The sequence below is a fragment of the Silene latifolia genome, chromosome 6 (genome assembly GCF_048544455.1).
Source record: "Silene latifolia isolate original U9 population chromosome 6, ASM4854445v1, whole genome shotgun sequence".
In the NCBI taxonomy this organism is placed as follows: Eukaryota; Viridiplantae; Streptophyta; class Magnoliopsida; order Caryophyllales; family Caryophyllaceae; genus Silene; species Silene latifolia.
The window spans coordinates 3,343,763-3,414,903 of NC_133531.1; the positions used below are offsets into that span (position 1 = coordinate 3,343,763).

General features: G+C 38.1%; 6 protein-coding genes and 2 non-coding genes across 9 annotated transcripts; 2 read left to right on the plus strand and 6 right to left on the minus strand.

Moving 5' to 3' along the window:
• The first annotated feature begins 32,738 nt into the window (after positions 1-32,738).
• Positions 32,739-35,033, plus strand: LOC141585996 (UDP-glucuronate 4-epimerase 2-like). Its single transcript, XM_074407084.1, has one exon. The coding sequence runs from the start codon at positions 33,301-33,303 to the stop codon at positions 34,627-34,629; it is 1,329 nt and encodes a 442-aa protein (XP_074263185.1). The 5' UTR covers positions 32,739-33,300; the 3' UTR covers positions 34,630-35,033.
• A 3,177-nt stretch (positions 35,034-38,210) lies between these two features.
• On the minus strand, positions 38,211-42,670 carry LOC141585997 (disease resistance protein RGA2-like). Of its 2 annotated transcripts, XR_012519454.1 has the most exons (3): positions 40,601-42,670; positions 38,507-40,549; positions 38,211-38,362 (listed from the first exon to the last, which is right to left on the minus strand). XR_012519454.1 is itself a non-coding variant. In XM_074407085.1 (2 exons), the coding sequence occupies exons 1-2, from the start codon at positions 42,588-42,590 to the stop codon at positions 39,093-39,095; spliced, it is 3,447 nt and encodes a 1,148-aa protein (XP_074263186.1). In that variant the 5' UTR covers positions 42,591-42,670; the 3' UTR covers positions 38,211-39,092. The 2 variants fall into 2 exon arrangements, 1 of the variants encoding a protein (XP_074263186.1); XM_074407085.1 differs by having other exon boundaries at positions 38,211-40,549.
• A 1,274-nt stretch (positions 42,671-43,944) lies between these two features.
• LOC141585998 (uncharacterized) lies at positions 43,945-47,667 on the minus strand. The gene is made up of 2 exons (XM_074407086.1): positions 47,383-47,667; positions 43,945-44,251 (listed from the first exon to the last, which is right to left on the minus strand). Exons 1-2 carry the CDS (start codon positions 47,595-47,597, stop codon positions 44,044-44,046), a joined length of 423 nt encoding a protein of 140 aa, XP_074263187.1. The 5' UTR covers positions 47,598-47,667; the 3' UTR covers positions 43,945-44,043.
• Positions 47,668-48,938: 1,271 nt separating this feature from the next.
• On the plus strand, positions 48,939-51,902 carry LOC141586000 (small ribosomal subunit protein uS13z/uS13y/uS13x-like). Its single transcript, XM_074407089.1, has 4 exons — positions 48,939-49,090; positions 49,208-49,368; positions 50,850-51,038; positions 51,553-51,902. Exons 1-4 carry the CDS (start codon positions 49,088-49,090, stop codon positions 51,656-51,658), a joined length of 459 nt encoding a protein of 152 aa, XP_074263190.1. The 5' UTR covers positions 48,939-49,087; the 3' UTR covers positions 51,659-51,902.
• Positions 51,903-52,616: 714 nt separating this feature from the next.
• On the minus strand, positions 52,617-52,688 carry TRNAD-GUC (transfer RNA aspartic acid (anticodon GUC)). Its single transcript has one exon. It is a non-coding gene; the product is annotated as a tRNA-Asp (tRNA).
• An 88-nt stretch (positions 52,689-52,776) lies between these two features.
• Positions 52,777-56,438, minus strand: LOC141585999 (uncharacterized). The gene is made up of 7 exons (XM_074407088.1): positions 56,315-56,438; positions 54,317-54,635; positions 53,859-54,013; positions 53,682-53,762; positions 53,529-53,604; positions 53,280-53,345; positions 52,777-53,174 (listed from the first exon to the last, which is right to left on the minus strand). The coding sequence occupies exons 2-7, from the start codon at positions 54,621-54,623 to the stop codon at positions 53,023-53,025; spliced, it is 837 nt and encodes a 278-aa protein (XP_074263189.1). The 5' UTR covers positions 54,624-54,635; positions 56,315-56,438; the 3' UTR covers positions 52,777-53,022.
• Positions 55,833-55,906, minus strand: TRNAN-GUU (transfer RNA asparagine (anticodon GUU)). Its single transcript has one exon. It is a non-coding gene; the product is annotated as a tRNA-Asn (tRNA).
• A 1,419-nt stretch (positions 56,439-57,857) lies between the features above and the next one.
• On the minus strand, positions 57,858-59,392 carry LOC141586001 (uncharacterized). Its single transcript, XM_074407090.1, has 4 exons — positions 59,374-59,392; positions 59,149-59,203; positions 58,613-58,783; positions 57,858-58,049 (listed from the first exon to the last, which is right to left on the minus strand). Exons 2-4 carry the CDS (start codon positions 59,181-59,183, stop codon positions 57,938-57,940), a joined length of 318 nt encoding a protein of 105 aa, XP_074263191.1. The 5' UTR covers positions 59,184-59,203; positions 59,374-59,392; the 3' UTR covers positions 57,858-57,937.
• Between the last annotated feature and the right edge of the window lie 11,749 nt (positions 59,393-71,141).

The window sequence follows — 71,141 nt, forward strand, 5'->3', positions numbered from 1 at the left end:
GGGACCAATGGAGTTGGTTTCCGAATATGTAATAGATTAATAGTTTTTCTATTTTAGGAAAGGCCATACTAGGATTTATTTATTTTATGCTTGCATTTTATTTTATGTCGCATGCATCGCTAAATCGCCATAACTAAACATGCATTGTTATTTTATCGAGTTTTTCGACCGTGTCAATTCGAATTATCGTAGTTCACCGCTTTAGTTCACTTAAAACGTGATAGATAATAAATTGACATGACCTCTCGCTAAAACAATCAATTGAGACATAGCCTTACCAAATAGTAGAAACCATGAAAACCTATTTCGCGAGGGAGTGCACTCGGCCCTACCGGGGTACAAACCTTGTTACGTAGGGGAAGTGGGTGATGAGTGTTAATCCACCGAGTTCATGTTAATGAGGGTTTCATCGGCCATACCGTGCCCAAGTTGATGTGGATTTGGATAATGGACACATTTATTCGAAATTTGGATTGAGCTCAACGGAAGTATTCGCGACCGTAGTTGCATGTGTTCCGGGCTATAGATAATTATTAGAGTAATTTTATCGACCAAGAGTTCTAAAAGTAGAATCGATTAAAATGTTAATCCACCGAGTTATATTGATAAAGGTTTCATCGGCCATACCGTGCCTAAGTCGATATGAATTTGGGTCTTGGAATCATTTATTCTAGTTGGGTAGAGGTCACTAGAAAAATGCATATAACTTGTTTAAGTCATACTTTTTACAAGTATTATTAAAACGACAATTGTTTTACTCCTTATATCTTGTTTTGTAGACCACTTCTTATTCATTACAATGGCAACACCAACTCCTAATGCTACACCACTCGCTACTTCATCTTGGCTCCGATCCTTTATGGATCGATGTAAACTTGAAAAGAATGGGTCAAATTTCTCCGAGTGGGATGCCCAACTCAAATTAGCCGCCGAGGGTGACGACAAGCTTCGTTACCTTACCGAGGCCTCTCCACCCGAACCGTCCACTAGGTCCACCGCGGCCACTAGGGAAGCCTATGAGGCTTACCAAAAGGAGTCCGCCGCAATGAAAAATGTCTTAATATTTGCGATGGAGGCGGAACTCCAAAGGAGAGCCTTCAAAATGGGCAATGCTAATGAGATTTACTCCAAACTTGTGACCATGTTTTCACAAACTCCGCGGATCGTCCAATATGAGGCGGCCGCGGCATTCTTTGATCTCGACTTTAAAGAGGGCCAAAAGGTTAGCCCTCATGTGCTCAAACTCATGGAGCTTGTCGAGACCTTGAAAATTCAAAAGGTTGAAATCCCCAAAGAACTCATCGTAGATAGGATTCTACATTCCTTGTCTAAAGTCAAGGCATATGTGCAATTCCGGGTGAATTTCAATATGCAAGACAAGGATGTGTCTCTTGAGGAGTTGCACAAGTTACTTGTGCAAGCCGAAAGGGACATGGGGTTAAATGTGAACCCTCCCAAGGATGTGCTTAACATAAGCACAAAGAGTAAGGGGAAGTTCAAGAAGAATGGGAGAAAGGGTAAAAAGCAAGCTCCCACATTCACCAAAGCTAAGTCTTGTGAAGCTAGCACCTCCAAAGTCAAGAAGGGTCCTCTTGACAAATGCCATTATTGTAATGGCATGGGACATTGGAAGAGGAATTGTTCCAAATACCTTGGTGATATCAAAGCTGGAAAGATCACTCTAGTAGGTAAATGACTAACCTTCTTTTATGTTTCTAAATTCAACTATGGTATTATGATGCAAAGTTGTGATAATGTATCTCCCTTTTTTATTGTAAATAGGGCCTCCACCAAGCAAAGACAAAGGAAAAGAAAAGCAAGCATAAGAAACCATGAAGAAGCTAAGGATAGCTTTTATGGAGCTTTGTTTTTCATTGTCTTATTTTAAGTTATGTTTTGAATTTTAGAACTTTAAGTTTCCGTGTTCGACATGGAAAAGTATTTTGGATAATGGTTTGTATTTTGGATGATAGTGACTTGGTTTGCAACCCAAGTCACCTTTTATCATTTATCCTTTATGTTCTAAAATTTCATCTTTAAATGCTTGCGTTTTGAAACATAAGATTATTCACTTAAAAGTGATCCAATAGACAATTATAATGACGGGTTTCATTATATGTCCACATGCTTAAGGCTTGTGTATGATCATTTATGAAGCGATTTTGAGTCTATGAACTCTCTTAAAGGAATGTCAATCACCAAGAACTCATATGAAATCAATAACTATTAGTCTATCTATGAGATAGTTCTCCTTATACTTCAACATCATTAATTTGTGTCTCATATGCTATCTTTGAATGTCTAGTGTATTCATTCTAAAGATAGAGTGGGAGAAAAATGAGGACACAAGGCAAGATAAAATTGTGTACTTGTGTAAATGTAGATCTACACAAGAGAAAATGATTTGAATAAAGGTATAACTATTTACATAGTATGCCGAATAGATGAGATCTATGGTCTCAAGTTAGTTCTATATAACTAATGAGACCAAGTGTAGTAATCATAAGAGTAAAATTCTCAAAATAACCACACGAGGAGACCAAAAGAAGTTTTGGATAAAAATGACTAATGTAAAGTCTTAACAAGTTTTGACTAAGTTCTATATGATAAATTTTGACCAAATAGTTTCAATCATGAGTTTTACTTAAGAGCCTAAATAAATCAAAGTAACATACTAGTTATGATCAAGATTAAGTTGCAAAGATTGATATTCCGATATCTTCAATAGCCAACATTTTAACCACGCAAATGTCATTGCTTAACCTTGCTAGGAAATGGTTAATCCTCCTTCCGAAAGAGTATTCCGAAGGACGTATTCTAGATATTGTTTATATTTGAATAATGACATTACTACACATCATTATGACATGAGTGTGTTAGAGATTTAAAAATCTCTTTCCGTAAGGTTGAGATGAGACCACTTCAAAATAGGCTTTTTGAAAGGATATGATGGGAACATATATGGTTTATCCTAGTAACTTGGCAAAGCAACTTATATTTATATCTTTGACAAATTTCGATTGAGAAGTCAAGTTTGAAATATGTTGAATTGAGTGGGAGTTAGGAAATTCTCATGTGAAGACATGGAATTTAGTGGGAGCTATCATCCTTGAATGTATAAAACTCATTACTCATTAAAGAATGACGAGCTAATACCTTCTTTCATAAAGAAGCTTTTGAGTTTTCAATTCTGGATGAAAATGGACAATGATGAATCCAATTACATCATGGGATGTTGGATTAGTATTAAAGAGATACACATCGTATCAACATATACATAGGATATTCATATGAATGAAAATGGAATTACCATTAGCAAATCATGGTAGTTCATTGAACCCGAGAACGGTTGATCTCATGATTATCAATAACTAATGTTTCCGCCATTAGAATAATCATGTACATGTCCAATTTTGAATCATATGCATAAGAGCATGATGATTGGTTGGTGAGCCATAATAGAAACGTCATGAATTCTCAAGTAGAATCCGATGAGCGATTTCGGTGTTTGACGGAATACTCGATTATGTGACAATAGGTTGCACATATATATGAAATCCGAACACAGGTAAGGATTTATGAGAATCCTAAAACTTTCGAGCTAGAAAGAGAAATGAGAAGCTTTGGAAAGATGCTAGGTTGAATAAGAAGTTATTCAAAAACAATCTTTCCTAGTAAAGCTAGGACTTGTGAGAAGTGCCAAGCTGAATAATCTTGTAAATTGTTACAAGATTCTACAAAACATATACCTAGTGCATTGTGTGTGGATGGAACACTTGATCAGTACAAGTTGTATTATTCATCGCAAATTCGTTCGTTATGAGATGATCGATAAGAAAGTTCTTTCAAGATTAAAGAACCGAAAACCAAGGTTGGGAACCTTGATGTGTACTTGGTAAGATTCATGCTATGAGAGAGAATATGAATATGAAGGAAAATGCAAGTGTAAGAAGTTTGAACACATGGACACATGGGATGTTAAACTTCTATTGCAATCAATGAGTGTTTACACTTATGATATACATCACAAGGTTGTAATATGATATTGACTGCCCAAGTGTGATGTCGACATTTGTCGTTTGAGTTATTATTAACTCACCTTTGTACATTGTTATATCCAAACGGGTTGTAGAGACAATTGAACCCCGTTAAAGTGAACATGGATTAACATTGTTTTGCCCATAGTTACTTATATGAGGTGACATCTCGAAGTGACTAGAGTGTGAGGCGATTGATGGCAAGTTCAAGTGCCATACAGTCATGTGAGATGACTAGTCGATCACATAGCGTGATCTGTTAGGAACATTTTGTCGGGCCTAATGACCGCTTATAGAGTTTCGGCAAGTTTATAGAGCCTGGTCGTGGCGAGAGCTACTATAGTATTCAAATGAGTCGATTCTTTTGACTAAAGACTATTCTCCTAAGATGGCACAGTTTCAGATTAACTTTGATTTGTGTTACTACGACCTTCGTAAATGGGGTCAAATGGGCATATTTTGGGTTATGATGGCTGTGGCTAGTCGAAGGGAATGAGTGCGATAGGAATTGTCCACCCTTGTCGGGTTATAACAATATCTCGGGGCCACTCGAGGAGTAATGAATTGGAAATGCGTGGCCACGCTCGGAAAGTATCTATGACAGATAAGTCCGGTCAATCGCTTATTCTCCAGATCGAGGAAACCACTCGATATGATCACTTGCAAGTACGACCTGAAAGACACCTTGCATTGAGTGGGAGATAGTAATAGGACAAGAGAATTGGTGGAGCACACTTGTCGAGGACAAGTGGGAGATTGTTGGAATATATGTCCTCCGACAATAATGCGATCACGACCGTTGATCATGATGATCACATGTTTAAGTCTCATTAAAATGAATACAATTGGGAAGTAATATTGTTATTCACAACCGGTCAACATATATCGGTAATGATTGGTCGACTAGAGTTTGACATTATCTGTCGTGTGACGGTGGTGATCATTGACCCCTAGGTCATACCTAAAGGGCAATACTCTTAATTGATTATTTAATTAATCGTATAATGTTACGAGTTAATTAAATTACTTGAAAATTGATTTGACGATTTTGGAAGTAAAATTTACGTATCATGTTGAAATGTGATTAAATAAGATACGGTCTGAGTAATTGAATTGTATCATTACTCGGATGAAATAATTGTTTAATGTAACAATTAAATTGAATGAATTGTTATAAATACAATCAGTTGTAATTTATAAATTGGTAAAATTTTTGGCATAAGTAATTATGAAATTACTAAGTCAATTTTGTATGTGACGTATTTTTATTAATACGTTGATTTTTAATATGTTAAAAATACATAACAAATATATGTGACATGTGACATGTAACATATAGACAATTGACAAAAATAATATGGAATCCATATTATAGATTGGGCCGAAAATAAGAAGGATTTAAGCTAATTATAAGTTGTTTGTAATTAGTGGAAAACACAATGATTAAAAGCAAACCTAGCCATGCAAGCCTATTGTTCCTTGTGAAGAACAATTTCTCCATGCATTGGCTCCCCTATTGCTCTCCTCTTACACGGTTTTGGGAAGAAAAATACATCATTGTTTTTCTTATAATTTTACCCAATAATATACAAAATGTTGTAGATTATTATTCATTCTATTCCATCATTAAACATAGAGATTTCTAGTGAGATAAAATCCTCTCTTCTTCTCTCTTAAAAACCGAAACTAATAAGTGTTTTATAAAAGTTTTGGTTCAATTTTCTACCTTTGATTAATATTATAACTAGTATTTGTAATATTAATTATATTAAGAGGAGCCTTGGGTATAATACATAGGGAGAGATCTTACACTTAGATCTTTGTTCTTCCATTGGAAAAGCTCAAGAACAAGAAGAGAAAGGTGATCTCTCTTGTGCCCTAATAGCCGAAATCTACTATGTAAGGACATGATTTCTCCTCTATTTATATTATTGTTTGCATGCATAAGATCCGTAATCAATTTTATGACAAATTATTTAGACATATAAGAGTATGTTAACTTGTATATGAATATACATTTCTTTCAGTGTCCCTAATGATGAGGAGTTGAAAAAGACAATCATGACAGAGGCACATTGTACACCATATTCAGTACATCCAGGTGGTGACAAGTTATACAAGGATTTAAAGAACACGTTCTGGTGGCCTGGGATGAAGAAAGAAACAGCTGAGTTTGTGGCCTGTTGTTTGACATGCCAGAGAGTTAAAGGGGAATAGCGACGACCACAGGGTAAGATTCAGTCTTTAGAGGTACTTGAGTGGAAGTGGGAATCCATTTCTATGGATTTTATCGTGGGTTTGCCGAAGAGTCAACAGGGTAACAACATGATATGGGTAATAGTGGATCGACTGACCAAGTCAGCTCATTTTGTGCCAATGAAAGATACATGGACTAAGGCACAATTAGCTATGGCTTATCGGAAGAATGTGCTAAAGTTACATGGAGTTCCTAAGGACATAGTGTCTGACAGAGATGCAAGATTTATCTCAAAGTTTTGGAAAGAGTTGCAGGAATCTTTGGGAACGACTTTGAAGGTGAGTACAATATTTCATCCTGCGACAGACGGTCAGACTGAGAGAACAACTAAGACTCTTGAGGATATGTTACGAGCTTGTGTGATGGACTTTGGTGGTAGCTGGGAACAGAGGTTGGATTTGATAGAGTTTTCTTACAACAACAGCTATCACACTAGTATTGGCATGACACCGTTTGAGGCCTTATATGGGAGGAGATGTAGGAGTCCGATTTATTGGGACGACAGTGCTGAGGCAGTGGTTCTAGGACCAGAGATGGTACATGAGATGGTTGAGCAGATTAAGATGATCAGGGAAAGGATGAGAGCGGTTGAGGATAGGCAAAAGAGTTATGCAGATCTACATCGCCAGGATATAGAGTTTCAGGTTGGGGACAAGGTTCTTCTGAAAGTGTCTCATATGCATGGGGTTATGAGATTTGGGAAGAAAGGCAAGCTGAGTCAGAAGTTCATAGGGCCGTATGAGATTTTAGAACGGGTTGGAGAGGTTGCTTATCGTTTGGCTTTACCAGCTGTGTTAGAGAGGGTGCATAATGTGTTTCATGTATCTCAGCTGCGGAAGTATGTGAGTGATCCGTCACATGTGTTAGAGGCAGAGAGCTTAGAGCTAGATGAGTCCTTGTCCTACCTTGAGGTGCCTAAGCAGATTCTTGACCGTAAGGTTAGGAAGACTAGGAGTGGTGAGACAGTTTTGCTTAAAATCCTTTGGTCTAATCACGAGACTGGGGAAGCTACATGGGAGGCAGAGGAGGCCATGAGAGTGCGTTACCCTTTTCTTTTTGATCAGGTATGTATGGTTACGGGGACGTAACCTTATTTCTTTTAGAGGGGTAGGAGATGATCGCAAAGAGTTTTTAAGAGTTTTTACATCTTTTTGTGTTGTGTCGGTATGGTTAGTAATCGTTTGAGTCGGCCTGAGTTTGGTTAGTAGCATGTTTTTATGTTGAGTTTTGTTTTGGTTGTTGTGTCGGGAGTGTAGTAGCATGTCTTTGTTTTGTTGTGGTTTGAACTTCGGGGACGAAGTTCTTTTTAAGGAGGGAAGACTGTAATACTACGGTTTTATGAATCTTTGGGTACTCTATCAAGTGGGCCTTACTCTGTCGAGTAAGTGTGTTTTGCGTTTTAAAATAGTTTCTGACATGTTGGGTACTCGATCGAGTAGCCTTGGTACTCGATCGAGTAGGCGGCACTCGATCAAGTACGTCAGTTACTCGATCGAGTAGCCCGGTTTACGGGTATTGTTTTGTCAGGTTTTGTTAATAATGCGAATTAATATATAAACACTTCCGTCACTTTCATAATACGCTTTTACAAACCTAATTACTTTCAAAAGAGATTTCAATCTACGTACTTCGCATTCATCGCATTATTGACAAATCCCGGAGCTTGGAAGGTCGGAATTCATCTTTCTTTACATCTTTGTGGTCCTTACGTCGAGGGTAAGATCTACGTACCGAATTTGTTATATTTAATTAAGTTTCGTTACACCCTAATTTTGGGAATTGGGGATTTGTGTTAGTTTTGTGTGGTTAGTGATATATGTAATGTTATGTTAGGAGGAGGATTCGTAGAAGAGGCTTTTGACAAATTTGTTGAGATCGTCCGACCGTATTGCTTTCCGGTAGGGTTTCCTACTCGCATTAGTCCCATAATGTGTTGGTGGTGATTTGTGATTGTTGATTGTTATCATACGAGTACTGTGACGGTTGTTGGTTTTGATTCTTTGATTAGTAGTTGTGATTGATTGATCTGTCTGTGTTCTGGGGTGCGCCCCTGGCCGAGTGGAGTCACTTGCGGGAGTGGCTTCACGCCCATTATTCGGCCTTCTCGTGGAATCCGCCACGTAAGGGATGTGCACATTAATGGATTTGGGTTTATCGCTCGACGGAGATGAGCGGGGCTTAGGTGGGAACGGCTGCCGCGGTCCTCCATCGCGCGAGGAGTGACTGTTGCGATGGGCACTCGGGGCTACACACTTTAGTGTGTAGTCAGTATTGTGGAGTTGGTGATGGAGTCCGGAGTATATCTGTGACGATTGAGCTGTGCTGTTTGTTGTGTTGTTGGATTATATAAATTGTGTGATTAGTAGTGACCCCGTTTATTGTTTTAAAAACTGTGGTGATCCATTCGGGGATGGTGAGCAGTTGTTGAGCAGGTATGAGTAAAGATACATGGGCTAGCTGGGATTGTCACCGTCAGATGATAGAGTCTTCCGCTGTAGCTTTAGTAGTTTGTCAGATATTTTCATTTAGTTGGTTAGACAGTTGTTTTGAGAACATGTAACCCGTATTTTGGGCATTTGGTTTTGGATTGTAATCTTTCACTAAACTTATACTATTTAAATGTTGTTTCGTTGTTGTCTTATGATTATCATTGCCTCGGGTAACCGAGATGGTAACATCTTTATACCTGGGTGGTCCTGGTAAGGCACTTGGAGTATGGGGGTGTTACAAAAGTGTTGTCCACTTGACCAAGAACTGCAAACATCACTCGAAGACCAAGCACATTGATATAAGACGCCACTTAATCCGAGATATTATTGCTGCAGGAAGTCTTACTGTCGAGAAGGTTCATACAACCGAAAATCATGCAGATATGTTAACCAAGCGACTTGCAGCAGCTAAGTTCGATCATTGTCTTAACTTAGCTGGTGTCATCCACACCTAAACAAGGTGTTCATGGCGAAGAGAGCATTTTCATCGAAATATTAAGTCAAGGCGGAGATTTGTTGGACGGTGCCTGTTAGGTTCATATACTTATTATTAGACTCCTCTAATAATGAATTAATTAACTTGTTAATTATTTGTTCTTTAGATCTAGTGCATGCATAACAAAATAAGAGATTTATAAGAAAAACAATGTCCCTTACATTGCTATATGGTTCGAAATATAGGGCACAAGTAAGGTCACCTTCCTTCACTTGTTCTTGAGCTTAATGTGATGGATGATCCTCCAAGACGATCCCAAGTATAGAAATCCTCTTTAGATTGCACCCAAGACTTACCCTTAAACTAGTATACTAATTAACTAGATTATTATACTAGTACCCTTAAAATGATTCTAATATTATTATTATTACTACACTAGTAATGTTATTGTGATATTAGAATGGATGAACAAATACTTGTGAATCTCATAAAACTTGTTTAGAGAAAACTAGAGAGAAGAAGCATATTTTGCATGTAGAAGATTAGAATGAATTAGATGATAGAAAAATGAGGACAAAAGTCCTCTTATGGAGAGGTGAGGCCGGTTGGGGTAGGTGTCAAAAGGGCATCTCACTTTTCTCTTTTTATTTTCACAAGAATAAGTAGTGTAGGATGTGTAAGAATAAGTCTATAGCTAGTTGTAGATAGGTATCTTCATACCACTTTATTAAATAAAATAAAACAACCAAAAACCCACTAACACACCCTCTATTTCGGTCCTCCTCATAAAATGGACTACCATTTTATTTTGTCAATTTGTCATTTGTCACACAACATGTCACATGTAGTATTTTACATGTTATTAATTAATTTAATGCATATTTATTACATAAATATCATTTTATGAATTAATTAAATTACATCCAACAAATTGACTAGTGATACTTGATCACATAAATAAAATGAGTCATTTAATTATAATTCACAACATCTTGTAATTATAATTAATCATTCATTCTTATCTCTATTGTTTCTCAAATAATAATCAATTTTAGTAACAAAACATTTTTATTACTAAAATAAATCTTATTTAATCCCATTACAATAAGATATCAATATTCTCTCTAACAAGTAAATTGTTCACTTTTAAGGAATTGATTACCTTGTATCGTCATACAATTAACCAATTTATCCATTAAGGGAATTGTCCTTTAGGTGTGACCTTAAGGGATCAACTGACCACCACCGTCACACGACAGTAATGTCAAACTCTAGTTAGCCAATCATTACCGATTAATGACGATCAGTCGACTATATAAAGAATCATCCCTCACGTATTCTTAGTATGAGATTTAATTATGATATTAAATCATGTGAACACACTATTGTCGAGGACACATTTCCCAACAATCTCCCACTTGTCCTAGACAAGTGTGCGTCACCATTTCTCTTGTCCTATTACAATCTCCCACTCAATGCAAGGTGTCTTGCAGGTCGTACTTACACTTGATCATATCTTGAGTGGTTTTCTCGATCTGCAGATTAATCGTCTGACTGGAATTATCTATCAGAGATACCTTCCGAGCGTGGCCACGCATTTCCAGTTAACTACTTCTCGAGTGGCCTTGAGATTTCAAACAACTCTGGCAAGGGGTGGACAATTCCTATCGCCCTATTCCCTTCGTTCAACCACAGTCCATCATAACCCAAAATATACCCAGTTTGACCTCATTTACGAAATCGTAGAGTATAAATCAAAGCTAATCAGAAGTTGTGCCAACTTGGGCGAATAGTCTCTAGTCAAAAGAATTGACTCATAAGAATACTATAGTAGCTCTTGACACGACCAGGCTTTATGAATTACCAGAACTCTATAAGCGGTCACTGCCCGACAGAGTGTCCCATACAGTCTGCCTATGTGATCGACTAGTCATCCCATATGACTCTATGGCACTTGAACTTGCCATCAATCGCATCACACCCTAGTCACTTCGAGACTTCACCTCATATAAGTAACTAGGGGTGAATACCATGTCAATCCAGTTCACTTTAATGGGGTTCAATTTGTCTCTACAACCCATTCGGATACGACAAGGTAGCGGGTGAGTTTAATGAAACTCAAACGCTAAATGTGATTATCACATATGAATAGTCAATACACTATTACTACTTCATATTCTATAATCTTTAGTGTATTATTAACACTAATTTAGATGCAATAAAAGTTTGGAAAGTAGATATACCCGATATCCTTACATTCCAACTTTTTAATTGCCTTTTTCCTTCTATTCAATGTCATCTCCAATGACATGAATTTATCTAAGTATATGTCTAGACTTCTTACTAGACTTGGGCTCTTTAACTTGAAAGATGCTCCCACTGTTATCGCATAACTTGTGACAAAATCATTTGTAGAGGGATTTACCCTTAATCCCTACATTGACGATTTTATCATAATTTACTTAAATTCCTATTGTAGAATTTGCAATGCGCGAAACTAAAACACTTTTCTTAGTCTCTTACTCCTTAGTCAATAGGTCACCCTAGGATTTCAACAAATCCCTTTTGAGTTTGGAAACTAAAGTTTGTGCAACACTTCAACACCTAACTTAGTTTGTCATCCAAACATGTGAACGAATCCTTAATTCTTCTCAAGAATCTCAAGGATGTTCTTTAAGGCTTTCACAAGCCATATTATGGGAATTATCCTTTTAATTGACTTATTATGCTCTCAGCATATATCACATCATGGCACGTGCGTCTGTTGGCATACATGATTATTCTAATGGCGGAAACATTAGAAATCGAATTCATGTAATCAACAACTTAATAGGTTCAGTGAATGACTATGACTCCATCATAGTATTTCCACTTCTATCAACATGAATAGCCTATTTGACCTTGTTGATGTACAGCAGATACGAAAGATCTTATCCTCGTAAGACTCTCAACTCTATGCCAATATACTCTCACATAGATTCGGTAATCTAAAGTATATTACACCTTTTCCTAGTCTCCCAATCACTCTTGCCAGAAGAGAGAATTGGTACATTATTCTCAATAAGTAATATGTTATCAACATATAAGACATGGAGAAACAATTCTAGCTCCCACTTAACTTCATGTATATCATGATTCTTCAATCATGTGAGTGAAACAATTCACTATTATCACATGAACGAAAAGTATAATCCTTTAATGCTTGCTTAAGATCATTCTAAGATCACTTAAGAAAGCTACGCATAATATGTTAGGAATTTTTTATTTTTGAATATAACGCTAATGATAGCATATTCAATTCATACCCGGCCGTATTTGGTGAAATTAGGAAATTTTGCTTAAATTGTAGATTAGACAATCAATTTACTAATTTCTTGTGTTGGGTAAATAACATATTCTATACCATAATGGTCGTCATTTGCTTATTTTTTAATATGATGTTAATGATAGCATATTTAATTCATACATGAAAATATCCATACTTGCCCTAGAATTTGTTGATTACCAAAAGTTCCTTCTTAATTTTTCTAATTTAATTTGATAAGTGAAATTTGCTATAAATATTTGGTAACTATATTCTATTAATGTTATCCATTATTATAAAATCTGTTTATATGTTAACCATTTGAACTCTCAAGGGTTCGATAATATTGTCCATTGTTGGCCTTATATTCATATCCGACTTAAACCCGTACTAACTTGTTTGATACAACAAAAAGTAATTGAAAAGGTGACTATTTCACATTGGCATGTCATTGTCTTTATGTAAGCCTTTAATGCCATTAACACACTAAACACTACTATCCCTCTTTCTTACGGACAACTTACGATTGAACAAAAAAGTTGTGTAGACACACTCTAGCTAGGAAGTTAAATGACTCCCTTTTATGTTTATTTTAACGTATTGAATTAAGTATAACACTAAAGAAATTCAAACAATACTACTTAAAAGTGTTTAGAGTGAAAAATTATACCGATTGTAAACCCTTAAGGGGGCGTTTGTTTGGCGCGTGGATATGGGTTTGGAATCAGGAATCATATCTGGGTGGTATGAAACTCAATTAAGGCTAAAATATGTAAAAGATAATATTCTAAATAATATTTTTTAATATTATAAAATCATGAAAATAAATATTTAATCAATAACTTTATAAAAGTTCATTTACAATATTGCCATAATTTTTATTTTCACATTTTTTGTTTGTTTTAATTTGATACTGTAACACCCCGTAATTTCGGACCGTTAATATATTTCGAAAGTAATTTATTAATCAAGTTGAATTTAATATTAATGTATTTGAAGTAAAAATAATTTAAAGAAATATAATTTTATTATATTTTGAAGTAAAGTATTTATTTAAATAGTTTCGAAATGTTTAAAAATAGGTTAAACCGTGTAAAAACTTTTTATTTCGAAAAATGGGCATATCGGGGAAAATGACAAACCTATTGAAAATTGGGTAAACGATTTTGGAAATGGGTCGTATGAGTATTCAATTTTCTTGTAATCTCGTGTTTAAGAACTTTGGTCTTGTCGGAATTTGCATTTGACCTACGGTTTTAATTATTATCGAAACGAGCCAAAACCGACTCGTAAAATCCCGACTCAAACCCGCTCCTTCCTTTCCTCCTTTCCTTTCCCGCGGACACCTCCCTTCCCCTTTCTTTTTTTCTGATTTTTCTTACCAAAAACACATCTCCTTCTTCCTTCTATCAAAGAAACACCATTTTATACAAATTCAAGCTATTTTCGCCATAAATTCTTCATTTCTTGTCGGATTTTCGCATAATTTATATTTCCGGAATTCTCTCGTCGAGATCTATAACCTGGTATAATTTAATTTCAGTTTTCTTGAAGTTGTTTTAAGACGAATTTTGGGCAAATTTCGGTTTATGTACTTATTATTGCGTTTTTATTGTTTATTAAGGTGAAGAATTGGAGGACGAGTTTGGGGACTCGTATATTGTCGAGGATAGCGGCTAGTTGCTTGTTAGGGTTTGGGTTTAAGGTGCTAATTGCTCATTTTCTAGCTTAAGGTAACATATTTCGAGTTACTCGACGAAAAATCGTCACAATCTTTGATTTTTGTATGTTTTTGTGATTTTTAATTAAGTAGTTAATTTTACATGTTAAAATGATTGCATGCATGTTTAATTCATGTCCTTTGGATAGTTTAAGTTAATATGTTAGTAATGAGGACGATTAATTATGTTTTGAGACGGTCTTATACCGAACAAAACGGAAAAATGGAAGTGTGGGGGTGGCGAGCGGCGAGCAGTTTAGCCGGCGCAGGCCCACGGCTGGCCCGGGTCGGCCCGTTGCTTGTTTCGCGGTTTTCCATGCTTGGTTCGTCATTTTAGGTTCATTAATGATATAATTAGAATAAGTGACATATGGTTAAACTTAGGGAATGAATCATATTAGTAGTTAAAAGTTATGTTAATGGTAAAAGTTATGCTTATATTGATAGTTTTCACATGTTAGGATAGTTTATAAAATGAAATTGTAATGATTAGGCTCAAAATGAATTTTATAGTGATAATTGTAATGTTTTGTTGATTGTCAAAAACCGAGCTTTGGTCCCTTTGGTCGATTCGATGTCGATTAATTGAGTGATTGGTCACCGCAATTTAACCCGCACTGCCGCAGGTCAGGGTTGCGGGTAAAAATTGGTTGGATGAAATTTTATATGAATTGGATAATCGGCATTTTTCTTGTTTTAGGCCATTTATCAAGTTTTAGTTCACATGTAAAGTTGATTGAATTTAATAGTTCTTATATTGTAGAAACGGCCCTAGACTCCCTGAAGCCTTTAATATTGTTAAAATTGCTAGAATTGGAATGGGTATTGAATATCTCTTGCAGGTTGTTGTGTTTGTCATAGATAGGTCTTTATAGTCTCTGACGAGTATATGTTCACTGCTTAATAGCCTTTGTGTTTCTGACTAGTGGATTTATATCCAAGTTGGGGCATGACCTCGTTACTTATTTTGATAGTAAGTGGTCAGCTTAAGTACTAGCCAACCCTTTGGTGGACTCCTTAGGGTACTCACTTTGTTTTAGAAAAATTGTGGGTCTTGGGTGCGGTGGTGTGTATCCGCATGTCTAGGTCTGCGCAGATTTTAGGCTAGGGTTGTGTTGTGTCTTGGCCATGTTTTATTAATATTAACCGATGAGCCAAGATACCGGTTCGATTACCTTCCCTACCTCGTGGTATAGACTCGAGTTACAAAGTGACTATTGACCGTACTAAGAACTTATGCCTGTCTTTGATATATTGCCCTTTCTTGTATGGTGATTTTATGAATTGTAATAGGTGAGATGTGTTACTGATTGATAAAGTTTGGATTCTTTTGTTTGTTATATGTTTCACATGATAGTTTATTTTGGTCAGTTTAGAGTTCACATGTTAGAATACTTGATAAGTAAATGGTTTATCAAATTCTTTACATGTTACACTACATGTTACATTAAATATGACGTTTCGTGGCTGGGAGGACTCGAAGTTACTCCCCACTGAATTGTGGCTTTCGTGTTTGTATAAAATGCGATTGACAGGTTGAAGATTTAGATGGGGTCACAGACGAGCTAGTGAGCATAAGGAACCTTGGACCTAGTTTGGTTTTTTTTTTAGTAGTAAACCTTTTAATTCTTGGTTATGTATATATTTTGAAGGGACATATGTCTCCCTCTTTTACCTTGGGTTTGTATTTCTATATTCTCGCAACTTTAGTTGGGTTATGTAAATTAGTTGGTTGGCATTTGCAGGTTTTGGGCACTCTTAAGTTGGAATTGTTTGTGAATGGTTTAGGAAAGTTTTAAAAATTACAGGTTTTATCTAGTTGAACCAATTACAAACATATCCTGTCAGTTTTTCTGTAGAATTTACGTAATTAGTTAACGCTATATTTAAGGGTGTCACAGTTGGTATCAGAGCTTGTTGCTCCCGACGCACGTTTGTGCACCCCACTTAAAAGCACTTGACCTTTAAATAATAAACTTGAGAGATGGGTAGGATGGGTAGATTTAGGATTTTATGTGGTAGTCTGTTTGTGATTGCTAATTGTTAGGTACTAATTAATTTTTGTCTTTCAAATTCCTCTTCTCTCGCCTTGGTAACTACTCTTCAATTCTTTCCCCCGATTCATCCTTAGTTCATTTCCTTCTTATAATAAAAGTCCATGTGGACACCTTCCTTTTATTCCGCAGGATAGTCCCCTTGTTCAAGAGAACCCGGTTTTGAGAGAATGTATCATTGGAGGGCGTGAACGAGTTGAGAAATTGATTGTTTAAGGTTTGAGTTGTATAGGAGAATATAACTTGGGATCCTTAGGTTAGTCTTGTTAGTTGTGCTTGATATGAGAGCTTGTTTGTTATAGATGATTGAGCATGGGTACTACCTTAGCACATAAGATGGAAATGAATCTGAGCTTCTTCATTTGAGAGTCTTGATGTTTCTTGTGGAAAATTAAAGGAATGATAGTTAGCCCTAATACTTGAAGGCCTTGAAAGAAATACAATAGGACGTTGACGTTGCTTAATGGATTGGTATCGTACTTTGGAATTAGTTAGTTTGTTAAACCTTTCGAGTTGACCAAATCTAGTATAGAGTAACCCTTGATGACCTTTCGAAATTTGGGAACATGTGGTTGATTTTATTAATCATATCCGAATTTGGGAATTTTGGTGGAATGTTGTTCGATGTAGTTCGTAAGTTCAAAGATGTGATGCTAATTTATGGTATCGGAGACTAGAAGTATTAAGTGGTGAGATAAAGGGTAGACAAGCTATGGTACTTGGGGATGACATAGTAAGTGAAGTTTAATGACGAGAATTGTAAAGGAGATAATTTGTGACATGGGTGGTAACAAATGAATTGGTGTGGTAAATTGATTTTGGCTCTTAGAACCAATTGAGTTGAGGAATACCTACCTTTGTGGAGTCCTTGTTAGTCTTATAATTTGGTAAACTTTTGGGGCTTGGTTGAGCACCTTAGTGATGTAACCTTATCATAGCGATCATAAGCTTTGATGAGTGTTTGGTAAGCGGTAACCCTTTCATTGTGCCGCTTCTATTCTCCTTTCCTTCTCTTTAACGTTCGTTGAACCTTGTTTTTATGCCAAATTTTACGTATCTTCTTCTTGCCCGAGATATCTTCTTAACTTGAATACCTCTTATTTATGTCAATCGTTATCTTTACGGTCCGACTCCTTATTTCCTAACATGTCATTTGTTCCTTGCTTATCCTTCCTTAACGCCTTTTTATAATACTAATTCTTTTGAGAAATGTTGGCCTTGGTTGGACATCATGACCTTTGAAGGGATTGTTGTGTCTGACCCTTTCCTGGTTTTGAGAGGATTTGATATTGGAAAGACTTAGGTAGTGTGATGAGACATACTTGATGGTTCTTATACCTATAGATCCTTGATAAAGTGAGTACGTTGGATTGGTGGATGTTGTGTGTCAAATGTGAGTTGCATTGGTTACTAAGGTTATGGAACATGGCATTGTTGATTATGTTTGGGTACTAGTGCCTAGTACTTGACTTAAAATGGATGAAACTGAATGGTGGATTTGAGGATATAGGATTGACTAAGTAGACGAGTTTTTGATTGGCTTCCATAATAACTTTGGATATGAGGGTTTGATAATGTATATGTTACCGTGAGAGAAATGTTAAATGTGGGATTATTAGTTGATTTTAGTGAGTGATATTGATTACTACTTGAGCTATGGTATGAGAGTGAGAGTAAGCTACATTATTGGGAAGTCTTAGCACTTGTTTTGGTAACTAGAAAGGGTAATGGTATGGTTGACACCAATTGTTAGGTTAAAGAACATAGTTTCAGCTTATGGTTTTAGGAACTCTGAAGTGATAAAGTGTTGTTACAATTAAGACCTTGTTCCTTGGAAATTTGATGGTAAGTAAGTTTTAGGATGTCAAATTTGAAAGAATATTCCTTGAAATGTTGATGACCATAATGGATCGGTGATGTGATTTGGTATTAGTTGACACTAGTTGGATACGAATATAACTTTGTTAGAAGCCTTGACCTTAGACTTGTGAAAGTTGTTTCTGGATGTTTGAGGATTTGGAGCGATGAGATCACACTTATAGTGGAGTACCTTGTTTCAGGGAACAGATTAGGATGAGGTAACATAAGCGATTGAGGAAACCCTTGGCAGTGATGTGGTTATGAGTTTTGTTGTTAGGAAGTTTTTGGAACCATTTTGAGTGATGTTGTTTGAGATAAAAGCGTCTGGCGTTTCCTTGTTGATTAATTTTCCCTTTTTCTTTGATCATGAGCGTTACCGCTCATACCTCTCTTCCTTATTTTATCATACTCCTCTCATAAGTTTGATGTTGGTAACCTATGAAACTCCATCCTTGACACCCTTTTAGGTTCGACTTCAAGTCTTACCCCATGAAATTAAGACAAGACTCTTTTGATTAGTTAAGCTTGAATCCTTTTAGCATATTTGCTCCTATGATGTCTAAGTTACTTTTTCCTTCGAGGAATTTCTAAATATTTCAAGCTACCAGTTTCGATTCATTTTTGAAAGCTTATGTCACTTCTGCAAACCTAACCTATTTTTGAAGACTTGAAAATGAAAATTTGATTTAGTTCCCTATTCCTTTCTTGAATATAAACTCATTTATCATAATTTTAATTTCTAGACCCGAGTTTTTGTTAAGATTTGTCCGATTTCTGTTAATTTTGATCCATTTATGACTTCTTTGTCAAGGTTTAATGTTACATTTTTAGGGATTTGATCCCAATTGGGTTTAAAAGTGAAACCTTTACTTTTATTTTGGCTTTTTGCAAAAGAAAATTTAAGTAGATTACCTTTCTCTTACTTTGATTTTAACGTTAATGAGTGTTAAATCTCAATGTTGGAGACGTCCCAATAATGGGTTTTCTCATTTATTGGTGTAGAAATATTTATATATCTTGATATGAAAGTGGATGTTCTTGTCTGATCAACGAGAATATCACCGTTTCATTGAAAAGATACCTATATTATCTTATAACTATATTATTAAAATGTTGTTTACTATAATTTCTCCTTCTAAGTTTCGAGGACGAAACTTTTTAAAAGGAGGGGTGATTGTAACACCCCGTAATTTCGGACCGTTAATATATTTCGAAAGTAATTTATTAATCAAGTTGAATTTAATATTAATGTATTTGAAGTAAAAATAATTTAAAGAAATATAATTTTATTATATTTTGAAGTAAAGTATTTATTTAAATAGTTTCGAAATGTTTAAAAATAGTTTAAACCTCGTAAAAACTTTTTATTTCGAAAAATGGGCATATCGTGGAAAATGACAAACCTATTGAAAATTGGGTAAACGATTTTGGAAATGGGTCGTATGAGTATTCAATTTTCTTGTAATCTCGTGTTTAAGAACTTTGGTCTTGTCGGAATTTGCATTTGACCTACGGTTTTAATTATTATCGAAACGAGCCAAAACCGACTCGTAAAATCCCGACTCAAACCCGCTCCTTCCTTTCCTCCTTTCCTTTCCCGCGGACACCTCCCTTCCCCTTTCTTTTTTTCTGATTTTTCTTACCAAAAACACATCTCCTTCTTCCTTCTATCAAAGAAACACCATTTTATACAAATTCAAGCTATTTTCGCCATAAATTCTTCATTTCTTGTCGGATTTTCGCATAATTTATATTTCCGGAATCCTCTCGTCGAGATCTATAACCTGGTATAATTTAATTTCAGTTTTCTTGAAGTTGTTTTAAGACGAATTTTGGGCAAATTTCGGTTTATGTACTTATTATTGCGTTTTTATTGTTTATTTAGGTGAAGAATTGGAGGACGAGTTTGGGGACTCGTATATTGTCGAGGATAGCGGCTAGTTGCTTGTTAGGGTTTGGGTTTAAGGTGCTAATTGCTCGTTTTCTAGCTTAAGGTAACATATTTCGAGTTACTCGACGAAAAATCGTCACAATCTTTGATTTTTGTATGTTTTTGTGATTTTTAATTAAGTAGTTAATTTTACATGTTAAAATGATTGCATGCATGTTTAATTCATGTCCTTTGGATAGTTTAAGTTAATATGTTAGTAATGGGGACGATTAATTATGTTTCAGACGGTCTTATACTGAACAAAAACGGAAAAATGGAAGTGTGGGGGTGGCGGCAGCAGGCCCGGCAGCAGCCCGGCAGGCCCACGGCTGGCCCAGGTCGGCCCGTTGCTTGTTTCGCGGTTTTCCATGCTTGGTTCATCATTTTAGGTTCATTAATGATATAATTAGAATAAGTGACATATGGTTAAACTTAGGGAATGAATCATATTAGTAGTTAAAAATTATGTTAATGGTAAAAGTTATGCTTATATTGATAGTTTTCACATGTTAGGATAGTTTATAAAATGAAATTGTAATGATTAGGCTCAAAATGAATTTTATAGTGATAATTGTAATGTTTTGTTGATTGTGCCGAAAACTGAGCTTTGGTCCCTTTGACTGATTCGATGTCAGTTAATTGAGTGATTGGTCAGCCGCAATTTAACCCGTACCTGTCGCAGGGCTGGGGTTGCGGGTAAAAATTCGGTTGGATGAAATTTTATATGAATTGGATAATCGGCATTTTTCTTGTTTTAGGCCATTTATCAAGTTTTAGTTCACATGTAAAGTTGATTGAATTTAATAGTTCTTATATTGTAGAAACGGCCCTAGACTCCCTGAAGCCTTTAATATTGTTAAAATTGCTAGAATTGGAATGGGTATTGAATATCTCTTGCAGGTTGTTGTGTTTGTCATAGATAGGTCTTTATAGTCTCTGACGAGTATATGTTCACTGCTTAATAGCCTTTGTGTTTCTGACTAGTGGATTTATATCCAAGTTGGGGCATGACCTCGTTACTTATTTTGATAGTAAGTGGTCAGCTTAAGTACTAGCCAACCCTTTGGTGGACTCCTTAGGGTACTCACTTTGTTTTAGAAAAATTGTGGGTCTTGGGTGCGGTGGTGTGTATCCGCATGTCTAGGTCTGCGCAGATTTTAGGCTAGGGTTGTGTTGTGTCTTGGCCATGTTTTATTAATATTAACCGATGAGCCAAGATACCGGTTCGATTACCTTCCCTACCTCGTGGTATAGACTCGAGTTACAAAGTGACTATTGACCGTACTAAGAACTTATGCCTGTCTTTGATATATTGCCCTTTCTTGTATGGTGATTTTATGAATTGTAATAGGTGAGATGTAAGCCGGTTACAGTTGATAAAGTTTGGATTACTGTTTGTTATATGTTTCACATGATAGTTTATTTTGGTCAGTTTAGAGTTCACATGTTAGAATACTTGATAAGTAAATGGTTTATCAAATTCTTTACATGTTACACTACATGTTACATTAAATATGACGTTTCGTGGCTGGGAGGACTCGAAGTTACTCCCCACTGAATTGTGGCTTTCGTGTTTGTATAAAATGCGATTGACAGGTTGAAGATTTAGATGGGGTCACAGACGAGCTAGTGAGCATAAGGAACCTTGGACCTAGTTTGGTTTTTTTCAGTAGTAAACCTTTTAATTCTTGGTTATGTATATATTTTGAAGGGACATATGTCTCCCTCTTTTACCTTGGGTTTGTATTTCTATATTCTCGCAACTTTAGTTGGGTTATGTAAATTAGTTGGTTGGCATTTGCAGGTTTTGGGCACTCTTAAGTTGGAATTGTTTGTGAATGGTTTAGGAAAGTTTTAAAAATTACAGGTTTTATCTAGTTGAACCAATTACAAACATATCCTGTCAGTTTTTCTGTAGAATTTACGTAATTAGTTAACGCTATATTTAAGGGTGTCACAGATACCCATAGGTATCAATCTCATACCCACCTCCCTCGTTGGGTATGAGAAACTCATACCTCATGGGTTTGAGGTATGGGTATGAAACCCTTATGTTTGCTAAACAAACAATGGGTTTGAGGTATGGGTATGAAACCCTTATGTTTGCTAAACAAACACTTGGTATGGGTTTGACTCATTCCATAGGTATAGTAACATATATATATTTAGGGATCGTTTGGTTCACTACTTAGGAATGGAATGGATTGGAATGAGAAACTATAGGAGTATGGGGTTCTAATTCCATACCTTCCAAAACATGTTTGGTTCATTAGAAAAATAAACATGAAGGAAGGGAGTTTGAATCCATGGGGAGGAGGTGGGTATGGGATTCCATGGGGTTGGAGTAGAATGAGAATCCATCAGGATTCTAACTCCATTCCAAAACACCCCAACCAAACACTAGAATGACTAGAATCCATTCCATTCCATTCCAAACCTCCTAACCAAACACCCCCATAGTATATTCCCTAATAACAGAGTATAATAGTGCCTCTTTCTGTGAGCATTTAAAATTCTATTTTATTTAACGAGTTTAAAATTGCTATAATTTATTTCGAAGTATTTATTTAAAAATAAAATTAATGATAAAAAAATAGCAAAAGATAAATTTACTCTACCAAAAAGAAAATAAAGATTCTTGTCATGATTACGAAATAGAAATTGATTTAACATAATTGCTGTTTTTTTTTTAAAAAAAAAATTAGGTTAAAGGGTAGACCTTATCAGTCCAAGACTAAGGCAAACGAGCAACCTCTTTAAGAATTTAAAGCGGAATTTACAGATGAACTCAATGACAATCAAACTCCTGATTTCATGGTCAACCCTCATTAGTAACATAATGTTGTTAACATGCATGGAGGTTGCTTGCAATAATTTGGCTTTCTAAATCGTTTGATGTTGTCAACATCTTGTCAATTCAAGCTATTAATAATGTAGAGAAATAGTAAGTAATTAAGAGTGTATTTACACAATTAATGATAGTTTTAAAATAGAAAGAATGAGATATCAAGAGAAGATTAAAAAATTAAGATCCAATCAATGAAGTTATACATGACGTGATTGAAAGATTAACGCATGCATCATGTCTTCAGCAATACGCCATTACGTAATTTGCTTGACTAACTCCGATCTTGTACGTAATAATCGACTAAGGTCTTGTTTTCGGCTTTCATTCGGTTCACCTCTGTTCAGCTCAGCTCATTTTAACTTTATTCATCACAGTAAATTTCAATTCCTTTTAACTCACTTCATTTCAACTCCGTTCAACTTCATTCAGCCTAAAATAACAGAGCTTAATAAATCAATCAAAATCCTCGATTGAGCTGCAATAGGTTTAGCTTGTGAATTTAAGTCATTCTTGAATTTCAAAAAAGTAATTTTCCTTTCAAGTTTATCAAAATACTCTGTATAACATTAGATATATAAGTATTCCTATAGTTCAATGTATTTATTTATAATCTTAAAAAGAATTCGTCATCCCGATTTTGTGTTCTTAGAATATAAGTTCCAGGGACGTAGCTACGTTATGGCCGAAATAGGCCGGGCCCGGGCAGGAAATTAAAAATTTTAGCATTATAGAAGATGATCGGTAATCGTATTATTAAATATTTCGCTCCTAAAAACATGCCTCTGACTATACAATATGAAGCTGAGTAACGCTTAAAATTCGGCCCACCTCTTATTCTATCCTGGCTACGTCCCTGAATTAAGTTCCATAATGTTGCTTAAGGTTTAACTTTTGTAAAATTAAGTCAATGATTTAGCTATATGTTACCAAATGACCATTATAGCAAAATAAGCAAAATGCTCCACACATGATATTTATTTTTATTTTTATTTTTCTTTTTATTTTTATTTTAATGTGATAGCCAATTATCGTGTTAACTATTAATCATCAAACTTGTAACATAATAGTATTAAGTATGATTAACCATATTCTTACGTTGAGAATTCTTCTATAATGATTGCTTGTCCTAGTATAGGGAATAGCGTGTTATCTAGACCTATTGGTGTTTTAATTTTCCTTCTCGATCAGATACTATTTCCCGTCTCAATTATTTCTTTATATTTAATTAGAATATTTTTTAATGTAAATAAAAAAGGTAAATAAATAACTGAGAGTAGAAAGAGCGATGATATCTCAAAAACAATGAGAATTGCATACTAACTCTAAATTTCCCAATTTCGTTTAAACATTTTCAAACGTTGACACGAGTATCCATAATATAGTTTATTTATTTCGGTATAAACCATGATTTTATATTAAAATCTTTTACGAAGAACTCTATAAACTACAAGGTTTAATGTCCACGTTTGTCTTTTTTCTATAAATTATGAAGTATGTATATAGCATATTCACATGAAATTTTTGTTAATTAATTTATATTATCTATGATAATTTGATATAACTAATGTTATGGTTTAAATATTTTTTCCCAAAATTATCGGCCCTTTCATCCCATCATTAACCATAGACCTAAATTATTGACTTGATTATTAGTCATACATATGGTGGGTCTCTTATTTCTGACTTTATTTCAACTTAGCTACAATCCAATTTAGTTCAGAAATTTGGCTCAATTTAACTCCTTTAAAAAATTAATGAATTTATCTTTTAAAAATTAATGAATTCTGATTTCCAGAGTACACTAGCCCAAATGAATATAATTTTTAACGAAACTAGTTTCACGTAGTACTTGTGATGGGGCATGGTATTCGATCACGGCCGAGAGTTTTGGAGTGACACAATAATGAGCTGGCTGGAGGAACTTGGTATCAAATTTGCATACTCCTCCGTCTGCCATCCACAGAGCAACGGACAGGCGGAGGCAGCCAATAAAACAATCCTCAACGGTTTGAAGAAGACAGTTGAAGACCTAAAGGGAAGATGGGCCGATGAACTACCCGGCGTCCTGTGGTCCCTGCGAACCACGGAGAAAGAAGCAACGGGCATCCATTCCACTTAGTCTACGGGTCCGGCGATCCCCGCCAATTGAAGCAACGGTGCCGACATTCGTAACGGCCACCTTTAACCCGGTTGAAAATGAGGAAGGTTTAAGAACCTCCCTAGACTTGGTCGAAGAAAGCCGAGATACAAAGACGCCTCAACTTGGCAAAGATACCAAAACCGAATGAGAAGAGCTTACAACCTAGGAGAGTCCACAAAAGGGATTTGAAAGTAGGGGATCTAGTCCTAAGAAAGTCGGCCGCCACCAACAAAGGGAACATTCATGGTAAATTGACGCCAACTCGGGAGGGTCCTTACAAAGTGGTTGAAGAAATGAGGCCGGGTACATACCGGCCGATGAGATATGGAGGGCGTGCCTTTGATGAGCCATTGGAACACTGACAATCTCAGGAAATACTTTGTGTAGCGGCGGAGGTGTCCAAAACAGTTGTTGGCACCCCAACGCATGTTTATATCTAATGAAGAATCACCCAATTTTTCCATCAAAGTGTTTATCCCCACCATAGTCGTATCGAGGTAGACGCCACGGCCCAAGCCGGGCAGTCACCCCAAGAAGTAGACGCCACTAGCTACTACAACTAAGTAGCTTGATACTGCGAAAGCGACCAACATGCCTTAGGAACGTATAAGTACGCGATTGAGACGCAATTTAGCCGCCTCGGCCAACCGAAGGCCTGACAGAGGAAGCGATCAATATGTCTACAGATACGAACGCTGTCGAGCCGTAACCTCTAGCCGCCTCGGCCAACCGAAGGCCTGGCAGGGGACACAACGGTCGATACGCTAACATGTTTACAACGGCGGTTGGAAACGCAAATCGGACGCCTCGGCCAGACCGAGAGTGAAAGAGGAAGCGACCAACATGCTAACATGTTTAAAGAAAAAGACGTTAAACACAGTTGAGTTATGCATTCTAACTGCCTCGGCCAGGCCGAAGGTAAAAAAGAAAAAGCGCTCAATTAATAACGCAAGAAGACAAGTGAGGAATTGTGATCAAAGCCCCGACCAAAGCCGAAGGCCAATAAACAAGCTTTATTAAAAAAGATTACAAGTAAGGAGAATACAGACGACGGCCGTCCCCATAGGGATAAGCCAAAACACAACCTACCAAAGTTTTAGAAAATACAAGGAAAAGAAAAGCAAAAGGTTACAGACATGTCAGTTGAAGCGCCAAAAGATGGCAGGGAGGAAAGGCTTAATAATTGGCCCCGAACACCTGGCTATCCGAGATGCCGGGTGAGCCCGGTGACGACCGCCCGTCTCCCTATGCCGTTCGCTTGCCATCGCAACGTTAGCAAAGATCGTCTTTGGTGAGCGACCCAGAGGCTGTCTTGGCAGTCTCAGCTTTCTTGGCAGCCTCAGCCTCAGCTTTCTTGGCAGCCTGAGCCTCAGCAGCCTCAGCTGCCTTTATCCTCTCAGCTTCCTCCTTGGCCGCCTTAGCCTTCTCAGCAAGGGCCGCCTTCTCCGCGGCCTCCTCCTCCTCCTTCTTCACCCTGAACTCCTCCTTGGCCTTCTCCTCCGCGGCCTTCTCCTTAGCTTCGAGCTTGTCATCAAACAGCTCGTCAAATTTGTCCCACGGAAAGAAGCCATTAAGAGGAAAGAGCTCCCCAATAACTTCCCTGGCGGCTTCCTCGGCCAGGTCCCGGTATTGGGCGCACATGTTAGGGAGGATCTCGCGTTGCAGCGTCTCAATGTCCAACTCCCTCGGTCGATGATAGCATCCTTATTAGGACCACCTTCCCCCGGGCCCGAAACCCGGACCTCCATTCTTCCTCTCGCTTAGCATTAAAGTCGGCGACCTTCTGAAGGTGGTCACGCGCCTCCAGCAGCTTAGCAGCTTCAGCCGCCGTAGCCTCAGCCTTGGCTCTCTCAACAAGGATCGCATTTTCGGGCGTCCTCCCTAAGTTTCCTCTCAAGACGGACGCCTCTTGACCTCGCCTTGGCCCTCTCAGCCTCCTTGTTTTCGCGTCGAGTTCAAGTCCGAGCCGCTCGAGCGTGGGGAAGCTTCAAAGCAATGGCCTTCTCTTGCTCCACAATAAGAGCACCGCCGTATCGCCCACTTCGACAAAGAACCTGGCCAAACTTAGGCCCTCCGACTTAATCTGTAAGGGGGTAGGCTTCGGGAAGAAGGTGACGATGGAGTCATTATTACCACCTGCCTGCGCAGATTGCTTCTCAGGACGCCGTTCAACATTGTGTCCGGTAGACGGCAGCGGTTGATCTACAAAAAATTCAATCAAAGCATCCGTGTCAACATACATGGACATACCAGAGAGCCTGTCATCAGGGACGCCTAATGAACCGGCTAAGTCTGAGCCACAGGATAGATCTGTACCATGCTTGGCCTTCTTGGGCGGAGGACGCATTTCCTTGCCGGCATCTAGCAGCAGTAGAAGCAGAAGCATCAGCGGCAGCGGTAGGCTCTTTCCTCTTGCGGAGGAGAGGGGTTTCCACTGCCAAGGTGACCACCTCCTCGGCGGTAATATCAACGACCTCCACCATCTCCTTTTCGACTGAAGGGAGTGGAGGTGGAGCTGACGTCGACGCCGTCGCCGCTGAAGACTTTGTTTTCCGCGTTCGGCGCGGCATGTTACCAGCAACCTTCGCCTGGGCCGACGCCACATTTAAGCCCTTCAGTTGTTGATCCATGAGATCATTCGGCGGCGTTCTGCGATTACGAGCCAGGGCCTTAGGGTGCGTATCAACAACTGACTTATCCTTGGCAAGCCCCATTCTCCTAAGGATATCCTCTGACAGGTCCGGGCCAAAATGGTCTGCAAAGGAAACGAAGCAACAGTCAAGTGAAAGAAATAAATCAAAGTTCAAGTAATGTAAACATTAAAAGCGAGAGATGGGCCTCACACCGACCCCACTCACCCCGTTCGAGGGCCGGAATGAGGCCGACGTGGCAGAGCGGCTCATCCTGGAGAATGATCTGCGTCGGGGGCATCCATCCCTTCGGCAACCCATCATTCCCCACCTCAAAATGACCTCATCGCCCGCTTTCTCATCCGCATTAAGAAGGACCTTGCCGACATCCATCTTAAGCTTATTCCGGTGACCCATTTGTCATGCTCCGCCTTAGTCTCGCACCGCAAATTGACTTAGTGCCGGAAGGACCGGGGCGGTGGGTAATCATCGGCACCTCAACGTACACCCACCGATCTTTCCGGTCCTTGCGGGGAGGAAAGCTTATCAACAGAGACGTAACCCGCTCCATTTGCACACTGTACCATCCGACGCGACCAGGAAATGACGGCCGAAGGTGGTGAAGCCGACGGAATAAATTAACCGTTGGGACCTCCCCCTTGAAGAGACAGAGCCAGACAAAGCCGACTATGGTCCTAATAGCCAACGGGTGCAGCTGGGCCACGGCGACGTTCATGGCTCTAATGATGGCCATAACGTATTCATTCAGCGGAAACCGGAGCCCGTACTCCAGGTGCCGGATGTATACGCCGGTGCAACCCGGGGAGAGCAAAGAGACGGCCCGACCCTCCTCGGGGATAACAATTTTGTATCCCCCGCCGAAGTAGAAATGGCCCTCGAAAAGTGTTTCACGAACAGTGGCGAACTTATGGGTCCAAGCACGGTCGGGCGGACCTTAAGGGCGCCGCCGTGATCCATGATGTCCGCTCCCTCATTAGGGACGAGTCCTTCCAACATCATCACCGTCATCATCAACATCATCATCATCCTCCCAATCCTCCAAAGCTTTTGGATCAACTTCGGGAGAAGGAGACCTAGGGCCCCCAGACCTTATCGGGATGGCGTCTAGTATCTCCTCCTCATCAAGACGCGACGGGGAACCCCCCGGCGCACGCACGGTTACTAGGACCCAGATCGCAGAAGACATGATTCACAACGAAAACTTAACAAAGAAAAGATTGAAAATTGGTTTGTTTACCTTGGGAAGAGTGTTACGCCGAGTAACTTGGAAACTAGAGAGAGGTTGCTTCGAAGAAAGTTGAAGAAAATTAAGCAAGAGAAATTTTTTTGAAGAAAACGGAATTGGAAAGCCAAAATGAGGGGCTAACTATCTTATTTATAGGGCAAAGCCCACTCAATCCGACCAATCAGGGCAAAGCCCATGAAGCGTCAGCCAATCAACAACGAGACACTTGTCAAGCATGCATCCATGGAAGGTCAATCGACAAACAGTTACAAAACTTCTTCAACACGCTCCTCGACAGAATGTCAATCGACGCATCTTCTTCAACACACCCCTTGGTATTTACTCGCCAAACGGCCCGCTGACTCAACCAAGCTTGGCAGCACCGGCTGGGGGCAATCAAAAGCACACGGCACTCACAACCTCGGTCTCGGTCGGCGCCACTTTCTTTTCCACATCTGATGTCCATTACACATCCATGTGGAGGGGGGATATGATACGGTACGGCCTAAGCAGAACCAAGCCGAGGTAGAAGAAGCCGGGTAAATTTTTTCAAGCTTGCGCGAGAATACGCTCAACACTCATCGAAGGTCCATACCACGGCATAGACTACGCTGGGGCAAATTGATGGGCATATTCTCGCACCCGCCGACCGAGTCAACATATTGAGCAAGGTCAAAGATATCCACAAAAAGTCAACGACTTAGACAACTTAACCGACGCAGACTGGTTTGTCTACTGTCTCTCATGCCTCTACTGGGACAACTAGCCAGCCGGGGCACATATCCGCGTACTCATATCCAAGACCCCTCGGCGGCGAGTCAACAGGGCCCGCCGGCTTGACACGGGTCCCTCGGCCGAGGGTAGATCAGTCTTTCCACCTGCTAGCCATTTGGCCACTTGGCCACTACGTGACAAAAGGTGAAAGTCTATAAATACTCCTCAACCCTCATTGAGGAAAGGATCCACAATTTGACCTAAGAATCACTATTCATCTGGTAATATATTCCTTATCTCTCTACAAAATATATTTCGCCAAGTAACAACAACTTATCTCTTTAAGTCCTCTGACTTGAGCGTCGGAGTGAGTACGCTCGGCCAAAGCCGAGCCCTCAGTTTGTTCATTGTTTCAGGAGACCGAGAGGAGGATTCAATCAAGGACGTCATTCTACAAGCACGGGTGTTAACAAGTAACTGCTCTGGAATTACACCCGGAACAACTTGTTATCAGACCGTTGTATAGTAACATAAGTTATAATTTTATGAAGTTAATAATATTGAAGAAAACTTTTGAAGATATACATTTGAAATTCATGAAGATATTTAAGATTACATTTGGATAAAGTTTACACTTTATTTCTGTATATGATCGAACATATGTACTCATTCTTTGTACTTGCATTAGTTGTATATCAGCTGTATGCATGTTTTTTTTTTTTCACTCGGTAAAAGGACTACACCCTACACCTCATAAATTTATGATTTTTTTTTTTTGTATTTTTGTATATATTTTCAGTCATAAAATTAGGTGAATTTCATGATGAGGATTGAGGAGTATAGTGCAGAGAATGTTGGACATATTTATTATAATTATAAGTAAACTAATTATTGAATCACACCTCTCCTTACGAAAGTTTAAATTAAAGTACCAACTTAACATTAATTCGTATATAGTGAATTTAGACCCGGTTCAAATTTATAGGATCTAATAATCTTTTATATTCATATTCGGATTCGTAGAATTTGGATTTGATCCTATCTATCCTTTAATACTTAAAAACTCATTTTCTAAATATTTAAATTTATTTTATGTTTTAATGTGACTTAACATGTTATTTTTCTATATTAGAACGAAATATTAAAGCCAACATTTTTTTAAAAATATCGAAATAGAGTCTTATTAAATTACATAACATGCATATTGTTTCTACACATATGAATCCAAATAAAAATTAAACCGAATGGATCTAAGAGTACCGTTTGAATCTCGATCATATGATCCATATTCAGATCCATTTAACCTTATCCATTAGATCCTAAATATTGCGATCTAGATTTGAACCGTTGGATTTGGGCGTGATTCAGGATCTGTTGCCATCTCTAGTCGGATCCATTAGTAAAAAAAAAAATTAGCCTTTGTTTGACACTTTGTTTCAAACTTTCAGACTTTAAGTATCCAAAGGTTCAATAATATTATCGGTTGTAATCTTTATAATCATATCCGACTTAAATCCACACTAACTTGTTTGATACAACAAAAAGTTATTGAAAAGGTGACTTTGCGTCATTAAACAAAGGTTGTTTTTTAGTAACACATACATTTGCCTAACATCACCAAATTGAGCCTATTTCACATTCACATGTCATTGTCTTTATGTAAGGCTCTATTGCCATTAACACACTACCCTCTTTCTTACGGAGAACTTACGAATGAACAAAAAGTTAGGGTAGTCACTCTAGTAAGTCAAATAACACCCTTTTATGTTTTATTATTGGATTAAGTGTTATGTTCACTAAGATCGTAGTACAATTATTAATTTTGAGTCTTTAAATTGAGAAGGACATTTTTTTTTTTTAGTGATCTTAATTAAAATAAATTAAACGTAGTATATCATACATTATTTATAACATTTACTGAATTTAACTAAGTTATAAATCAAACATAATACTTTAATTCAAGTAATACTCCAATATTTGTGTTTTTTCTTCTAGATCTATGTTTAGTTACAAGTTCTTGTAGACTACCTATTCACCTTTGTCTTTAAAAAGAAAAATTAAAATAACTGTGAATGATGATCTTAAATCTAAATACTTGACATAGTAAATTGGAACTCTAACAAGTAACAATGAGCGATAATATGATTTACGAGTTGCGTTAGTACGATATCATATACGAAGTACAGGTTAATAGGTGATAAGATGAGAATTTTCTGTTTAGTTCAGATATCTGGCCATTTATAAGGGGGATAACTTGCTGCACGGATTAGTGGATCGAGCATTCGAGCATTTGTACACATTCCTAAAATTACATTGTTCGTACCGACTTATTTTGCAAACCAAATCACTATACGAGCCGGGTTCAGTGGATTCGGATTCAAGACTTCCATGGCCAACTCAATACAAACTAATGATATTCAAAAGTAAAGAAACTACTATAATGGAGTACATTTCTGAGTAAGCATTTTAAATTAAGTTTTTTTGACAAAATTTTAATTGCTATAATTCACAAAATATTTAAATAAACACGTATGATAAAAAGATAGCAAAAGAAATTTTTCCCGCCATAATAAACATGTAAATTTTATAAATTAGATTAGGTTATTTTGCTCCATCGCTTTTAAAATCTATTTAAATATCACAAATATGATTTGCGGTATTCACAATCTTTTTAAAAAAATCGAATAAAGGATTTTCGCTAAATTACCGAGTATTAGTTTCATTCATCTATCTCTAGCCTCTCTCTTCATAGAGGAGAATTTTTTAAGTCATTTTCTTAAAAATAGATAGTAAAAGAATATAACGGAGAACCTAAAATTTAGCCACAATAATTTATAACATTATAATACAATGGATTTAAGATAAATAAATTATATTAGATTCATTCAAACTATATCTTTGATTGTTATATTTAGCAAATCACCTCATAAATAATTACATATCATCATCCATTAAAAATCCTAATTAATCACTAAATTACCCAAAACACAAAAGAAATGTCGGTTGGAGAAGGGAAAAAGGGCAAAACAAAACAAAGTAAATAGTCAAAATAAATTTACCACCCGCCCACAACAATCTCAACCTTTTTTTTACTGTCTTTTGACTCCTAATTTCCTAAGGATCTCCTCATTTATAGCTCCTCTTAAATCTTCAATTTTAATCCAACCAATTATTTTTTTTAACCTCAATCAATTACTACTCATTTTCCAAAAAATTACACAAAATAATTTCCCCTTTTTTTTTACATATTTTTTAACCCTTTTCACCTTCTTCTCTTCTTATCTTCTTAGATAAGCAGCAAAAAATCAAGAGGGAGAAACAACATTATAAATCCCCAAAAAAAAATTACAAAATCAAAAAAATTGGAAAAAAAATAAATAAAAATCCCTAAAAAAGTCTTCCCTTTTCCCCACCACAAACAATTCCAATCTCAAAAAAAATTCAGATTTTGAGCAATACCCAGATACCAAAACTCAATTTCAAGCAAAACCCAGAAATCTTTCCTCAAATCAATCAAATTTTAATCACTTTTTCATCAATTTAATCAATTTCTTGCTCCATAAACACAAACCCACATTTCAAGAACACAAAAAAATCAATCAAAATCAACCAAAATCTCAAAAAATCCAAAGAAAATGCCTCATAATCATAATGATAGTTCACCATCAACACCAGGAAAGTTCAAGATGGATAAATCTTCATATATTCATCATCGTTTAAGATGGCATAATACACCAATTGTTAAGCTAACATTTTGGAGTTTAATATTTCTTGGTCTTATCTTAATGTTCTTCTACAGATCTTCGTCTATTTCATCAAATCAATCGGGTTCGGGTTCGGAGTCGGTATCGGGTCGGCGTTCGCTGCGGAATTTCTCATGGGGTGGACCGGAATGGGAGAAACGGGTTCGAAACTCAGCTCGGGTGAAGGCAACAAATGGGATGTCAGTACTGGTGACCGGAGCAGCCGGTTTTGTGGGGACCCACGTATCTGCTGCATTGAAACGTAGAGGTGATGGTGTTTTGGGTTTAGATAATTTTAATGATTATTATGATCCAAATTTAAAAAAAGCAAGAAAAAATTTATTAGAAAAAAGTGGAATTTTTATAGTAGAAGGTGATATAAATGATTCAATATTAATGAAGAAATTGTTTGAGGTAGTTGCATTTAGTCATGTGATGCATTTAGCAGCACAAGCCGGGGTTCGATACGCAATGCAGAACCCCGGTTCATATGTTCATAGTAATATAGCAGGGTTTGTGAATTTGTTAGAGGTTTGTAAAGAGGCGAATCCGCAACCTGCAATAGTATGGGCATCATCTAGTTCAGTATATGGATTGAATACAAAAGTACCCTTTAGTGAAAAAGATAGGACAGACCAACCAGCAAGTTTATATGCAGCGACGAAAAAAGCCGGTGAAGAGATAGCACATACATATAATCATATATACGGGTTGAGTATAACAGGGTTGAGGTTCTTTACAGTGTATGGACCATGGGGGAGACCGGATATGGCGTATTTTTTCTTTACAAGGGATATATTGAAAGGGAAGGGGATACCGATATTTGAGGGGGCGAATCATGGGACAGTGGCAAGGGATTTTACATACATTGATGATATTGTGAAAGGGTGTTTGGGTGCGTTGGATACGGCTGAAAAGAGTACTGGGAGTGGTGGCAAGAAGAATGGGGCTGCGCAGTTGAGGGTGTTTAATTTGGGGAATACTTCGCCTGTTCCCGTGTCTGATCTTGTGTCGATTTTGGAGAAGTTGTTGAAGGTTAAGGCTAAGAGGATGGTCATGAAGTTGCCTAGGAATGGGGATGTCCAGTTTACTCATGCTAATATTAGTTATGCTCATTCCGAGTTTGGCTATAACCCCACTACTGATCTTCAAACTGGTTTGAAGAAGTTTGTTAGATGGTACCTCAATTACTATAAAGACGCCAAGAAAGCCGCTGAATGAATGAATGAATCTATGCTGTAATTTTTTCCACACCCACGGTAGGATTTTGTTCTAATTCTTGTTCATTGATTCGTATCATTTCTTTTCGAGTTTTTTTAATCTTCTTGCTGCTGCCCCCCAAATCCGTCTCTTATCTGTGTATCGAGGCTACTTGCTTCCTTCCTCCATGATTGGATGTTTTGGGATTACAGATCTTCATTTGGCCACTATAAGCTGTACAACAACAACTACTATCCATTTTTTTTTTCCCGTCTGCCATTTTTACTCTTTTTGTTCTTTCCTAAGAATGTAATTTGTTGTAGTTTTTCAGTGATGTAGAATTCAAGTTTTAATAGAACTAAGCCAATTTGTGGACTTGTATTATTTCGTTTCAATTTCAATAAAAGTAGGACAAAATTTGTTAATGATTTGTTCTTCCTGTCATTGCGTTGGATGCTAGCGTTTCTGTTATATGTTGCATCTGTTAGTAAGGTTGCGTTCTTCCGACCCCTTAATCTTCCAGAGGCAGTAGGAGGAGCCCTTGACTTTTGGAGGCACTGTATTTGTTTTGTTGTTACATCTATTGCTCTTTGAAGGTATGATTTTCCTATTTTTTTGGTCTGTAATTTACGTTTTTGTTCTATCAACTTTAGGTCTTCTTAACATGGATGTTTATTTGGGTTTTATATGTGTTGGGACGGGAAACTATATGATCATGTGATCTGTTTCGACATCTAGATTTAGGCATGCCTGCTTCTTAGACAAGAACATTCTAAATGTTCAGAATCCGTCTGCCAAGAGAATTGGCTAGATCTCTGGGAAGAAACGGTTGGTGACTGCCTTACTGCCGTAAATAGGGTAAATAAGCTGCTATGTGCAGAATCCGTCTTGAGATACTCGTATGTTAGTTGTTACTGGTTAGTAGATCTGATAACCTAATTGATCCGGCCAACCAAAATGACCTGTTTGTCAGATGGAGTGTCTAGTCACTCGTGCGTAAACTGACCGGATTCTGACGAGGATGGAGTGATGGACTATGGAGATTGGCAGTTTGTTGATTGCTTAGGAATTTAACAGAGGATGTTTTGGGAATTGTGGATCTAAATCTTTGTAATTAATAGTGTAAAATACTTTGCTGAATTTAAGGGAGCCCTTCTTTTTTCTGATTACATCCACTGATCCACCCCATTGAATGATACTCCTAGATGACTAGATCCAATGCACAGTGCAGACTGCAGAGTTGCATCACATTGGGCACATGTAGTTTCTGCTGACTGATGATTTCCGATCCGAACCTTTGTTATTAGATTCATTTATTTATCGTCGTGACTCGTTACATCTCCGTAAATTCGTTCCTGTTATGGGTTTATATGTTAGTCGGCTCGGCAGCGAATGTCAGATTCGACTGTTGCGTGATTTTTGAAGTTTTGACTTGAAATGTCATGTCATACTAAAAGCATGGTTCGAAATCTCGGTATCAGTCGTCCCTAATCGGTTGTCGTGAATGAATCACGGTAATTCTCGGTGATTATCGGTTACGTGAAGAACTGATACAACTCGGCCGAGATTTTGGACCATGGTTAAAAATGTAGAAATTCGGCACAACCAAGAACGAACTTTCGAAGTAATGTCGGTTTAGTGAATCGGAAGTTCTTCCCATGTGTGTGATTAGGGAATCGGGTGCGATGTCACAGCGTAAATGTCGATATGAATGGTAGATTAAACGTGAGGAGTTGTAAGTAGTGAATGATGATGTGCTACATTAACAAACAATGAGAGGTCATCTTTCTTGATGTGGAAAAGTTTGAATTGCATAAACGTTTGTATCAAATTGTTACATTTCCAGACTGTCTCCCTCTTGGACGTAGTTTTCTATGGTTGTCTTCCTTTATTGTCATATTAACTCTTGACACTAACTAATCCCCAGCCTTTAATTGATCGGTATCGAGTATTTATGATACCTCGTCAAGTTGTATACTAACTTAACGAGTAGCGACCCCGTAAAACTGAATGAGTACGAGATGTATTACCGATCTCGTTAACCATTTATTCGAGCTTATTAAATCTCAACTAGTTAGGGGAACCAAGTAGACCTGTATTATTCGACCCGAACCACACCTGAATTAAGGACCCGAACCTGACCTGAAACCCTATTCAACCCGGCGTGAATGTTTACTATCGCAAACCAGATGTGATCCCCAAATAATCTGAAAATGACCAAACCTTAAATGACCTAACTCTACCCGACTCGCTTTCTTGTAAACCTAAACAACCTGAACCCGAATTGACCCGGCCCTATTCAACCCGACAAGAATGTTTACTATCGCAAACCAGACGTGATCCCCAAATAATATGAAAATGACCGAACCCAAAATGAATTAACTCGACCCAACTCGCTTTCTTGTAAACCCAAACAACCTGAACCCAAATTGACCCGGCCCTATTCAACCCGACACGAATGTTTACTATCGCAAACCAGACATGATCCCCAAATAATCTGAAAATGACCTAACTCAGCCTGACTCGCCTTCTTGTAAACCCAAACAACCTGAACCTAAATTGACCCTAACCGGATTGAGCTGTTTGCCAGGTTTAGAAGTTAGAACCAAGTGGTTGAGGTTCATGGTCGGATACAATGGTCTTATACGAGTTTTGTATACGTAGTAATGAGGACCCTTACCACATGAAAGTTGTTTGGTATATAATGAATGAAGAAAGCTGTCATTGTAACTTGGGTAATTAGAACAACGTTTGGAGGTGAGGTGGGCAATGAATGCAGCAATTTTAGTGAATGAGTAACACAGGTGCTGGTCTTAGCTTTAGTGACACCTGACAAAGACATGGGCTTCCATATTCCTGTGACTTGCTTTCCCTCAAATTAAGGCTCTTTTTCAGGCTTTTCTAAAAGGTGGCATATAATCATGAGTCGGGATCCTCTCCATTTTTTACGTCCATATTCTCATGATTGTGTTTGGAAAAAAAAACCGAGGAAATGGAGATATCAAATCAAATTTCAACCGTTGATGACAAGTAAGAAGAGGGAAAACCGAGAGAAATAAATGGAGAGGATCCTTACTTAATACTCCTAGTTAATAGTAAACCGACTTGGCAATTACGATTTCACTATATAAGAATAAAATGACACCAGTGATGGCCAAGAAGTGAACAACAACATCAAAGCCTTAATCCCAAAATGATTTAAGGTCGGCTGACATGAATTATCATTTAGAACCGTCCATGGGTGACTGCATACCTGAAAATGCGAAAAAAAATAGAAAAGGAAAATGAAAAACAAAAGGGAGAGCAGCCAAGAAGTGATCAGTTCTCATATATTTCGTCATTGAGAGCAGATGTTCAGCATCCTGCAGTTCAATACTCTCTCTTTTCCGGTCATTTGCTTACCTTTGATTAAAATACCCGTCTCAAAGTAAACAAAAGATTGGGACGGAGGGAGTACTCACTCAATAGCGAAAAAATCTAACATAACCCAAATGAACTTCAAAACATCAAAACAGAAAAGTCCCATGATCAGTATAACCAACTCAATAGCTAAAAAATCTCGAGATAGGTAGAAATAAGAATGCAAGCCACACGACGACATATTTGAAACGATATTGGCCACTCGTGGCAGCTAGGTATCCATAAGATGAATGCTTCTATTCTATTTCAAAATCTTCGTCAAAAATCAAAACCAAATTACAGCTGAAGGGGGAATGTGTCAAAATTCAGAATGCTATGCTCCCAAGTACTGTACCTGTGAAATGTGGATGATATACCCTTGCTTAAGGCTTACTATGCATTGCTTCTGCCCCTTAATCTTGACACCTTCACATAGCTAGCCCAAAGTGAGTAAATAAATGGAATAGAGCAAGTATCAAATAGCCCACTTAAAAAATACCTAAAAAAGCGCTTCCGATCTTCAACAAAAGGGTGCCATGATCATGATCAGTACAGCGATGTGAGTCCGATCTTGAGAAGATGATGATGCAGTCGAACACGGAGATTCCCTTGATGGACTTGTTTACGAACAAAATGAAAAGCCAAAGCTAAATGTTTCATTCTGGAACGAAAACTGGTTTGCGGAGTAATGAGTTGCTCCCAAGTTATCACAAAAGACAACAGAAGGCAAGAAAATGGTACGTGAAGCACCGTAAGAAGAGATCGAAGCTATAAAATGTCAGAAGTGCCATCGGCAACAGCCCGAAACTCGGCTTCAGTAGAAGAGCGTGATAAAGCACGCTGTTTGCGGGAAACCCAAGAGACATGATTTTTACCCAAGAAAACAATGTAGCAGCAGCAGCAACAACAACAACAATAAATATAAATATAAATGATAATAAATGAAGAAAAATAATGGAAGAAGAAGTGAAGAACCCAAATTAACGGAGCAACGACGTCAAGAAGGGCTAGGTTCTTATTGCTAAACATTTGAATTTCGGGTCCTTATCGCTAAGAAAACTGAAGTTAAACCCTTAACGTATGGTTTAACTTGAGTGTATCCAAGACACATGTAGTTTTGAGATGTGTCGGATGAGGGGCCAGTCCTCCCCATTCGGTTGTTGGCATCTTTCAAATAGCCTCCGCTGAAGCTTGAGTGTCTGGAGAGAGGTGAGCATGGGCATCCATTTCGGCAAGGAATTCAATGTGGGCGAATTCCAAATGTAAAGAGATCGGAGGGAAGTGCAGTACTGCATCCCCTCTGGCAATTTCTCCATCTCATACATTCCGGCCAATTCCAAGTATTGAAGGGTACCAGCAAGGTTACGCCATGACATCCCATCCAACACCACTTTTGGACAGTTATCTATTGACAGATTCTCCAAGGCAGAAAGATGCTCCAACCATCCTCCCACGCTCTCAAGTTTCAGGCAATCTTTTATACGTAGGGTTCGCAGGGAAGACAGTAAAGGGGTTAGTGATAACTCCTTTACTTCTCCCAAACTCTCGCATCTCCAATCACTCGTTACGTTTATCTCTGAAAGAAACCGAGTGTACTTGACCGACATAGATTTCAGCCATTCAAATTTGTTGATATCCAGCTGCTTCGAATTGGGATATGAGAGTGACGACGACAGCTCGTCGTGGTGAGTTGTGCTCCTCCTATCTGTCCACAACAACTTTCTCGCAGAATCGTCTATTTCCAGATGTTCGAGTTGCGGGCATAACGGAACAAAATTCATTCCCTCGCAGTATTCTATAGTGAGTTCCTTTAGTACAGGAAAACAGGGAGATGATACCCACTCTAGATGTTTTTCGGGGACGAGTTTCGTTAATAGAGAAATAAAGCTATATGATGAGCACTCCTGATGTGCTTCTCCGCTGTTTCCGCCGCCATTAGGGTTGACCACTTGCAACAGTGATTCTGTTCTCCGCCACCACCCTTTTAACGAAAACAAATCCTTAATACGGAGATTCTGGAGGCTGGGAAAAAAGGATGATTCTTCACCCGAGATAAATGTTTCCGAGTCTGCATCCATGAGATATTCCATATTCCACAAGTCTGAAATATCTAGCGTTTTAAGACGGGGCAGTTTCCCAACCTGCCATGGCAAATAGAGCAGCCATACGCAATTTCGGATCTCCAAAGTGACAAGATTAGGGAGATCAAACAATGCTGTGTTATCTCCCCTCCGTGGCCATCTCGGAATTGTCTCACCATGATACCCAAACACCATCAATGTCTTGACATTAGGATGAGGCTGCATCTCTTCCAGCAATGCTTGCTCAGACTCCTTGCTTCCATACTCATCCCCGTATCTAAAGTTAATAACAATCGTCTCTAGGTGTTCCTTACTCCTTAAGTAGCCTCCCCCGCCTTGTTCTTCCTTCACAAATTTTGCATTTTCAAGTACTGCTATTTCAATCGTCAAACTCCCTTTTAATCGATTCAGGTGTTGTAGGTCTTCCAACCCCTTAAAACATTGATCCGAAGTTGAACTTGCTGGCGCACACACCACAAATTGGCATAAATTTTGCAGATCCGAAGTTGAACTTGCTGGCGCACCCACCACAAATTGGCATAAATTTTGCAGACATGTCAACATACCTATGCCTACCGGCATATGACTCAGTGCATGACATCCGGCTACATTCAAGGTGCTTAGATCAACTAACTTGCTCACATCATTTGGCAGTTGTTTTAGCTTCGTGCAAGAATCTAATAGTAAAGTCTGTAGATTAACTAGCTTTGTTATCGATTTGGGAAGACATTCTAGTTGGCGACTGAATGAGAGGTCTAAATTCCTTAGATGCAACAACTGACCTATTGATTTTGGTAAACTTTTGGCCTCTGAAAAACTCAAATCTAATGACCTTAACCATGTCCATTTCGGCATTGATTTCCTTGCTAGTAATTGCTCCACTGTACAACCCACAAGATGACCCTCGAGTTGAAGGCACGTACGAATATGAGAATTATTGATGATATGTTGTGCATAGGAGTTACTCGGAAAAGAAAGATGGCGAACTCTTTTACCCACATTAGAAGTATCAAAACTAAACCTACAAATCTCTTCGCCCGCTACTCTTTCAGCAAGATCATGCAAGAGATCATGTATTTTAAACGAGTCGATCCCCCCGAATTCATCCTCGGGTAAATCCTGGAAAAAACACCTTTGAAGCAATATAAGAAAGTACTCCTCTCCTAAATTCTCCGAGTTAATGTAGCCTTGTGCCATCCAAAGTTGGACCAACGTTTGCTTACTAATCTCCCAATCCTTGGGAAAGATGGCACAATACGCAAAACAAGCCTTCAAGGAAGGGTTAAGTTGATCATAACTTAACTTCAATATGCGGGTCATGGTATCATTACTTTCACTAAGATAGGCTAACCCTTTGTCGTGAAATGATAGCCACTTAGACTTGGATTGACCACGCAAAAGACTTGCTACCACTCTAATAGCTAGCGGGACATTGGCGCACTTTTTAACAATCTCTTTGCCAAGTTTAACTAATTCATCATCTCTTTCTTCTGTTTGAAATGTCATCCTTTCAAACAAAAGCCATGACTCCGGTTCTGACAAACCTTGCAATACATGCACTCGATCACCTCCAATCATTTGGGCAGTTGTTTTCGAGCGCGTAGTTACAATTATCCAACTCCCCCTTCCCCCTACCTTCAAAAACCCCTCAACTTGCTGCCACTGTTCATAACTTTCAGTCCACACGTCATCTAAGACGAGCAAATATTTTTTCCCTTCCAATTGCCCCTTAACTTCAAGATGTATCTCCTCCAAAGACGACTTATCATCAATGGAGGGTCCTTTCACCACCTTCCCTAAAAACGCTTTCAAGCTCCACTGCTGTTCATCCTGATCAGCAATGCAAGTCCACTTCTTCAGACGGAAAGCATTACAGATCCTAGGATCGTTATACACAAGTTGGGCAAGAGCGGTTTTTCCTAAACCTCCCATCCCCATAATGGCAAGCAAAGAAACATTTGGTTGATCAACATTATGAGAACCCAACAGCACACCTACAATTTTCTCCACATCTTCCTCCCTTCCGATGATTTTATCACACATAAAAGAAGAAGTCTCCTCCTTTGTAAATTTCAAAGGCTTACAGTCAACCTTAAAACTAAACTTATCACTCTTAGTGGCAATGGTGTTCAACTTGTCGTTAACCATTTTGACTTTACTTGAAAGTCTATGAGTAAGAAGCTTAAACCGAGAAAAAAAGGATTTCACCTTGTTGCGTCTGAGCTGCTTCTGCTTCGCAAGGGTTAGGAACTCATCTAACACATCATCAGCATCATAAACAGCATCTTTGAGCTCTTGAATGTAATTCTTTTCCTGGAAGTTAAGCGAGTCCTGCTTGGTATCAGCATCCATAAGAACAGCTCTGACAGTTTCGACAGTATTATGGAGGTCATCAAGCTCGGATTCGCAATTAGAAATGGAGCAGACTGAGTGCATCAGGCCCAGCGTTTGGATAGCAGTAAGGATAGTTTGAACTAAGGACAACGTTGTTGAAACGTCCATGATTCTGGGAATTGAATGATCTCTTAAGAATTTTTTAACTTTTTTTTTTTAATGTTTGTAAATGCAAAATTTCAGATAAATAAATAATGCAGAAAGTGTTCGGAGTATAAAATTGAATTAAGTAGCAACTAAGAATTGAGCTGTCAGATTAGTAACCACATGTTTAGTTGTTTAGAGGCATATTGAGTTGACTTCGTAAGGACTTTGTCATTGACATGTCAATGCCCTTGGGTAGGACAGTAAGTCTTTCCTTAAGACTTCTGATTATATAAAAGCCAAGTCTTCTTAAGACTTATAATTGGCTGCTTAAATTAAGGAGATAAAAAGACTTTTGACCCACCACTACTAATACCATCACTTACATAACTTTTGAACAATTAATTTCTTACTTCACTAATTTTTAATGATCCCGCAAAAAAAAAACCAACACAACAAATATAGGTCTAAAAGATCTCGCAAAAAATTTACTGAAATGAGAATTTTTAAAAGTCGGAAAAAAAAATGCCATAATAATTATACTGATTAAATCATAGGTACCCTTAAATCATTATGGTGAATTTTTTTAACATCGAAAAAATCACCATAGTAATACATAACAAATACTTATATTGATAAAAATAAAAATATTTAAAATCGAAAGAAAAAAATCACTATAATGTTTTAAAAACAACCCGTGCATTTTAATGCACGGGTCTAAAACTAGTAGGTAGGTAAAGACAAGCTATTTGTGAATAATATTTGACCCGTTACGAGCTTATGAGGATATATCCGTCACAAATGAGAATTTGTGTAGGACTGGAATTCGGCTATTAATATACCACTTGATTTCGAGCTTAGTCAAGCCCGGTATCGAATCGGCTCGATTACACCTCGAAAGGAGTGACTATTAATGCTAAAAATGCAATAACCGAAAGTGTGAATAATAGAGAACTCAAATTAGTAGCTAATAAAATAATTACGGTGAAAATGATAATTGAGCCCTTTAAATTTGGTCAATTTGTAAATATGGAGTAACAATTAGGTCCCATAACTTTCACCAAGAGTAAAATCTTAATTCAATTTTTTTGAACCAAAATTGGGGTCTTTTGCCAAAATGACCGTGATAGCAAAGCTAATTCTATGGTCTTGTTTCAAAACAAGACCATAGAATTCGTACACAGTGATTGATAATCTGCAACTATAATTCCAGTTAAATCACTAGAGCTACGACCACTTTAAAAGTTTACGGCGGCAAAATGTTGTGATTAGATCCTGATATTGCATATAAGGGTACATTAATCCAAATTGCGACGACCATTCTTAAGTTTATGGCGGCAAAATTAGTTCACATACTCTTAATAAAAAACCATCTGCATTAAGAACGAGAATTTCAAGTTTCTTGAATTTGCAAGGAATTCGATTTTATCAGGTTTGTAGTCCTATCATAAGATGCATAAGATGATTTATATTTAAATTACTTTTTAAAACTATAATGCTTGTTCACAGCTTCAAGCACATCCCAAGTGATCTTCATACCTTTAGGGAACACAGCCAAATCACCAGCCGCGATTTCAAAAGATCCTTCGTGTCCATCAACTGAAACCTTCACTTTACCTTCAAGCAGGTACATTGTCTCCTCCCCTTCGAAGGTCCACGGCATTTTTCCTGGCTGACCACTATACCTGTTCACATTTCCGAGTTAGAATTTTCTCATCAAAATCACCGTGATAAGTTGATAGTAACATCTAACATCTAATGATGAGCTACAATAACTGAAACACGACCATTTCATAAAGGACTGAACATCACCATGAGTATTTCACCGTATCATAACGCAACATTTTCCGCATTCAGTTAGATTAGGGTGTAGCCACTATTGCGACCGTAACGGAAACCATGATTTGATACTATAATTAGAGCAATGTTACAAACTTGCAGCTTCCTAAATACAGAAAAACAAAAGATGAAATATAGAAGGATAAGTTATTCTACCATCATATTCTCGCTGCGTAGCTCAACCATATAATTACTTAGGCAATCCTAGTGAGAACTTACTAAGGGTTCACTTTGCTTAGCAAGCTCAAGTAAAGTCAAGTATTGCGTGTCATTCTAACTGTCGTGGTATTATTTTTTCTGTTTTGTGAAGGTCGTATGAGAAGATGCTCAAGTAAGCTAAAAAACAAAAGGCAAGATAAAACATGGTTCTATTGCGGTCAATTCATTCAAACCCGGGTCAATTGACAACATTACCCAAATGTCTCAAAGTGCTCTCGCAGTAGGGGGGTCATATGCATGAAGTGTTATACATGTGTCACCAGAACACATTGGCTATAAAACCTTGCTAACGGCATGTTCCCAGACCAAAAAAAGCCATCAGTGTTCAGAGTTCAGGCTTCAGGAAGTATGAAGATCCAATACTCGATAAAACCCCTAGTTGATCAACACTTAACTCTCAATCTCTGAAACCAGAGGCCGCTAAGCGTAGTAAATAGCCTTTGGGTTTGTTTGGATTGGGGGATTTGGAGAGAAAGGGAGGAAGGGGGAGGGATGGATACAAAATTCCGTGTTTATTAGCAAACAAGGTTGGAGAGAAATGGAGGGATCCATTTTCCCTTCTCCAAGGCAAATCATAATCCCTCCAACATAGGAAGGAGTTGGAGGTAAATTGTATTCAAACACAACTACTTCATTACAGAAAGTAGAGCAATTTTGCAAACTTGCAAATTCCTAAACTTCATTATAGAAAGTACAGAATGAAATATAAAAGGAGAGCACCACATTCTTGTTGCATAGCTCAACCAGCCAAGTAAGTTCTTAAGCATTTTTAATAAAAGGGTTTCAACATTGCTCAACAAACTCACAAAAAGTCAAGTATTGCATGTCATTCTTACTGTCTTGGTATTATTGCGTTGTATGAGAAGATCCACGAGTAATCAAACAACATAAAGCAAGTTAAGCCATTGTTCTATTCAGGTCAATTCATTCAAACCCGGGTCAACGGACAGCACTACCTCAACGTCTCAAAGAGCTCTCACAATTGGGTGGGGGATACGGGGGGGGGGGGGGGGGTCGTCATATGGATGAAGATCTTTTGATAATTTTAGTATCTGGATTGTGTTTGTTTTAGGAGTTTGCAGTTTTATTTAGGCATTTAGCTTTCGAGCGTTCTGTAGTTGGGATAATTAATGGAAGATCTTGTTGTCGGTGTGTCGCGAAATATGTTGTGCTTGTGAGAGGTCGAGCTGCTTGTGTTTTCGACCTAGTTTAAAGGTCGAGATGCATGAAGCCTTATACATGTGTCCATAGCACACATTGGCTGTAAAACCTGGCCAGTGGCACGTTCTCGGTTCTCACAACTCGATCCCACCCACATTGGTTCACAAAGAATGGAAGAGATACTGAGCATTATGTTCCTGTGAGATGCTTTCATTTCTAATGAAGTTTACATCATTAGAAATTTGGCACACAAAGGATCACAGTTCCTAGGTTTTTTTTATCCAAGAAACTTTGGTTCATCAATGAGCCTTATTACCAAATAAAAGGCAATCTTTGATCTACTTGACCACCTTCCGGCAATTATCTATACTACAAGAAAGACATCAATGCTCAGACATCAGAAAGTATGAAGACCCAATACTCAATAAAAAAAACCTAGTTGATCACCACTTCAACTCTCAATATCTGAAATCTGAAACCAAAGGCTGGAGTGAAGTGGAGGGGAGGGGTGGATACAAATCCCGAGTTTGTTTGGATTGGAGGGTTTGGAGAGAGGGGAGGAGGGGAGGGGGGGAGGGGGGGGGGTACAAATCCCGAGTTTGATTGGCAAACAAGGTTGGAGTAAAATGGAGGCATCCATTTCCTTTCTCAAGGCAAATTTTAATCATAATCCTTCAACATAGGAAGAAGTTGGAAGGAAATTGTATCCAAACACAACTACTTCATTCTCCTTCCTCTTTCCTTCCCTCCATTTCCTTTCCTTCTGCCCCTCTTCCCTCCCTTTTCCAATGATTTTGGTATCCAAATAAGGCCTTTTTATGTGAAAAAACGGACATTGGCCTCTTACTGCTCATAACCTAATGGATGCATCGGGAAGTCGGGATCACATGCTCTCAAGCCATGTGGTATGATCTTATAATGTGCTTGTACTACTCTAAAAGAATGTACTCAGATTAATACCATTTCAACTCATCAATCGTATGGCATAACACAAAACCATGAAAGTGCTCTAAACTCCATTAGAACCTCCTTCTAGCATCAAATTCAATCTTTGCAACACGAAAGTAAAAGGGCTTATTTATTCCATATTTCAAGGAGTGATTGATCCTTTCGGGTTCAAATAAATTGCTACTATATCATATTTATCCCGCATTAAGGCCTGTATGAGGTGAAAGTGGCGCCAATAGAGGACAAGATGATGGAAAACCGACTAAGATAATAAAAAACAATCTATGTTCATATCTAAACAAAGCTTTAATCAAAGGCTTTTCATAAACCCTCAAACACCCACTACCTACAATTCACATCGATTCGTCAGCAAAATCACAATTCAATAGCAAACAATCACCAAAGATACAATCTTTCACCCTATACAATAAGAAAGAAAACAATCTAGGTTCATTTTCCAGTTCCCCTACAGTTCATCAGCAAAATTAAACAAATGCTACCATCAAAAATAACCAAAATCATTGACAAAATAAAATGCATGAACAAATCACTTAAAATAATGCATGCCCATGTTTAATTAAGCACAATTAGTCTATTGTAAGACGATTTTACACTAATATATACGAATTATTGTGTAAGACGGTCTTACTTTGGCCAAGTGGTGACACCAAGTTGATCAAGTTTAGACTGAGGTGGGTTTTTCTCAATCTTTACTCCAAATATTTCAGTTAAAGTTGTTGATTCTGTCATTGTTTGAGGGATTTGGTTGGAATTTTGAGAGGGTTTGAGGAGAAATGAAGCTATGAGCAGAGATGTCAGTAGTATTAATATGGATTGAAGTAATGAGGGTTTTGAAATCTGCATTAGCTTTAGCTTTGTAGGATTAGAGTTTTGGGTTTTTGAAAGGTTATTCTTCTCCGGCAAGATGAATGAAATCAAATGGTTTGGTAAAGTTAAAGTAGTGGTAGAGGGGGCCACCGCCCACCGGGCCGAGCCGCTACATGTCGGCTTGTGTATTAGCGGGCCGACCCGATAGAAGGAGGTCGGAGACAGATAAACCGAGGCCATGTTCTTTTTGATTTAATTTCAGTTCTTATTTTACTTTATTTCACCTTAGTTCAGGTATTCCGCGTCATTAAGTTTAATTTTGTTCAGATCCGATCAGTTCGGATAATTTCGGTCCAAAAGAACAGGGCTTGAGTGTCTGACCCGTAATTGGCGGCGGGCCTGGCTTACAGAAGGCGGCCTTGAACCGGCCCATGGGGAGGTCGGGTCCGCTCGGCCCAACGAGCTAAACCAATTTTTATATATTTTCTTAAATTTGTTGCTTTTCCGCAGGCTAGGGTCGCTAAAAGACGGCCAATTGGTCAGGTTGGGTTGGGCCAGCTCGCCATTTTGGCCACCTCCAGGTAATACTATGCATGTTTGATTTTCCTTTTTCCACTAAAAAATGGGTTACATCATTTGTAAGATTGTGGGATCGATCCTCATTTCCCTTGTGTCTCATTATTTACACAAAATCTCATTGAAGACGGACACTATCCGTCACAAGCTGAAGACGGATAATGCCCCTCTCACAAGATGCAAGTGGCAATATGCATGGGTGCTCCATTTTCCCTCCCACTTGCCAACCAACTTGCTTTATTGTGAGAGATCTTCAGCTTGTGACGGATATTGTCCGTCACAAGCAAGACGCTTTGCATTATTTATGACTTTATGCAAAGTCATTTTATTTTTCTAACTCAACTCATATTACTTTAATTCATTTTGCTCTATTCAACTTGACTATATAATTTCAGCTCCATACAGTTCAATTTTAACTTAAATCAGATTCAACCGAAAGGATCAGGGCTTGCGACCGTCTCTTCATATATGACACAACGTCTCTTCATAAAGGCGGTCTAATGTTGAATACTTAGTTGAATTTCTTCCAAAAACATTACTGTGATGGTAATTTATGGTCTAAAACAATGCCTTATAGACTTCAAGTATGTCACCTAGTAAAGAGGTGACTGATATCACATTATTCACATATGTTCGAGGTTTACCTAATACACATCTGATGAAAAAATAGCGAGTACAATTTTAACCGTCATGAAAAATATAAAAATATACCTTTTGAGCCCAATGGCCAAAATGGCTAACATGTCACACTCAAATACCCAACACCACAAACAATGAAAGCCCAAACATTTCTAGAAAAAGCATGAAGAAATAGGGTTTTAAACCTAAACACCCACATATATATTCCATCATTTCCACACTTGACGCCTCTTTACTATCACAAACAAAAGAGAGAAGAGTGCGCAGCCGCATCACTGCCATTGCAAAACCCTTAATCAAAACCTTCAATCATGGTACTAATCTCTCCATTAATCGTATTATTATTTCTTAGTAATTTCATTTTTTACTTTGTTATATGTTTGATTATAATAATGTGAATAATTTGATTAATTATATAAATTTTGTGACAGTCTCTTGTAGCAAACGAAGAGTTTCAACATATTTTGCGTATTTTGAATACAAATGTTGATGGGAAACAGAAGATTATGTTTGCTTTGACCTCAATCAAGGGTATTGGTCGTCGTTATGCTAACATTTGCTGCAAAAAGGCTGATATTGATATGAACAAGAGGTTTGTTCTTATGATTTTTTGAAGTTTACCCTTTTTAATTGGGTTCATTTTAGTATCTGGGTTATGTTCTGTGTTTGAATTTGTGATTTGATTTGGTGTTTATCGATTGATTTAGGGTTTATGTTGATTTTCTGATATCAATAAAAGCTGATTCTTTTGATTATTTTAGAACTACCCTTTTCAATTGTCATTGTTTTAGTATCTGGCTTGTGTTTTTTGTGGGAGTTTGCTGTTTGATTTAGGCATTTAGCTTTCGAGCGTACTGTTGGTGGGATAGTTAATGGAAGATTTTGTTGTCAGTCTGTTACGAAATATGGTGTGCTTGTGGGATGTTTAGCTGCTTGTGTTTTGGACCTAGAGTAAAGGTGAAAGCTCTTTGAAGGAATATTGTTTAGTAATTTTTGTATTAGTCACATAACTCGTGTTCAAGTAATCTGCAGTTTTCGTTTTCGGTTATTTGGAAATCTGTCTCCCTAACATAGGTGTAAGGTTGTACCCATTCGATCCCCTATCGTGCAGTCTAGGCAAGCTCTTTAGACAATTGGGTAATGTTGTTGTAGAACCTGACTTAGGATGAGTTGATCGTATACAATTGATGGTATATGAGGATGGTTGGGAAAGCTGTCAAGGTTATAGCTGTCTATATAATGAATCTATTATCTTGTTTGGATATAATATGATGGTAGGGAAATTTAGTTAGATTGCTCTCTTTCTTGATCTTTGGTTGTTATAGAAGAGCTGACTCGACTTAGTTTTATGAGAGCTAAATTAGAGATTAGCACTCTTATTCCATTTAGGTTGCCTCAGCAGTTTGCATTTCTTCATAGGCATCTTTTTTTATGTGGTAACGAGTGAGTGTGTGATTCCCTTTCACACTTGTATGCTCTATCATTCAAAAATCAATCCTAAAGCAAACCCAAAGTACGGTTGAAGTCATATTGTGTAAATGTTTGTGCTGTATAGGCTATTTTCTATGCTGTTACCTGAATTGTGGGTGAGGGTCTGTACTATTACACTCTAATGTGGTTGAGTTAGAAGTCCTTTTTGAACGGGTATTCTGCATGTTTTAGGTCTTGTTGGTCTGTAGAAATACGCTTAACTCTGTCTGATTTCTGATATTTAGTGAAATGCTCTGATCTGGCAAGTGTTGGTCATTTTATTAAATTACTTGGAACTGTGAACCAAAGTTGGACGCTATTTTTTGGCTTCTTTTGAAAGGTAACTCAGTAACTGTAATGTTTGTTGTAGAGGAACATCGGCAAGACACTTGGTTTGAAACTTAAGTCGGACAACCAAAGAATATGATATCTCCATTGAAGTTTATGGAAAATGCATGCTTTTCCGTAACTTATTTTTTCCTACTACCATTGTTCTTACATGCCTTCATGGTTATAAAGATCCAATTTTATGTGTAGACAACATTGATTTAATTCCCTCTTGTATTGATATGTTTTTAATCTCACATGGTAATTTTGTTTCAGGGCTGGTGAGCTCTCAACTACAGAGCTAGACAATCTCATGACTGTTGTTGCCAACCCAAGGCAATTCAAAATCCCTGATTGGTTTCTTAACAGGCAGAAGGACTACAAGGATGGTCGTTTCAGCCAGGTTGTTTCTAACCAGCTTGACATGAAGTTGAGGGATGATCTTGAGCGCCTGAAGAAGATCAGGTGTGTTTCTGGTTATTTTCCTTGATGATCCCTTTTTCCAGTTGTGTTGACCCTTGCAAGCTTTCACGGTTTTAACTCTACAAAAGTGCACCTAGATCACGTGACATTTAAGGCTCGGCTCAGTTTGCCTACATTTGTAGGTCTAATTGGTTTAGGGTGTTTGTGATTACTTTCCTTAATGACGCCCTTTCCCGGTTGTGTTGACCCTTACAAGCTTTCACTCACGGTTTTAACTCTACAAAAGTGAACCTAGATTACCGGACATTTGAGGTTCGGCTCAGTTTGGGTACGTTTTATTATTTGTAGGTCTAATCGTTTGTTGTCTGTCATTCTGGTTTAAGTTTGGGGCGGTTGGTTAGGTCAGTCGTGCTATTCTGTGTAGATTGGTATAAAATTTAGGCTGCTTTACTTAGCTATGCCCAATAGCCTCTAGGTGTCCCCTGTCCCGTTTTAATGTCCCGTTTGAAGTTGCTTACTCTGAACACTACTCATTATGTCACCCTCTTACGTACAGGAACCATCGTGGTCTTCGTCACTACTGGGGTCTGAGAGTTCGTGGACAGCACACCAAAACCACTGGCCGTAGGGGAAAGACTGTTGGTGTCTCAAAGAAGCGCTAAAAGGGGTTGGAGATATCTTGCTTTCTGGATGTTATCCTTATTATGAGATCTTATGTCTTCTGTTTACCTAGACTTGATGATTGTAATGACTGATTACCGCTGTTTTGGCCAGTTTCTGGCAGTTTGATGGAATACTTGGTTTTTGTAGATCAGGAAACCGGCTCTTGAGGGTTTAGTTTATTATGCATTGTTTCGAACATGTAGTAAAAGATCATCTGTTTTATGCAACCTTTTAAGTCACAAAGTTGAAGCGTCTATAAATCGTTCATTTGTTATCAAACGGAAATGACTAATCTAATGGTATCAAATGGAAATCAAACGGAAATGACTAAAGGTAAGTTCCGAGTCCTGAAGGTTAATCAACATCATTTTTGTCATCTCGAGCAACAAAATCTAAGAATCCGGGAATTTGTGTCGACCATGAAGGTCGTATACTCGTGTAGTCGTATGTGTATCCAATCCTTGGAAATAACTAACGAAATTGAACCTAGTGTGTTTTTTTCTTCCTACTTGTGAAGTTGAACCTAGTTTTTTTTTATTCCCCAGCAATGAAACTTCATTATTAATAACTGTTTTGATCGGCACTCATAAGCATTGCAGCAATATTTGCCTGCTAAGGGCTAATGAAGTTGTCGAAGGTGTACAACTCCGGAAACACCATTTGATACATAATTTCAATACCCAAGTATTGAACACCAATCTGTAACATTTATATTGTTTACTACACATTTTTTTTAACTAAATGTTGGATTTTTAATGAGACGTAGCTATAGTGTACACAGTTTGACAAATTTAATAGTGAAAAATTAATTTGACAAAAATCAGAAGTAAAAAGAGAACAATATAATTAGATGAGAGGCCTGATCTCGTTGAAGGAACGTCTTTGCCGGGGATCGAACCCGGGTCAATGAAAAGAAGACCTGTAAAAGCTATGACAAAGAAATAAAAAAAAATAAAACGCCGTTGCCGGGGATCGAACCCGGGTCACCCGCGTGACAGGCGGGAATACTTACCACTATACTACAACGACTTTGTTGTTAGAAATTCTTTTTTATAAATTTTATTGCTACTTATTTATAGAACCTTGACTTCGTCTGTTTTTATACCTTTACTAATTACTACCAATAAAAATCATGCATTCATAAATGTTCATGTCTACATTCTCAATTCTGTAGCATTACATAATGATTTAAGTAATAGTTCATCACTTTCGCAGATAAATATTTTTAATAAGTAAGCTATATCTCGGTCGCTTTGGAACTCAATAAAATATACTCTCGAGTACAGAGAGACCACAACTAATAATAACCATAGCTGTAAAATAGAACAGACCATGGCACGGTGCAACAGTTGCAGCGGCTCCACTACTCAATAGGAATCCTGATGACTTTTTTGCTTCTACTACCAGAAGGATTACCCTGACTCCTCTCGCTGTTGGGTACCGACTGCGCTTGTGTGGTAGATGGAAGAAGAAATGCATGGGAACTCCGATCCATGCCTTGAGGTCCTGTTCCAGCTAACATAGTGTAAGTTTAGTCGGAATAAAGATTGCAAAACAACAAGAAGGCGAAAAGCCTTAATTTGAAATGATTTGTTAAAATCGGAGTATGAGAAACCGTACCTGTCCAAGAAGATAGATGGTTTCCGCTGTTACTTCGCCAAGCCTCTTCGAAATTCCCAAGCTCATCTGAAAAAGCCAAATAAAGTAAATTAAACAACTGACTGATGTATTATACTTCCTCTCATCCAGACCAAAAAGGTAGGTAATATGGACCCACTTTTCCCCTCACAAAAAGTGGGTCCATGTTACCTTTGGTCTGGATGGGAGGGAAGGGAGTATACAGAGAATCCATTTTCGTATCTATCTTGCCTTCATTCAAATTATGAAGTGTTTCCGAAGTGTCCACTTTACCATCCGGATTTAGTTTCCTAGTCACAGAATGGCCCTGTAAAACAAGTTCAGTACAAGCAGCAGATTATCGGAAACCTATAAGGCACAGATTATCGGAAACCTATAAGATACCTTGTCATTGAGTCCCCTAGAAACTCGGTGTATCGCCTCACCTTTGCTCTTGTCTGCCTCTTTGGACTCTTCCATAATCACCTAGGTTCAAAGAAAGCATTTGATTCAGTATCAAGTATCAACTCGGTGAATAACCGTAACACAAATTTCTGCCTTTACAAAAATGTGAAAACTTACTCCATCGCTTCCCATTCTTCTAGTCGATGAGGACGAGTAATACACACCGTCTACTCCACCATATGATACTTTGCAACTTGTGACTTTGAAACTCCGAGGTTGGGTACTTACTGTTCTGTTATTGCCAGTCGTATATTTTATATCTTCCTGACCGCCTGCAAAAGACACGAACACAATTAATATCTTCCTGACCGTCTGAAAAATTTAATACAACAACAACATCAGAGCCTTAATCCCAAAATGATTTGGGGTCGGCTGACATGAATCATCCTTTAAAACCGTCCATGAGTTCAAATTCCGATTCATGTCCATAAAATGTGACAAGTTTTTATGCTGGCTGCCACAGACCTACCGCAACCCTCCTCCTTTATCAGGGCTTGGGACCGGCAGTGAATGCCCAAAAACACTCACAGGCGGAGTTGTCAGAAAAATTTAATAGATTTGAATTATTTAATTACCATCAGATTCTTCATCTGGATGATTAACAAACGGTTCATTGGACCGTCTAGCATTTTTGAGATCTTCATCTCCTTCATTCTCTCTTCCATCTTCGTCATCATCAGAACTGAGTTCTTGAATGACAGGTTCAGATGGCGGAACAACAGAACGGGATCCTGATACAGGATTACTTCGATAAAATGCACTGTCAAATGGACGAGTAGTGAAAAATGGATCATCAAATGGATTTCGTCCGTGGATGGAACTTCCAAAATCACCAAACAGGTCAAACGGACTTCTTCCGTCTTGGGGTCTATTGCTTTGCATCGTGTCCCGATCCTACAAAAGTAAAAACCGCTGTCAACGGAAGCACCAAACACTGGAGCAGCATAATATGTTGCGCTAGTGACGATATACAAGTACATGCATATTTTAGCAAACAAATGAGACGTACACATGGATACCGAGTAAACTTAGTTCACTATGGGTACCATATCCATTGGTAGAAATATTGAAGCGCGCTAGACGGAATATAAGTTATGTTTACTCTACAATATTGAAGCGCGCTAGAAGGAGAACTTGAAGCTACTGCGGCCTTGTGGTTTAGGGCCATGCACTCGCTCTAACTAGTGGTGGAGCTAGCAGGGGCCCTCGCCCCCCGGGGGTTGAGATTTACGAAGTTTTTAATTGAATTTTTCGAAAAAATTTCGAGAGTACTTTATATTATTAGTCATCCACCCCCTTAAAAATTTTCGCGCCCCTAAGCTCAGCTCAAAATCCCGGCTCCGCCACTAGCTCTAACCAGCTGGAGCTAAGCAATTAGACTCCCCCGAGTCTTTAGACATCTCTTCAGTGTCGGCTTTATTCATTGTCAAAAAGACGGAAGCCATGGTAATCAAACTCGTCAAAGAGTGACCAGTATTTGCAAGTTTAGAAAACTCGTCGAAGAGTGGCACATGTTTTAACATCTAACACATCATGTATTGCTTTATCTTCCAGGTCTCATTTCCTTCTTCCTATGTAAAGCGAGTTCAAAACCATAATCTTGAACACTACCACCATGTTGACATAAATCACATAATCTATGTTGAGTTTTAGGCAGCGGGTTTATAGGAATAGCTGCATGAGACTGACCCACAAGCAAGTGAGGTTCCAATTGGTGACGAGCAGTAGCTTACTTATTTGTAAGCTAGTCCTTTTATTATTTTTCTACCGAGGTGGGACAATGCCAGACATCAACAATAATCTAGATGAATATTCATGTCTTAGAATAACAACTACCGAAATTATTTGATCCTTGATGACTAATTAGTCACTCTAATAACAATAATTAAAGTGTAATAAATCGTTAATAAATTAGTGTTTAACGAATAAAAAATCGTCTCGATTATCTAGTAAGACGGTCTTATTCTATAAGGTGCGTTCTAATAGTGACCTACAATCTACAAAAGGCAGGATTGCACGAATATGAAATATCCTCTGACATTTATATTCCTCGAAATAATAAAATAAAAGCATGATAAAAAAAATTAAAAACGCTAGAAGGAGGGCTTGAACCTCCGACCTTGTGGTTAACAGCCACACGCTCTAACCAACTGAGCTATTCCAGCTTGTTGGCCTTGTTAACCATACAATTAATAATAACCTTAATGATTTAAAACGTATTATGCGAGCCTGCGAGGTACATTTATGACAACTTAAACTTAATGTTCAACTAACATTTGCCAAACACAAAAATTTAAAATTTAATAACAAAGATGATCAAACAGAATAACAAAGGCGGGTGACGCTTAATGGACGAAACAACCCATGAACAACTCTATTAAACGATTACGAATTATGAAATCAAATTATATCACGGCAAATAATTGGTACTACACGTTTACAACAATATTAGATGAACATGGCACATAAAAATGTTAAACATGAGAAATTTAAAATACAAAACAAAAGATGATGAAATTAATTGCAAAAATACTTGGAATCATAAAATCATAAATTTTGGATAAAGAGAGTACCTTAGAATTTTTTTGGGGATTTTCTAGAGAGAGAATGAAAAGAGCTAGAAAATGCAAATTCCTTTGGTATTTGAGATCATTTAATATTTTGATATTAATATTAATTAAAATGTGAAATAAAGTAATTGAGAAATTTCAAATCGAAATAAACGGGAAAATACTAGAAAGTGCTAGGGAATGTTGTAGAGGAACATGATTTTTGACACATGGCACAAAATTAGCTAGCTACACGCGTATCATACATTCATACATTCTCGTTGTTTGGTACAAATAGTTAGTAAACTTGACCAGGTTGTGACGATTCACACCCGAATTAAGTATGTGTTTAGCGTTGTTTTTCAAAAAAAAATTAGATTAAAAATACTTTTTGGCTAAATATATTATAAATTTAAAAGTTAATAGCAGATTCTCAAAAGTTCAAATACTATGTTTTTGCCCATAAAAATAAAAGCATCAATTTGATATTTCTGTTTTTTGAAAACTACTATTGAAAAATTAAGCTTAAAAAATAGAAACTCGTTTTAAGCAAACCAGGTCAAACATGCTCTTAATAAGGAAAAAGGTTGTAATTAAGAGGTTACAAGCAAGACTTGTTGAATTATAAGTTAAAGTTGCATATATTCTTAGTTAATACTCATTCCGTTCCGGTTATTTGTTTCGCTATTCTATTTTGGGTGTCTCAGTTAATTGTTTGTATTTTTATTTTAAGAATGTCTTTGTTGGATAATAAGATTCACTACACTCAATTTGTTCTACTTGTTTTGACTCCCTTCTACTGTATTTAATTTGTTTGGTCTTTGTGCCAAAATCAGAAGTAACAAATAACCGAAACGGGAGATATGATATTTATATGCAATTTTGTTCGTGTGATGATATTAATTAAAATCCTATACTTCCTCCGTCCTTCTCATTAGTTACTTATCAATTAAATTCAACACAAAGATTAAGAAAGTGTGAAAGTATGCTAATAGTGTACCTGTCTTAATCATTAGGTGTAAATAAATTAATTGGATGATGACATAATCAATTATTACCATTTGCCTAATATGTTTGTCAAAACTCATTTTATTTCGCCTATATCCATATATAAATAAGTGTAAAAATCATAAAAGTTGAATATTCTTAATGTACTTATTAAAACAAAATAAACAAGATTATTCATTACTATATTTTATATTATGTATGCAAATGATAATAATTGACCGAGACAGAGGGAGTATATATAATTCAAAAGAATCTTTTTTTTTTTGGTAGTCTGCAAACCACGTAAATCAGGTAAGCCACTTGTGAGTGACAGACTCGAAGTCTATAAGACATAGACTCGGCGCATAAATAGTAAAGACATTTGTGTGACTTTGTATTGATTTACTAGTCAAAATCATGTACTAAAAAGTAAAAAACAATGTTATCAAATTTTTTTGATAATAAACTTTCAATTATGAATAATATAAAGGCATTAGGCATGTAATAATATCTACCACAATGGAAAAAAATTTGCATCAACAACAGTTATAAATAAGTTAATGATTCTTATTGTACGACGAAATTAGTAATTACAATTCTTCTAATCATAAGACAAAATCTTTTTAATTTCTCATAATTTTTCCTTCTTCTCCTTCTCATTTATTTTCCTTGTTCCTTGGCTTTCATCTTCGCTCTATACTCTTCCATAAACTTTGCAATGTTCTTTTCACGATCCCTTTCGGACCATTCACTCAAGTGTTCCCAATAAAGGCTGCATGATGTAGAAAAGCATATGAAACGGATAGCACCATGATGTGCATGCACATGCACCCTTTTGATTTAACTTAATAGAAATAATAAAAGGAATGACATACGTACAACACAAGTTATAAAATAAGACGATTTGTAAATGATCCCTTTATGTAAAGGGCCATTCATTTAACTATCTAGACCGTCTCACACAAAATACTCTTATTTCATACACCCAAAAAAAAAAATACTCTTATTTCACTCACAGGAAGGCATATTATATCATTGTAATAATTGCACAAGTTTTGTATCGATAATAATAGATTCCATACATCTCATTCATTTGTTTACCTTTATTATTCTTTATGTCGGGTATTTTAGTCAAAGCAAAATAAATGATTGATTGATTGGAATGGATTACTCAAACCAAAGATCAACGTGTAGGATTGGACGAATACGGAGTAAAATAAGGTAATTAAGTCTCGATTATTTATTTACCTTGATTAAAACATATGGAGCGTATTTCATAAAAAGAAAAAAAAAAAGTAAACTAATGATTGAGACGGATATTTTTTAGTTCCTTACCGTTCTGCCTCCTTTTTACGTGCCTTTTCTCTCCGAGCTTCCTCCTTCTGTTTCCGTTCTTCTTCCTTCTTCAATACCTTTAGCCTCCGCGCTTCCATCCTCTTTTCCCGAGCATCGATTATTTTAGGAATACTAATGTGTTCTTCAATAGGATAAAACCACCAAGCAGTGCTGCATGAAGTGAAAGCATACGATGAGACGATATGAGACGGACACTATAAATTTTCATCTCCTCTTTTCTTTGTCTTTGTGTCAAAACTAAACGTAAACAAATGATAATGGACGAATGGAGTAATAATTTTGCATGAATAATTAATAGGAATAAATATAATAGGTGGACGTCAATTACCTTAAAGTGTCGGTTGTCATGTTTCATCTATCATATTTATTCCTATTAATTTTTTTGTCTTTGATCATTTATTTACCTTTAATTAGAATATCTTTTATAAAGAATATAAAAGGTAAACAAATAATTGAGACAAGAGCCGGAGTAAGATATAATGGTGTAGTAATAAGTTTGTAGAATAATCACTCACCCTAATGTCAAAAGAAAAGGAAGGGTGAACTCCATCTTATAATATTACGTTCTTTCTGCGCCAATTAATATATACGATTAGGTTGAGAAAAAAAAACTAATATTAATATGCAAATTCAGACGTAATTAGCTATCAAATTAGACTAATTAACTGATTAAACCGAAACAATAAAATCGACTAAATTGAAATTGAAATAATTAAAGAATGAGGGAATTAGGGTTTAACCTCGATAGCGTTGTTGTGGTTCGAGATTGGGTGGAAACTTGAATTATGCCATTTATATAGGAACTAGGAAGTATGATTATTATATGTTTCTTTGCGCATAAGTTTAATGTTGAGCACAATTAGTTATTTAATCATTTATTAAGTTTCTTATGGCACAAGTTAACGTTGTGCATGCATGCACAAATTTATTAATAATTTAATATGTTTCTTTTCACGCAAGTTTACGTTCATGCAGAAGTTTGTGAACCATAAATAAAGGAAAACGATAATGTTATTACACTTTTTGTTAATGTCATAAAAATATGAGCAAAGTCCAAGGACATGTATGTTACTATTCATCGTCTCATAATTATGAGAGGCATTAGTAATTTCGGAGTGACACAGTGTTATGCCTTCCCTAAATAAATAAGTTCTAGCAAATCGTTCTGAATCGTGAGACGCTAGAGATAAACTATTGTGTTAAATAACTTAAGATTATTGTAAATATAATATATTTTGAACCTAAATTTGAAAATAATATATTTTCTAAATGAACGTCAAATGTGTGAAAATAATCAACTGGTTATTGTTGTTATGGTCAGAAAGTAGGTGATTTTGGTTTCCTCCAAATTCACCCACTTCGCGAGAGTTTTAATTACGTACTTTATTCAGTAACAAAGTTATATGTTTAGATCTGTTTTACTTATATTATAGAGTATTAGTTTAAAACCGTCTTAAATAAAATTAACTCAAGTCTATTAATATATTTTTACATATTTATGACTTTATGTTAGTTTTACGCTTCTTTAGTAACTTAACTCGCGTTTTCGTGGTTTGGTATTGGGTGGAAAGTTGGAATTTATGATTCTGTAATTTATTCTAGTTAGTTTCGGGTTTATCAGTCTTATGTATAAAAAAAATGATTATAGGATTTATATTTATATACGATCGACTATACGAGAATAAGAAGTATTATTGTATACGAAGTATTATTGTATGTATGTGTATGTCCTAATCCTTATGTTTCTTTTCCCGTAAGCAAGTTTGGCCAAGCTTAAAAAGTGCTTCTGTAATTGAAAAAGTAGTAGCTTGGCCAAACATGGTAAATTAGAGAGTGTTAAAAGTACGTTTGAGAAGTCAAAAACTGTTTATTCACTCCCAAAAGGAGAAGTATATATTTACTACTTCTACTTTTTACATATATAACCAAATAAGCAAACAAAAGTTGTATTAAAGTAGTTAGGCCAAACAAATAAATTTTGTGAGAAACCGCTTTTACAAAAGTATGGCCAAACAACTAAAACTTTTCCGAAAAGTAACTTGTGAATAAACTCCTTTTGAAAAGGAAAAGTCATTTTCCATAAGCAAGGCCAAACAGCACCTTAATGTTGTGCATAATTTGGTTTAATCATTTTTTATGCTTGTTCCCGCAAACGAAGCTAGGTACAAATTTTAGTATCAATCCGTTTAAATACTATCTTTCGAGACAGAGGTATCACATAATATTCTAGCTACACCCATTTAGGTCGCAAAACCTCGTAACAAAACAATGTTTTCAATTTATTTTGACAATAAATAATGTTAATATTAATAGGAAAAAACGTGACGTTTACTACACCGATTGCAAAATTATTGTATCGACTATAATAAAAAAGTTGATTATGATTATTCTAGGAATATGATATTGGCTCTGTTTGGTAAATGACATATTGACCAAATTCATCATATTAGAGATGTTTAACATGTTTGACTTACGAATATGCTATTTATAGCGTTTGGTTAATGATATTGAAATAGCATATTAGGGTCCAATATGCTGCTCCTACTAGCATATATTGGGTTAGCGGATTAGAAAAGAAAAAAATGTCTTCTTTACCCTCTTAGAAATTACTAACCTTCCTTTTTTTATTAATAAATAATTTGCTCATATCCTTATTTGTCATTTTACAAAGAATCCAAACAATCTGCTAATCTAAAACTGTCAATTATCAAACACCTCAAACAATTATGCTAAATAAATCTGCTAGTCAAACCTGTTAAATCATTCTGCTAGTCAAATCTGCTCTCTAAATCTGCTTCTGCTAATATTAATCCGTGTTTATCAAACATGGCCATTATTTACTACTCTCTTTATCACAATCATTTGTTTGAATTTTTTATTTTTTGTGATGATTATTTTAATCAAAGTCTTATATAACTCTAATATTGAGAGTTGTCTTTGTCTCCGTCTCCTTCTCCTTTCGTGCCAACCTCGCTGTCCGCGATTCTATCAACTTTGCCTGCATCCTCCCTATCCGCGCTTCCCACCACTTTTCCCGAGCATCATGAAATATATCAACGTATTCTCCATAATTGCTGCATGATATTAAAAGGTAAACATTTTTATCAACAACAACAACGACAACAACAATAATAATTATAATAATAATTTCTTGTAAAAATTGTTTTGATCTAATTAAAATTGCGTTTTATAATAATAATAATAAGAAGTAGCTAGTCTTTAAGCAAATACTTTACGTTTTACTTTATTTTTTACTTTATTTTATGAGAAAGGAAAAAAGAAAATGTAAACTACTGACTGAAACGGAGGAAGTATATATTGTACTCCGTATTAGTTTCTTACCGCTTCTCATTGATCTTACATGCCTTCTTTTGTCTCCGCGCTTCCATACTCCTTTCCCGAGCGCGGAAAAATTTATCAGCGTACTCTTCAACCGGGCAAAACCAAATAACGCTGCATGACGTAAAAAGCATAGGAAATAAATGAGTAACAATTTAATTAGGGCTAAGCAAAACCGTATACTTAAAATCAAAAATTTGCTATTAGGGATGGTCTTTTGCTTGCTATTAGTATAGCATGTTCGATTTATTTGACTTGAAATTTTACGTCTTTTACACCCACACTAAAAAAATAACAATTACATCCATCTTAAATTGAATAAATTTATAAATCACTCACCTTCCAGTAAAGACCCAAGTATTAGAGAATATATTATATATTAGGAAAGATATTATTATGGTTATCATAATAATATCCTATAGAATATTTAGGAATATGCTTGGAGTATCCTCCAAGACGGTCTACTATATATTGTAACCGATCTCATTGATAATAATATCTCATTCAGTTATATCTCTCTTCTATTATCAACATGATATCAGCTTAATCGATCCTCCCACAAAATCCTTCCGCTTGCGATAATCTCGTGTTTGATCCGCCGGCCGGAGATGGCGGTCTTATACCATCTCCGGCGGGTATTAGAGTACGTTGTACTATATTATTAATAGCCTTAGATATGTTTTTTTTTACAATAAATAAAGGGCCTACCTAAATCCCTTCGTTCCCATCAACAACAAACCTTCATCTTCCTTACCAATCAACCCACCATCTCAAACCTTACTCGCTGCCTGCCCCTCAACCACCACCTCTCACACCCAGTCCCCACACCTTCACCGTCACTAATCTCCGACCAACCAAAATGACATCGGATCTCCGTCGTCAATCCAACCGTATCTTGCACCGTCACCGCTGACCCATCATACCACTGCCTTCCACCGTATTTCCCGCATCCAAACCCGAAAACCCTAACCCTACAAAGACCCCAGCCGGACATCACCCTAAGCCTAGAATATTATATTAGGATAAATATAATTTCTCTGTCTCCTCCGTTCTTCACGTTGGTTTACCTCCATAGACGCCGCCTCTGCTGATTCCAACCACGCCGCGCCGCTTTCATACTTGTCGTTGTCTCTGGTTGCTAAAACAACCCTATCTGCCTTGTTGCTTCGGCAACCACCACCATGCTAAACCTTCGCCACGTCCCGTCATCGCCTTCTCCTCGTCCGCCTTGGGTTCGCCCAGCAACCACCCCTGCCAAACAAGCCGGGTGGTATGACATTGTCGGCCGTATTGCAGCCGCATCGAAGAGCCTAGACGTGTGTTGTATTTTGGTTTAGATTTATTGTTTTTCTTTTAGTTTAATTAGTACACTGTTGAGTTTGCTTCGGCCCTCACAGTTTTGGTGTTTCACGAGTTTGCTTCGGCCCTCGTGCACCATTTATTTTGTTTTTATTTAGTCGGTGTTTCACGAGCTGCTACGGCCCTCGTGCACCTTGACGTCCATTTAGTTTGTGTCTCACGAGTAGTTTCGATTCTCGTGCACAATTAGTTTTATTCCTCTTATTATAGGTGGTTTTTCAAATGGCATGATCCTGACATACTCAAGGCAATCAAAATCCGGTACCGCGTCGACAATGATCAACTAGGCTCATCTACAACGGTCTCATCAACTACTTTTGGTTCAGTCAAAGCGTCTGTCACCTACCGTTTTGACTGAGGGGTGTATTAGAGAATATATTATATATTAGGAAAGATATTATTATGGTTATCATAATAATATCCTATAGAATATTTAGGAATATGCTTGGAGTATCCTCCAAGACGGTCTACTATATATTGTAACCGATCTCATTGATAATAATATCTCATTCAGTTATATCTCTCTTCTATTATCAACACCAAGAGGTAAAAATCGCGAGAACTTCCATCGATGTTGGATCCATCGAATCAGTAATTAAATAAATAAAATTAATTGATTGAATAAAACAGCAAGGAGTAGTTGACAATCAAGTTCGATTAAATTGAAATTAATAAAATATAATAACGTAGGATTTTTATTTTAGGGTTTTGTTTAGGAGGCTAACATTAACGTTTAATCGCATACTTATACAAATATGTGAATTAGTATGATTTAACCGCGAAGGTTTTCTTTTCGTACAAGTTATTATGTTTCTTTTCGCACAAGTTTAGTAATTCGGTTGTTATTCGATCCTACTATGCTCATAACTCGTAAGTCATAAAGTGCAGGATAAATTATGAGATATTCTACCGTGTACTCGCGAGTTTTTCGATTTTCTATATTATACGCCTCCCTTTTTTATATTCTGCATTGTGCCCCTAAATTTCTTTCTTTCTTATTTTTCCATCATGACCTCGTTCAACTCTGCATTAACTTTATCATTATCAAACAACCGTACTTTGACCATCTTGTACGAGAAGCATCACAAATCACTTTTAATCAGCATAAACTTCTACTAAAAACTTCCGTTATCAATCTTGAAATGATAATGGAGATTTAATGGAATTTTTTTGAAAGTAGGGTTATTTTGCAAACTACTTTTCGCTTTAGAGTCGATTTCAAACTATTTCTCCCCAATGGTTCCACGTCATTACTTTTCTCTTTTTTTTTTTTCTCCCAGATTTTAACAAAATCGCCATTTGAAACAGCGATTTGACTCTTTTTACGGAAATCCAACAAATAGACGCAAATAGAGGCAAATCGCTACTTGGTTGAGCGATTTACTCAAATCGCTACTTCGCATTGATGAATACAGGTATGTATGCACTGTAGCAGGTATTCTTAATCATTGCACTACCCAGTATCGACACCCATGGGCGACGACGCCATCACTTTGGCAGCTTCCACGATCTTTATCTTTGTGATTTGTCGTGCTTCTTCAACTACTCCTTACTTATTTTGACCGCCAAAGCAAGGTACTTTCTTTTATTTTCATCAACTTCACGACCTTTCATTTTGATTTTAATATGTCGCCATTTATAATGCTGCGGAGTTTTAGTTTTCCACAATCAACTCATATGTCGATTCACGTGTATCCATTAGAGCATCTCCAATGGTTAAGCAAAAGGACTTGCTTGCAAATAAAAAAGTTTTCAAGCTACTTGCTTAACCATTGGAGCACCTTACATGTACTAGTTTAAATTGAGCTAGTAGCTCCATGGAGCTAGTAGCTCAAATGAACCTACAAGAAAAAATCTACCAATTAAAACAACATTTAAATATTTTTAATTTTTATTTTCTAGGTAAAATAAGTAAATGTATTAATTAAAATAGTGCTGTGGAAGGTAGTTGACATATGGTGCATTTAAGCCACAACACTAAGCGAGTACCTTACCATTGTAGTGTAAGCTAGTAGCAACTAGCTTACCATTGTGGATGCTCTTAGTTTTTCATATAGAATTGAAAACTGATGGTTTTTGAGTTGTCCGATATTTAATTATTTGATCAAGTTGATGTTTCTTGCATAAATCAATACGATTATTCCGATTTATGGAAGGAGCTAGGAGCATAAGTTTTTTGATAATATTTTCGAGTTTGAGCAACATTCATAGTAAAATCAGCTCATCAGAGCTTCCGAGTTTCGATTTTCGAGTTTGAGTTCAAAAGATTTGTTCAGATATCTGCTCTTTTTATTTGAGGCATTAGTTTGTAGCTTGTATTCAGGGTCTTTTGTCAAAATAGCTGTTTAACTCAAACTATTTTCCAAAATAACCATTTTATAAATCTAATTACCAAAATGACCACCTAAGTTATAAAGTTGCCATAAAAAAGCTAAACAACTTTTTTTTTTTTTCAAATTTATTTATATTCCCTCAAAATAATACAATATAAACTATGAAAAAATTCTACAAAACTGAAAAATAGCAATATTTCAATATTTCAATATTATTTTCAGAAAATTATCTATTGACCCATGAATCTATTTTTCACTTTTGATTTTGAAGCCCTATGAATTTTTCTTAAAATTTCAAAAGAACGTGCAATATTTTATATATACTTTCATAAAATACTGTTTATAAAAAATAAGAACATGCATTTAAAAAAAAGGGACTTCCATAATACTTTGAATTATCATCAATTACGTAAATGGTAGAGACATAAACAAATCATCAAAAAATGCGCAAGCATAATAAGCTAGTGTTAAACTTCATCAATATTATATATTTGTTCCGGGTGTAATTCCAGAGCAAGTATCGTTACCACCCGTGGCTTGTAGAATGACGTCTTTGCTTGACTCCTCCTTACGGTCTCCTGAAACGATGAACAAACTGAGGGCTCGGCTTTGGCCGAGCGTACTCACTCCGACGCCCAAGTCAGTAAACTTAGAGGGGTAAGTTGTATGTTACTTGGCTAAATATATCGTAGAGAGATAAGGGAGATATTACCAGATGAATAGTGTATTTAGGTTAGATTTGTGGATCCTTTCCTCAATGAAGGTTGAGGAGTATTTATAGACTTTCACCTTTTGTCACGTAGTGGCCAAGTGGCCAAGTGGCTAGCAGGTGGAAAGACCATTCTACCCTCGGCCGATGGACCTATGGTAGGCCGGCCGAGGGGTCTTGGATATGAGTACGCGGATCTGTGTCCCGGTTGGCTAGTTGCCTGGCCGAGACCCAGGTGACAGGCCGACAGAGAGCGTCGGTGAGGCTGTCTAAGTCGTTGACTTTGCTGTGGATATCTTTGACCTTGCTCAATATGTTGACTTGGTCAGCGGTGCAGAATATGCCCCATCAATTTGCCCCCAGCGTAGTCTATGCCGTGGTATGGGCTCCGATGTACGTTGAGCGTATATTCTGCGAAAGTAAAAACTGAAACATTTTCTGTATCGGCTTCTTCTATCTCGGCCTGGTTCTGCTTAGGCCGTACCATATCCCCCCTCCACATGGATGTGTAAAGGGCATCCGATGTGGAAAAGAGAGTGAATTTGGCCGAGACCGGGGTTGAGAGTCTTAGGTTGCTTTTGATTGCCCCCAGGCGGTGCTTTCTAGCTTGGTTGATCATGTGGCCGGCGGAGAGCAGATACCTAGGAATTTGTTGAGGAAGATAAATAGGCGAAGAGATGTGAATGGGCGTGTTGAAGACGCTTGGTCACTGTTGCATTGATTGACGTTCAACTGCTGCAACGATTGACATTCCGTGGTTGCATGTCTGACACGTGTATACATTCGCCGATTATTGGCGCTTTATGGGTCTGTGCCCTGATTGGTCCTTCTTCATGGGCTTTTCCCTATAAATAGGGCAGTTATTCCGTGATTTTGGCCACCAATTTCATTTTCTCAAATTTTCTCCAAAATCTTCATCTTTCTAAACTTTCAAGGGCTTCCTTTTCTTCAAATCTTCAGAGTCTTTGATCCGGCGAGTGTTTTTCTTCAAGGTAAACAAACAAATTTTCTTTTATTTTGTTAGTAATTGTTGCGAACATGTCTTCGCCGACGTAGGGACTAGTACTTCGCGCCGGGGGTTCCCGTCGCGTCTTGACGAGGAGGGGATACTAGATGCCATCCCGCTAAGGTTTGGGGGCCCTAGGTCTCCTTCTCCCGTAGTTGATCTGCACATTTTGGAGGAGTGGGAGGATGAGGATGATGCTGATGATGCTAATGATGATGAGAGGACTCCTGTTGATGGTGAGAGGACGACTATCCCGGATCATGGTGAGGCCTGCACGACTGACCTCGACCGTGTCTGGACCAATAAATTCGCAAGCTATTGGGAGGGACTCTTTTCGGAGGTCATTTCTCCTTCGGTGAGGGGTATAAAATTGTTATCCCCGAGGTGGGTCGGCGGTCTGTTGCCCTCCCCGGGTCATATCGGCGTGTACATCGGGCACTTGGAGTATGGGCTCGGTTTCCTTTGAATGAACACGTCATGACCATCATCAAAGCTATGAACCTCGCCGTGGCCCAACTGCATCCGTTGGCCATGAGGACGATAGTCGGCTTTGTGTGGCTCTGTCTCTTTAAGGGGGAGACCCCTACGGTTAACTTATTCCGCCGACTTCATAGTCTTCGGCCGTCAATCGCCGGTAAGGTGGGGTGGTACAGCGTGCAGACGGAGCCAGGATATGTCTCCGTGAACAAGCTTACTTCTTGCAAAGACTGGCAACAGCGATGGGTATACGTCCAGGTGCCGGAGGACTACCCATTGCCTCGGTCTTTCCAGAGCCCCGTTTACTTGCGGTGTGAGACCCGAGAAGAATATGAGAAATATATCTCCCGGGGTAATAAGGTCAAGATGGACGCTTCGTTGGTCCCTCTTACTGCGGATGAGAAGCGGGCGATGCAGCTGTTTGATGCTGAGAAGCGATGGCTGCCCCCGACTCAGATTATTCTTCAGGATGAGCTGCTTTGCCGCGTCGGCCTCATACCGGCCCTCAACTGAGGTGAGTGGGGTCGGTGTGAGGCCCACCTTTGCTTGTTATGTTCCTTTTTTAGAGCCTTGTTTTACTTTTTTATGTAACTCTTGTTTGATTTCTTGCAGATCGGTTTGGCCAGGATCTGTCTGAGAGGACCTTGAAGAGGTTAGGGCTTGATAAGGACGGGAAGGTTTTTCAACGGCATCCTACGGCGGACGCGCATGATCGCAGACTGGCTCCTAACGAACTGATGGACAAGCAGCTGAGGGCATTGGATCCGGAGGCTGCCCATGCACGGGTTCTCGGAGGCGTGCCGAAGAGAACAAGGAAAGCAGCATCCAAGTCGGCGGCGGCGTCAGTGCCAACTCCCTCTTCGACCCCAGTTGTCCAGAAGGATCATGTGGAGGTCATCGATATCACTGAGGGGGAGGTGACCATGGCTAAGGGCCCTTCTTCTCCGAAGAAGAGAAAAGAGCCGTCGTCTGCTTCCACCGTTGCCGGGGAGAAGACATCCCCAACCGGCCCTCCGACTAAGAGGGTCCAGACTGGTATGGATCTAACTTGCGGTTCAGATTTAGCTGGTTCGTTGGACATCCCCGATGACCGACTCTCTGATGTGTTGATGCATGTTGATGTGGATGCTCTGTGTAAATTTTTTGTAGATCCGCCATCGGCAGGCGCCGTTCTCACTCAGCGGCAGTTGGAGAAGCAGCCTGAGAAGGTGGGTGATAGGAATGTCACCGTTGACTCCTCGGTTCAGAAGATTCCTCCCACCGAGCTCGTGGCGGAGGGTGAGAAAATATGCAAGAGGCTGGCGAAGTGGAACCGTCTAGCCGGCTCCCACATCATGGAGCAGGAAAAGGTCATGGCCCAAACTTTGCCGCTGATTGCAAAGCTTAAGCTCGATCTTTCCATTGCGAAGGGGGAAGCCGGGAAGGCTAAGTGGATATCCTTGCGCCAAGAGGCGTGTGGAGGAAGCCGAGACGCTGCTAGTGGCCGAGAGGGCCAAAGTTGAGGATGCGTCTTGCCATGCCGCCACCGCCAAGATGATGGAGGAGCGGGACAGGTATAAGGGCGCTCATGACGCCGTGGTTGCCAAGAGGGAAGAGTGGAAGGGTCTGTACGATGCTCAGTCGGAGGCGCACAGGGCTATTCTTGCTCAAAAGGAGAAGGATATTGAGATGCTTCAAACTGAGCTTCTCCCTAAAATGTGCGCCGAATTCCGAGACCAGGCCGAGGAAGCGGCCAAGGAGGCAATCAAGAAGCTTGTCCCCGACGGATCCTTCCCGTGGGATAAATTCGACCGACTTACGGACGAGATGGCCGATCTTTGCGAAAGCAATGGCTGCAGAGAAAGCGGAGGCGGCGAAGGCAGCTCAGATAGCTGAGGCCAAGGCGGCCTATGATGCGAAGCTGAAGGAGGATGAGAGGCTGAAAGTGCTTGAAAATGTCGAGCCTTCTCCTAAGCCGGCCACCGAAGATGCTGCTGCTACCGATGGAGGGCAGCAACAGGCATAGGGAGACGGGCGGTCGTCACCAGACTCACCCGGCATCTCGGATAGCTTTAGCTGTTCGGGGGCCAACTATTGAGCCTTTCCTCCCTGCCATCTTTTGGCGCTTCACGTGATATGTTTGTAATATTTTGCTTTTCTTTTGTTTTGTTTGTAAAACTCTTGGTAGGTTGTGTTTAGGCTTATCCCTATGGGGACGGCCGTCGTCTGTATTCTTTTTGTAATCAATTTCAATGAATTTCGTCTTATTGGCCTTTGGCTTGGCCGGGGCTTTGATCACAATCCTTCGCTTGTCTTGCGTTATTAATTGAGTGCCCTCGTTTTTACCTTTGGTATGACCGAGGCAGTTTGAATGCATATCTCAACTGTGTTTAACGTCTTTAGCGTATCGACCGACGTATCCCTGTCGCTCTCGGCTTTGGCCGAGGTAATCGAGGTTGCGGCTTGATAGCGTTCGTAACTGTGTAGGCATATTGATCGCTAGATTTGCGTCTCAACTGCACTGAGTATACGTTTCTTCTAGCGTATCGGTCGATGTGTCCCCGTCGCTCTCGGCTTTGGCCGAGGTAATCGGGGTTACGGCTCGATAGCGTTCGTAACTGTGTAGGCATATTGATCGCTAGATTTGCGTCTCAACTCACTGAGTATACGTTTCTTCTAGCGTATCGGTCGATGTGTCCCCGTCGCTCTCGGCTTTGGCCGAGGTAATCGGGGTTACGGCTCGATAGCGTTCGTAACTGTGTAGGCATATTGATCGCTAGATTTGCGTCTCAACTGCACTGAGTATACGTTTCTTCTTGGAGATAAACACTGAGATGGAAAACTTGGATGTTTCTTCATTAGATATAAACACGCGCCGGGGTGCCGATAATAGTTTTGGACACCTCCGCCGCTATACAAAGTATTTCCTTAGATTGTCAGTGTTCCAGTGGCTCATCAAGGGCGCCCTCCATGTCATCGTCCGGTATGTACCCGGCCTCATCTCTTCAACCACTTTGTAGGGACCTTCCCAGTTGGCCGTTAATTTACCATGAATATTTCCTTTGTTGGTGGCGGCCGACTTTCTTAGGACTAGATCTCCCACTTTTAAGTCCCTTTTGTGGACTCTTTGATTTGTAGGCTCTTCTCATCCGGTTTTGGTATCTTGCCAAGTTGAGGCGTCTTGTATCTCGCCTTTTTTCGACCGGTCTAGGAGGCTTTCAGGCCTTCCTCATTTTCAATCAGGTTAAAGGTAGCCGTTCGAATGTTGGCACCATCGCTTCAATTGGTAGGACCGCCGGACGTAGA

Bases quoted from the DNA above. Each gene is read 5' to 3' on its own strand.
- LOC141585996 (XM_074407084.1), top strand. From the start codon at position 33,301: ATGCCTCATAATCATAATGATAGTTCACCATCAACACCAGGAAAGTTC.
- LOC141585997 (XM_074407085.1), bottom strand. From the start codon at position 42,590: ATGGACGTTTCAACAACGTTGTCCTTAGTTCAAACTATCCTTACTGCT. The intron at 40,550-40,600 runs GTTCAACTTCGG...TGTGTGCGCCAG, and splicing joins TGTGGTGGGTGCGCCAGCAA to CAAGTTCAACTTCGGATCAA.
- LOC141585998 (XM_074407086.1), bottom strand. From the start codon at position 47,597: ATGCAGATTTCAAAACCCTCATTACTTCAATCCATATTAATACTACTG. The intron at 44,252-47,382 runs GTAAGACCGTCT...AAATGTGAACAG, and splicing joins GGTGTCACCACTTGGCCAAA to GTATAGTGGTCAGCCAGGAA.
- LOC141586000 (XM_074407089.1), top strand. The intron at 49,369-50,849 runs GTTTGTTCTTAT...ATTTTGTTTCAG, and splicing joins GATATTGATATGAACAAGAG to GGCTGGTGAGCTCTCAACTA. The intron at 51,039-51,552 runs GTGTGTTTCTGG...TCTTACGTACAG, and splicing joins GAGCGCCTGAAGAAGATCAG to GAACCATCGTGGTCTTCGTC.
- LOC141585999 (XM_074407088.1), bottom strand. From the start codon at position 54,623: ATGCAAAGCAATAGACCCCAAGACGGAAGAAGTCCGTTTGACCTGTTT. The intron at 53,605-53,681 runs GTATCTTATAGG...CTTGTTTTACAG, and splicing joins CTAGGGGACTCAATGACAAG to GGCCATTCTGTGACTAGGAA. The intron at 53,346-53,528 runs GCAAGATAGATA...TGGCTTTTTCAG, and splicing joins ACTTCATAATTTGAATGAAG to ATGAGCTTGGGAATTTCGAA.
- LOC141586001 (XM_074407090.1), bottom strand. From the start codon at position 59,183: ATGGAGTTCACCCTTCCTTTTCTTTTGACATTAGG. The intron at 58,784-59,148 runs GTGAGTGATTAT...CACTTCATGCAG, and splicing joins CCTTTTCTTTTGACATTAGG to CACTGCTTGGTGGTTTTATC. The intron at 58,050-58,612 runs GTAAGGAACTAA...TACATCATGCAG, and splicing joins CGTAAAAAGGAGGCAGAACG to CCTTTATTGGGAACACTTGA.